Source organism: Anguilla rostrata, chromosome 1 (genome assembly GCF_018555375.3).
Source record: "Anguilla rostrata isolate EN2019 chromosome 1, ASM1855537v3, whole genome shotgun sequence".
NCBI classification, from domain to species: domain Eukaryota; kingdom Metazoa; phylum Chordata; class Actinopteri; order Anguilliformes; family Anguillidae; genus Anguilla; species Anguilla rostrata.
This window is the reverse complement of record NC_057933.1, coordinates 74,778,181-74,850,110: the sequence shown is the minus strand read 5'-3', so window position 1 is coordinate 74,850,110 and position 71,930 is coordinate 74,778,181. Positions and strand designations below refer to the sequence as shown.

Genomic DNA, 71,930 nt, shown 5'->3' with positions numbered 1-71,930 from the left:
TGGAGAGGTTTGGGTTAGAAGAGAGGAATCTGGGGTTTGGGTTAAAAGAGCAGGTAGTGCACAGTTTGGAGGGCTTTGGGTTAAAGGAGCAGACAGTGCACAGTTTGGAGGGGTTTGGGTTAAAAGAGCAGGCAGTGCACAGTTTGGAGGGGTTTGGGTTAAAGGAGCAGACAGTGCACAGTTTGGAGGGGTTTGGGTTTAAGCAGCAGGCAGTGCACAGTTTGGAGAGGTTTGGGTCAGAGTAGAAGGAAGTGCAGACTTTGGAGGTGTTTGGGTCAGAGTAGCAGGCAGTGCACAGTTTGGAGGTGTTTGGGTCAGAGTAGCAGGCAGTGCACAGTTTGGAGGGGTTTGGGTTAAAGGAGCAGACAGTGCACAGTTTGGAGGGGTTTGGGTTAAAGGAGCAGACAGTGCACAGTTTGGAGGGGTTTGGGGTTTAAGCAGCAGGCAGTGCACAGTGAAGAGAGAGCCACGGGCGTAGAAGTCGACAGCAATGCAGTGATTAATGGAGTCATGTGATCAGGATCAGCTGTGCAGCATGAAGGCGGGGCCAACAGGAAGCAGAGCAGGACAGAAAGAACTCTGAGAAACCTGCAGCATTAAATCAGTGCTGATAAGAGTTCATGTAACCCTGTTGGACTGTTTTTTTAAAACCCTTTATATTACATGATTTGTGTTTTCATTGTTATTGATAGTTGTGAAGCACGTTGAACAAGTGGCCTAAAAAAGCCCTGGAGAATCACAGTTTCATCACTGTTCAGCTGAATACCTACAGAGCATCAGCAGACCTCCGTCTCTGTCTCAGGAGTTTACAGGAAGTGGACGTCTGCCTCTGCAGCGAAGGCCACAGTTCCCACGCCTCACGGAAAATCAAAGATTTTTCCCAGGAAAAAAAAAAAAAACCCAACCAGGCAGCAGAGCGGGCAGCGAGTTGATAATGGAAGAAAAAGATATTTATCTGTTTCACCCCAGGAGAAAAGAGGAAAGAGCACTTCAGCATATCAACCATTTACTATATCAGCACTTTACTATATCAAAGCTTTACTATATCAGAGCTTTACTATATCAGCACTTTACTATATCAGAGCTTTACTATATCAGCGCTTTACTATATCAGCACTTTACTATATCAGAGCTTTACTATACCAGCACTTTACTATATCAGTGCTTTACTATATCAGCACTTTACTATATCAGAGCTTTATTATATCAGTACTTTACTATATCAGCACTTTATTATATCAGAGCTTTATTATATCAGTACTTTACTATATCAGCACTTTACTATATCAGTGCTTTACTATATCAGCACTTTACCATATCAGTGCTTTACTATACCAGCACTTCACTATATCAGTGCTTTACTATATCAGCAATTTACTATGTCATCTACTAATAAGCTACTATAAAGCTTACTATCAGCACTTACTATATCAGCTACTAGAGCACTTTGCAGAAAGAAACATGACAGCTACTATCAAAAAAATAGCTGAACTTCCCGGACAGTGAGCCCAGCTAAATCCTTGTTCCAAAAGTTGTTCTGAACACAGTGATGGTCCAGAATCTATTCCTGACAGCACCAAGAACTGGGTCACTGTACTACCCGAAATGCACTAATCGTCTCCACCTTCCGCCATCAGATGCGAAGGCCCAAATAGGGCGACATAGCTCAGGAGGTAAGAGCAGCTGTCTGGCAGTTGGAGGGTTGCCAGTTCGATCCCCCGCCCTGGGTGTGTCAAAGTCCCTGAGCAAGACACCTAACCCCTAATTGCTCCCAATGAGTTGATTGGTACCTTGCATGGCAGCCTTTCACCATTGGCGTGTGAGTGTGTGTGTGAATGGGTAAATGAGAGGCATCAATTCTAAAGCACTTTGGATAAAAGCGCTATACAAATGCAGTTCATTTATCATTCATTTACCAAATTTGTGCGAGGCTCACGTCGTAATTCTGGTTAATCATCGTGCGTTGCTGTAGATTCTTAGAAAGCGTGACGGCGAAATGCCAGCGGGTAAACGCTGCGTAAATGTCACGCTCACGATGTGATCGCACACACACAAAATTACCCCCTCTGACTCAGCGCCGTCCCAACCGGGAACCGCCCAGCGAGCGGTGAAGCGTCAATTTCCCCCTCGTCCGAAACCAGGAAAGAGCCAATCTCCTAAATGTCGCCGGTGATTCATTCCTCTGTTTCTCGACTTTTGGAAAGAGTAATTTCCTTGTAATCCAGAACATGTGCGTTTATCTCTGCTTTTGTGTACAGATTCAGCGGGTGGGGGTGGGGGTGGGGGGGGTTTGTGTGTGGAGGGAGGGGTAAGGGGACAGAGATAAGACAGACGTAGTCGGTTTGCTGCTGTAAACCGTTTTCCTTCCAATTCCCACTTCCTTTCCTTTTAAAGTAAGATTCTCAGTACCTTCGGTTAAGCGGGCTGCATTTAAAGCAGCGAGCTTGGAGAAAGCCAAGATGGGGGGGGTACCCCAGCGTCTGTAAGCAGTTCTGCACCGTAATCATGTTTGTTATTGTGAAGTGTTTGTGAAATGTCTTAACGCTTGTCCTTCGGGCATTCAGCTTTCACATGTGGTTAGATGGATGTTAGGATTGCCGATAAGAATGTCTTTGTCTTTTCCTAAATGACGTCCTGTTCCTCTACGTGGTCCTGCTTTTTTTCATCAAATGAGGGCCAAGGTGGCTAACCTAGATAAAATCTGAGAGGATAAAGAGGTACAACATTACATATGAAAAACAAACAACATGAAAGAAAACTGAAAAATGTGACACCGCAAAATGAAGGATACTTGTTTGTTTTTATTGTCTAAATGAGTGAGTCTCTCAGCATCAGAAATGTGTCAGTGGAAAGCAGCCTATCAGAGAAGAAACACTAAATTAGCCAATAAAATGCAGCCCATCAGAGAAGAAACAGGAATTAGCCAATAAAAAGCAGCCTATGGGAGAAGAAACACTGAAATGAGCCAATGGAAAGCATGCTACAGGAAAAGAAACACAGACGTGAGCCAATGGAAGCAGCTACCAAGAAGAACAGAAATTGCATCAAACAACCACGAGAACAACGAATTAGCCAAGGAGGCAGGTATCGCGAAGAAACACAGAAATGAGCCAATGGAAAGCAGCCTTATAGGGACAGCGACCACGCAGCCGTCGCGCGGGCGTGTGGGCGTAACGGCACTGGAAAGGCGTGTGTAAAATTGCGCGGGGACGAGGGGACTTGACCTTTTTTCCGAGGAACAAGAACGCTCCCGCTCGATGGGAGGGGCCTCTGAAAATAACACCCAGGGGAGGAAAGAATGTCCCGTTCGTTTTGAGCTCTGAGGTGTTTTTTTTTTTTTTTCTTTTTCTTCTTCATAAATCTATTTTGGGCAGGTGTTAATATTTGACCCAGAGCCCAGAGCTAATTAAGAGCAGCAGACGCATTGGAATTGTGGGATACTTTAGACCCCCTCCGTCAGGACCCTGCGTGAGTCACCGCCGGCCCCCAGAGGGGGCCGGAACCCCGAGCGTGAGCCACTCATGCCGAACAGACCAATCGGGTGGTGTCACTCGCTCATCACGTGACTCGGTGCTGCGTCGTGATTGGCGATGACTAACAGAAGAATTTAATAAAGTGTTTCTGTTTTTGGGCTCCCGGGATAAATGTAATACTTTTTAAAAAACATACGCACACCCGTACACAAACCATGGCATATGCGCGCACACTCTCCTGCACGCATCCACCCACAAGGGACTTCATCGGGGCCTTGCCCATCAAAACACTGTCCATCCACAACTTGCTTTCAGATGAGCTGTACAGGGTGAAACACGCCATTTGAGCATTCGTTGGAACTACTTGCCTTTTCAGGCAATGCTATGCTAGTAACAATCCTCTATAGACTACACACTTTAAATACTGTCAATCCTCATTCATCCTTTACTTTGACTTACAGGTAACTGTGAGTGTCAGGTTTACTTCCTTCATGGACTCAGTATGGTGAGCTACTTTCTGAGATTTCTGAGAAAATAACACTTGAATTTAAGCATGAGTCATGAAGAACACGTTTGATTGATTCCTGGCTTTTATGAAACTCTTACCCTCTCCTCTTGCTCTCAAATCATTAGGAACAATTGCAGCACATAATGACTCATAAAGGCAACATTACCATTTTCTTACACTATAGAGGTCATTTAACTTTCACAAATAGATTATTATTGCTTGACTATATAGACACATCAATACTTCGAGACACCTAGGAAATGAATTATCAACAGCTATTATTATCATCATTATTATAGATATGCATCTTTTGACCCAAACCCTGTTCTTGAAGATCTACCATCCTGTAGGTTTTCACTCCAAGCCTAACAAAGCACACCAAGTTTCTATAGCTTGAGCAGAGCTGCCCAACCCTGTTTCTGCAGATCTGCCATCCAGTAGATTTTCAGACCAACCCTAAGAAAGCACACCTCATTCAACAGCTAGAGCAAGGCTGCCCAGCCCCGTCCCTGGAGATCTACCATCCTGTAGATTGTCATTTCTAATCTGGTACAAACGGATTAGCAATACAGAGTCCGTACAGCAGATCAAATAGAGTCACTGTGCCCTTGAGTGAGGTGCTTAACCTGTATCCAGCTGACATAGCTCAGGAGGCAAGAGTGGTTGTCTGGCAGTCGGAGGGTTGCCGGTTTGATCCCCCGCCCTGGGCGTGTCGAAGTGTCCCCGAGCAAGACACCTAACCCATAATTGCTCTGGTGAATGAGAGGCATCAATTGTAAAGCGCTTTGGATAAAAGCGCCATATAAATGCAGTCCATTTACCATAAAAAAAACTTGTGTAAGTCACTTTTGCGTGTATATACTAAATGCCAGAAATGTATTTATTTACAGCTCTCGGGAGAATGGCAGTCATCCTGGAATGCGCATCTCCGCCGGTATTTGAAACAAAGCCACTTCCTCTCGCTTCAGTTATTCTGGTGCTCGTCTTGTTAACGCCGCTCCCCTGAGGACAAGGTGTCTGCTTTAGCACATGAAACAGGATGAGAAGACACCTCGTCCTTCCGCCCATGGCTGGGGGGGGGGGGGGCGCTTCTGATTGGTTCTCGCATCGTGATACGTTTGCGAGTTATCTTAAAATAAGTACAATATAAAACCTTAAATAATGTGGCGAAAATAACGTGGCGTCCCTTGGGGTCAAAACCCACGCGCTGAACATATTTGTCAGGATTTAGGTGTTACGGATAATTTCCCGGCTTCATACTGACTCAGACATCATAAATGACTCTGTAACACAGAATAATTTTCTCACTTTTATCTGCTTAAATCCTGTTTTCTGAATTGTTTGTCTTTTGAGAAATGGCGGCAGGGAGTTGTTTATTGTTCTTCCCCCAGGTGCACACCTTTGTGTAGCTCAAGCCTGCATGTAGATGAGATTAGTCAGGAGGCGATTAAAAGAAGAAGAAGAAGAAAAAAAAACGCACAAATTTGCGAGACCACGCTGTAACGCTTTTGAATTCCACGGTCTGTCATCGCCTGATGACGGCTCCATCTGTGCTAAAGCACGGCCTTGTCTGCAGAGCCCATTATGTCCCTCATCAATCTCTCATCAATTTCTCACAGTAACACAGGATACATCAATCTTCCACAGAAACACAGGACACATCAATCTCTCACAGGAACACAGGACACATCAATCTCTCACAGAAACACAGGACTCATCAATCTCTCACAGGAACACAGGACACATCAATCTCTCAGAGGAACACATGACACATCAATCCCTGAGTAACACAGGACATATCAATCTCTCACAGGAACACAGGACACATCAATCTCTCTCAGGAACACAGGACACATCAATCTCTCAGAGGAACACATGACACATCAATCTCTCAGAGTAACACAAGACACGTCAATCTCTCACAGAAATACAGGACACATCAATCTCTCTCAGGAACACAGGACACATCAATCTCTTAGAGGAACACAGGACATATCAATCTCTCACAGGAACACAGGACACATCAATCTCTCAGAGGAACAGATGACACATCAATCTCTCAGAGTAACACAGGACACTTCAATCTCTCACAGTCACACGTCAATCACCTTAAAAAAAAAAAAACTGAAACATGTGAATGAGGGGCTGTGGCCGCCTGGTGAAAAGAGGAAGGCTGATCAACCTGAGTTTCGAAAAACCATAATGTTGCCGTGCGTTGCGGTGAAGCCGGGTGTGAGGGAACGACGAACAGGAAAGAAAAACATTCTCTGTTGCTGTTCTGACACCTTACTTATTAATTTAATTTCTTTTTTTTTTTTTTTCCCCCCTGGCGAAAACACACGGGATATTCAGCGTGTACGACTAGGACGGGTTTTAGGCACCATTCACACTCACTCCTCAGCGTTTGCCAGGCTGCAAACCAGCCGGCGCTGCTGCTCCCGATCATGCTCGCAGTCATGCGTCATTCGCACATGCCGAACTTAGCAAGGCTCAAAATACACCAGAAAGAGGGGGGGGGGGGTAGGGGTGCTTGATTAAAAAAACCCAAGAGCAGAAAAAGTACTTACACTTGTTTGGAAAAAGAAAAACAAACTAAATGCTAAAATCACACATGCGGCAGAAGGCCTTGATAATCGCTGTAATCCTTGAAGGCATACCGTGCAGGATTTTTACCCAGAAAATATTATCAAATAACCATGTTCAGTTGTATCTGTGATGCGCTGGCAGTCTCTGTCTTTGCGCCCATTTGCAGAATCCACGCTCCTCTGCCTGTATTTATTATTTTAAAATGTGTTCAGGAAATTTCTGGGCATGATGTGCTTTTCTGTGTGGGGAGGGGTGCGCGTGGCTACAGAGCCTGTGGGGTGGGATCAGGGTGTGTAATTTAGGTTACCCCCCCCCACCCCCCCTTTCCTCCCCATCATGGCAAACTCCGGTGTAAATTTGGGGTAGAGCAGCCCCCTCTTTTCACCGGACAGCTGAGCTGCACCCGCGACTGCTTTGCGTGTGCAGCTGGCACAGACAGACCTCAGTTACCCGGATCCACCAGAGGAGGCGCTCTTTCATGACACGGTGGGCGTACCCCACTGACTAAAACCCTCCTCCTCCTTCCCTGGCCGGCACTAGGGGCAGTTATGTTATTTATTCTATTCCAGGCCCAGAACTGCACAGTCAACTAATGCTTCAGCCGAAAGGCGGCCAACTCCACAGCCTATATGACACTCCAGAAAAGTGATGGGATACATTTCATGACCCTTAATCCATTAATCCAAAAAATAATTTCCTTCCGAGACAGGCCCATCGTTTCCCCATCCTGGATACAGTCATTTCTGGAGAAAAGTGAATTCTGTGTTCCGGAAATAATCTGAAACTTTCTCCTGCTGACTGATCCTTGGATGCATGTGGAGGGGTGATGTTCAGTGGACAGACATCAGACATTGTTTACAGGTGATCACATTACTGAAAAGTTTGAAAAGAAGTTGACCTTGAGGTGACCCGCCAAGTCACAGCCAGACCAAGGTCAAAGGTCAAACAGATAGTCCAATTACTTCCAAAGATGCTGGGAGAATTCCTGCACACCCCTGTGAATTTCCACAGAACATGTTGCAAACCAAAATGTACAATCTTACGAAGGACCAAAGAATTAAGTGCTTCGTTTAACATCGTCAGTAATCTGCAGGATTTTTATGAGGTCCTAAAGTATTGAAGTATTTCAGATTATTATGTAACCCAGGACTGGATCCAACCTGCCTGTATTTACAGTTACTGTAGGATGTTTGATGCAACCTGCCTCTGCTGGGGTAGTTACTGCAGCCTGCCTCTGCTGGGGTAGTTACTGTTGGATGCCTCTGCTGGGGTAGTTACTGTAGGATGTTTGATGCAGCCTGCCTCTGCTGGGGTAGTTACTGCAGCCTGCCTCTGCTGGGGTAGTTACTGTAGGATGTTTGGTGCAGCCTGTCTCTGCTGGGGCAGTTACTGTAGGATGTTTGATGGAGCCTGTTTCTGCTGGGGCAGTTACTGTAGGATGTTTGATGCAGCCTGCCTCTGCTGGGGTAGTTACTGCAGACTGCCTCTGCTGGGGTAGTTACTGAAGGATGTTTGATGCAGCCTGCCTCTGCTGGGGTAGTTACTGCAACCTGCCTCTGCTGGGGTAGTTACTGCAGCCTGCCTCTTCTTGGGCAGTTACTGCAGCCTGCCTCTGCTGGGGTAGTTACTGCAACCTGCCTCTGCTGGGGTAGTTACTGCAGCCTGCCTCTTCTTGGGCAGTTACTGCAGCCTGCCTCTGCTGGGGCAGTTACTGCAGGATGTTTGATGACGATCGTGGGCCATAAAGCCCATCCAGGCTCGTATTTCTCCCGGGGGTTAAAATGGCCTCTGCACCACACCACACAGCCCATCTATTAACTCCAAGGCCAAACTCAACTTCCATTAAACTGCAGAAACTAACTGTAACCTTGGAGCTGTACTGTGTGGCACAGAGAAACTAACTGGGCAAACAATGACACATAGACTCACACACATTCACCACACACACACACATAAACAAACACACACATTCACACACACTCACACACGTACACTTACATACACACATTCACACACACGCACGCACACAAACACGCTCACAAACGCACACGTGTGCACACAGAAACACACGTGCATACGCATGCACACGCACACACATACACAAACACACACACACACACACATACACACACTCACATACATAGGCACGCATACATGCACACACACTCACATTCTGGCTCAGTCCCCTTAAAGCCACCTATAACTCGATATCCACACAAAGATACAGCACATATGACTCACACATACCGCACACTCACCAAATATGCATCGCTTATATAGCATATGCCAAGCACAAGCACCAGGGAAGTCAGATTCCAGTCCCACAGGGTAGCGCACTCTGTCGCATCTTTCGTTGGTGCCTTTCAAATGATTAATCTGAGACACCGATTTGTCTAAAGAGTTGGCAAACCTTGTTTCCAAAAGCCTGACTTGGCCGCAGATAGAAATCAAACCATTGAAAAACCTGAAGGCAACGTGGCCTTCTGGGACTGTCTGTGTTCGTCGCGCAGCTCTAGAACAATGCTCCGTCCACTGAGCCCCTCCTGATTGACATTTCGAGAAGTCTATGAATTAAATTTCCGTTTATCCGCTTTGATTTTGAGCCAAGATTACTGCTTTGAGCCAAGATGGCTATTGTTACCATCTCACCCTGGGTGTTTGATGGCTGCGCGTGCAATGAATGCCGCAGGCACATAACTCTCATTTATTCATGTTAACCGTTTATGACGTTTCATTACATTACATTACATAACAGGCATTTAGCAGATGCTCTTACAAAACTTTTTACATAGCAAGGCCAATTTTTTTACATGGAATTTACACTGCATTCATTTATACAGCTGGATAAATACTGCAGCAATGCAGGTAGCACAAGCATACAACTCCCCATCCAGGAATTGAACCTGTGACCTTTAGGTAACAAGATCAGTTCCTTACCATTATACTACACTACCACCCTGCGCTGCTGTTTCATGTTCATTACTACTGTAATATCATTTTTACAGCAGCCATATCCAGCTGAAAGCATTCTTTATGACATAGTGGGGAACTGAATTGGCATTGCTCTTGTTATTATTTCTCCCATTATCAGTATGAATGTTGTTGAAGCTGCATACTAGAGAGGATCTGAATCTACGATTTTACCTTTTTAAGTTTTTCCATTATTGCTTTGTTATTTGTTTTTCATCAGTACTTCATGTACAGTCATTAAAATGGTCTTAGACGTCAGAAATGTCCAAATGTCCATTTTTGTCCGTGACCAGTGGAGTAGAATTGTGAGCCTCTGTGACTGACAGCTGGATTGATGGGCGGCTCGGCGTTTCACGTCTTAGTGACATCACGAGCGGAATGTGAGGAATTCCCAGACATACACACACACAAATACACACACAAATGCACATGCACACACAGACACACATATACACACACACACACACAGACAGAGACACACATACATAGACACACACACACACATACTGTCTATCAGTGAGCCCCTACAGGCGAAAATAAATTAGATTCCATAGATTTCAAAGCTCAGTCTGCCATCAAGAATCAATCGGGCAAGTGTGTGAGTCCATGAGCTCACGATTCAAATTCATGAATTCAGCTCAATTCGGCTGATAAAATACCTCCCGCAGAACACCCATCCCCCTTCCCCTCCACCCTTCCTTTTCCACAATAACAATAAGACATACCTGTGGAAAAAAAGGGGGAGGGCCAATGCTTCATTTCCATTCAATGGCAAAAATGTGCACTGGCACTCAAAGGGCTGCATTTACATTACAGTTCGGCTCATGAATACAGACAAAACCGTTTTAATAGAATGCATTAAAAACAGCCCCGCATGTACAAGGCACTCAAGGGATTGACCCCAACACGAGTTGTCTGCGGACAGCCAATCAGGCTCGGGGAAACTGCGACGAGCGTCGTGATGATTGTGTTTGAGCTGAATGATGCTCCTGTTTGCAATCATGAGCAAGAAGCATGGAAAAAAAAATTCACCTTGCAATGCCACTCAGAACACAAAGACGGTCGTGAGCACAGCTATACTCACTCACTCACTCACACTCACCCTCTCACTCTCTCAAGCACTTACACCCCCCCGCTCACGTTAACACTCACGCTAACAGCACCTGCTTTTAAAAATGGAGGCACCCCTGTGCATGGTGTACCACTAAAACCCTGATATCATAGAGTTAATAAAACTGCCTGTCAACTGACGATAAATGCAATGCATACCTGGCAAATCCATTTGTTACATTACAATACATTTCACATCCTAAATGTTATGAATAAGGTAGGAACAAATGAAGCAGCCGAAGGCCAATTTTTTCTTAAATATTAGAACGCCAGGCCCAAAAATCGAAAACGATTCCCACATCGACTATTTGAGCCATAATGAGAATTCAGACATGATCCATTTTTCTGTCTCACACTGACATGTTACACTTATCCTGCTGTTAATTGAAAAATAAGTACAATTCTCTAATGCCTGTTATCACAGCTGCAAGCTGAAGTGGAAATCTGTGATTTGGCTCACTCTCCATGGCTCTCTTGTACCAGGAAGGGATGCCAGTCAGGTAACTACCTGGTATGAACTCATACCTGTCGAAAAATGAATACAGTAATTAATTCATTTTTAAAATATTCTCTAAGAAGTTACGTATAAACATGTCCTGACATAAACTCAAATGAAAAATACTCCAGAGGTAACTGGTGAAGCACATCGTATGCTAAATTGATCTCGAGGCAGCTTCAATTATTTATTCACTGACTTTCAAAGTCTTGCTGGTTTCTAGCCAATGAGGTTTCGTCAACGTGTAAAATGGGCAGGGCCATGACAAGCGGTCCATCACGTGCTTGTTTAAGCCAATCAGACAACCTCAACAAACATTGGCTAAAATCAGCGTGCTTCTGATGGCGCATTATACAGTAACTCCCCATTTTGGCGTCTTGATATCTCATTCCCCCATCGCTACTGAGTTACCTTTCTTTGTTGCTAGGACCAGAAGAAGGGTAGCATAGTGGACAGGCAAAACCCTAGTCGTTAGGTTCTTCAGAGAAGATGTTGGTGAAAACCAATGGAAAAGGTGGTGTGTTTTTTAAAATAATATCGAGCACATCTGATAGCCACTGCATTCTGACTGATTAGAGACATATTTTGGCCTTTTTGAATAACTGATTGGTTGACTGAGTTTGTCGCTGTTGCAGTCCGCCCGCCGACGAGGGTCAGTCAGTTTATTCAGCACCCCCTGTGAAAGATCTTTGTGCATATCCAGATGGCCCCCTGTGAAAGACTATTCATCATGCATAATCCAGACCCCTGTGAAAGTCTCATCATGCATAATCCAGACCACCCCTGTGAAGATCTCATGTGCATAATCCAGACCACCTGTGAAGATCCATTGCATAATCCAGACCACCCTGTGAAAGATCTCATTGTGCATAATCCAGACCACCCCTGTGAAAGATCTCATTGTGCATAATCCAGACCACCCCTGTGAAAGATCTCATCATGCATAATCCAGACCACCCCTGTGAAAGATCTCATCAGGCATAATCCAGACCACCCCTGTGAAAGATCTCATCATGCATAATCCAGACCACCCCTGTGAAAGATCTCATCAGGCATAATCCAGACCACCCCTGTGAAAGCTCTCATCAGGCATAATCCAGACCACCCTTGTGAAAGATCTCATCAGGCATAATCCAGACCACCCCTGTGAAAGCTCTCATCATGCATAATTTACCCGTCTCTGCTGGATCCAGCCATGTCTGTACAGCATGCTGGGCTCTGTTACAAACGGCAGCCAAAATGAAAATTACAGCGTTCCATCCATCTCCCCTCTCTTTCTCTCTTTTACGTTTTCTATCTTTACATGGTCATCTGACATTCACACACTTATTTTTCTAATCTCTCTCTTTCATGGTCTCTCTGTATTTCGCTCCCCTTCCTTCTCTGCTTCTTTCTCCCCCTCTCTCTCTTTTCCCTGCTCTCTCTCTCTCCCCCCTCCCCTCTATCTCTTTATTATTAATAAGGGGAACTTAAAAGTCAAATAGTCTCTCCACCCCCACCACCATCTTTCTCTCTCATTTGTATTTCTCATTTTTCCAGCTGTTGTGTTGGGGTGACTCTGTGTTGCTGTTTGATCTGCTGAAGGTGTGAATGACACATATATGTGCCTGTAGCACAAGCTAAATTTAATGGATGTTTTTTTTTTTTTTTAATGGACTGAATTTATATAGCGTTTTTATCCAAAGCGCTTTACAATTGATGCCTCTCATTAAACCCACACACTCACACACCAACGGTGAAAGGCTGCCATGCAAGGTACCAATCAGCTCGTTGGGAGCAATTCGGGGTCAGGTGTCTTGCTCAGGGACACTTCGACACACAGAGGGCGGGGGATCGAACCGGCAACCCTCTGACTGCCTGACAAACACTCCTACCTCCTGAGCTATGTCGCCCCGTGTGTGTGCCTGTGTGTGTGTGTGTGAGTGTGTGTGTGTATCAGCACAGAAACATGTTAATTCCTTGCCAGCGTGATACTGATACCGTTTCAAATTTTCTGGCTTAGCCAGATACACGGAAAGTAAACGGAATGAGCAAACGGCACAGATAAGACAGTTTACACAGGAGGGCAAGAGCCTGTCTCTCACTTCCTGGTGAGTCCCGTCAGGATCGATGCCAAATCACGCTATAAATAGAGTCAGAGCTAAATACAGTCAGGGCTAAATATAGCGAAAACGGAGGGAAATGCAGCCCTGTCTGATGTGTGTAAGCAGCGACCGCTCCTCTTCTTCCAGGTGATCACACCTGTGTTTTATCCTCGCCACACAGTAGGCAGTACAGGTATGAGTTCTGTTTGAGTGGGTTGATGGGGGGGGCTGTGTGTGTGTGTGTGTGCATGCGTGTGTGTGTGTATACGTGCGTGCATGTGTGAGTGTGCATGTGTGTGGTGTGTGTGCGTGTTCCTGTGCGTGTATACGTGTGTGTTTGCATGTTTGTGTGTGCACATGTGTGTGCGTGTGTGTACGTGTGTTGTAATGCATGTTACTCCCCATTTGTTTGTTGTTACATTCTACTCACAACAGGACTGCGGTGTCCCTGTATCATTTGCGAGGGCATGACACTGATGGAAAAAAAACAGTTTTTCTTCCAAAACAGTAAGTCACTGGCAAATACAGCACTGGTGTACCTGAGACTTTATGTATATCAGCAGTTTGATCAAAATGAATATACGTTATTAGATTGTAAAAAAAAAAGTGCACAAAAATTGTGTCTATGAATCATTTGCAGTGTAAGTGTACATGGCTTTATTTTTAGTTTACCTGTGACTTCCCTAATCCAGAACTTCAAATGTGTTTGGTAAATGGACTGCATTTACATAGCGCTTTTATCCAAAGCACTTTACAATTGATGCCTCTCATTCACCCATTCACACACCAACGGTGAAAGGCTGTCATGCAAGGTACCAATCAGCTCGTTGGAAGCAATTAGGGGTTAGGTGTAAGGGACACTTCTACACGCCCAGGGCGGGGATCAAACCGGCAACCCTCCGACTGCCAGACAATCGCTCTTAACCCTCCTGAGCTATGTCGCCCCCATCTGTTTGCTACAGATGCCCTGAGGCCGTGAATAACATTACATTATTGTTTAGAAAATGACAAATCCTAGAGCACGGCCTTGTTGTTTGGACCGTGGAGTGCAATCAGTTTGACCTGCTTTTAATGACTACTTAGCAACAGACAGATTATTGGTGTGGAAACTCCCATTCCGTCAAAAGTTTAATTAAAGTGGGTTTGATTTACTATATTACGCCTGAAAAACAAAACAAACAAAAAAACATTAGTAATTGGCTTCGTCATGGTTTTATCCAGACCACACATGATGGAAGCATAGCTTCACGCTATGACATCGAGTTGTGCTACTGGATGCAAAAAAATTACTTAATGATGGTCATAATTCAATATAAACAAAGACAATCATGCACGCACATATTCTACTCCACACACATGCAATGTCCAGGAACGCACAACAAAACACAAACTGTCTAGTCAGCTATCGTCCCGGATAGCGAGTGACTTGCTTACTCTGGCCCATAACCGACACAGACCTGGCCTGGAGTTGATTTCTGTTTCGGCAGCTGGCACACACTTAAGCACGGTCTTAAGAAAGCATTCTCCCGTAACCATGACATTCTTGTTTAACGCACGGTATCATTATGGGAAATCGCAACTGCATGGGAGTTAAGCGGTTTTTGGCTAATTGAGCACGCGCACGTTGACGTTATATTTCGCCAGTTCCCTGAAATGAATCCTCCTGGCATTGTGGTACTGCGCCTCAGAAGTTTCCTGGAAGTGTCGCCGCGGGAAATCGTTTGGTTCGGCTGATTACCGTAGTGTATGAAAAAAAGACTGTTGAAGATTTCTAAAAATGTTATTAGGGGGAAAAGGTTAAATGTTCTTTCCACTCACAAGATAGACCAGTTAGTTATAGTTAAAATATAGCTACATAATGTTACCTAAATAGATAAATGTAAAAACAGAGACCTGAATCTCACACTGAAGACATAGTCTACATCAGCATCCTCCCTCCACACACACACACACGCACACACAAATGACGAATAAATAAGTACAAATTGAATGTCCCTGATAAAATCATCACTTATGTCAGAATTTTTCTATTTGAAATGCTTTTACTGTTTTTGGCCAGTCTTCTAAAAGCCACTCTGGTCATGTTAGCGTTATTAGTGAAACCTAGTAACGCCATCAGTAGCTTACATCGATTCTGTTTCATAATATTTTCCCTTTCACTGAGCATTTCATATATCGCTGGGGGGAGTGTTATGGGTTTTCGTGTGCATTAGCCAGCACTACATAATGTGGTCTGACGTAATTTGAAGGAGTACCGGTGGAGCTCGCGCTGGCATTCCACTAGTGTTGTGTCTTTGTTTACGGAGGCGGAGTCCGCGTGGCTATAGCTTTTGTGGACTACAAGGCTGGAGGCCACAAGTTTATATATAATCATATCCTTTCGGGTGTAGGTTTACTTATAAACGATCCAGAGAATGCGATGTTACACACGCACACACACGCAAGACAAATGAAAAAGTAAAAAGGAACGGCCACGAATTCCACAGGAACAGAATCCGAATATCACAAGCTTACAGCTTTAATATCCAAGCAGATAGTTGGAGGTCCTGACTGCATAACTCATAACATAAATTAGTAACGTAAACAGCAGTGATGTGGATAACATCGGCCGTTGAATGTCCGAAGTGCTTGGCTTTTAAAGCCCTGCCGGTCTTGTCGTGGCTAAACTCCTCCCAACGCCATCAGACGCGCACACACCCACACGCCCACTACCAAAGTGACTGTCGCTGCCATCTGACCGCTCAAATCGTTGCCTTGTCCTTACAACGATAGTACAAGCGCATATCTTGCCTTCTGCAATAGGCTGTTGGAGAAAGATCACCGAAAAATCTATTTTTCCCTTATGAAGACACCCGCTATACATCTAAATCACTTCAAGATTTGTGTTTCTTCACCGTATACGATTTTTATTCCGCATATTCCTAAATATTCTTAGTTCTTATTTTTATTGGTCAAGTTTTTTTTTATATAACTTACTTTCTGGGATTGATTCTCTTGGATCATCTGCGCAAAGATTATCAACGAAAAACAGGAGATACCACAAAAAGTGGGATGCTCTTTGACGCCGGACTAAGTCAGTAGGTTACCGAAGTGCTTTCACATAATCAGAATGTAAGAAAACATAGACAGTCGAAGAGGACGCGGAGTGCAGGATAGAAGAGACGAGACTGATTTCAAAAAAGAAAGAAGGAGGGGAAAAAAACAATCAGATGAAATATGATTCCACCGGCGAACGTGATCCCGGACAACAGCGTCGGTAAAGAAAACGATCGGGATCAGCACGTGCTGCCTCAATCACCGTCGTCCAGCATCAGCCAGCAGGAATCAAAGGTAGCCTAATATAACCTCTGTCTGTCGTCTGGTTTGTCGTTTAGTAGGTTATGGGGGGGGGGACAAAATGTAGAAAAACCAAGAAACATCGCGTGCAGTGCTTCCTGCTGCGCTCTGAAGACGTTCGCCTGCTTTTAAAATAAACCTGATCTACAGAATGACAAAAACGAATTTAAACTGACACGCGTCAAGTGTATAATTGCCCTTTTATTAAACAGGTTTTTTATTTATTTATTGAAAATGCTGCTATCATGATAAAATATTTTATTTCCCCGCGTAAAGTAGGCTACTGGCTTGAAAATGCATTTTGGCTGTCTCCTTAGCCTGTTGGTGGTGTTTAATGTTGTAATTCAAGAGTTCTTACTTGTTTTTCGGTCTTGTGCGTAATGTAGATGCCAACAGGCAAGGCTTCATCGGCGGAATCAAAAATCGATCGCTCCCAATGAAATATCATAGCGGATGTATGTGTACAATTCAGGTTCATTCCGCAGAATTACGGTTTTTTTTTCCTTAAAAGGAATTACCATGTTTTCAGTTTACTTATCTGCGTAAAATTCTGCTGTTATACGTTTAAGCCAATAAAATGTCAAATCACGACTTATTGCAAAGCCTGAAGCCAGCTAAAAAAGCTTTGGGTATGTTCATAAATAAATTAAAATAAAAAAAATAAAATTACACTGAAAGTATAATCGTGGTGGGATAATGGCAGTGGCGCTCTTAGCACTTTGCCTACTTTTATAGTCCAGAACCAATTTTCTTGGTCACTTGTAGCCTTGAGTACAACAATTAGCCGTGAACTATTGGACAGGTTGTTATAGATTAGCCTTCGCTCACTGTTCGCCGCGATGCTGTCTGTGAAGCCACCAGAGAGAACTGTGGGACCGCTCTATGAATTCTTTCATCTTATAAATTACTTTCTCTTAAGAAAAATTACCTGACTTTCTTGTCTCTGTATTTAGTTCCTCTCTGTGAATACACCCGTGCCTGTTTTTGTTTTTGTGTGTTTTGTGCGTGTATATGTGTGGGTGCGTGCCGTCGTGCATGCGCTTTTGTTGCACCGTGTGTGTGCACGTGACGTGTGCAGTTGTTTTGGCTTGGCGGGTGTGTGTGTACATGTGCGTGCGCGCGTGAGCTTGTGCAGTTTGTTTTGTGTTTCTGTGCGTGACTGTGTGCCTTGTGTGTGTAGAAGGACCTTGGGCCGCAGCACATTTTGCACTGGAATGTTCCCTATGGCACAGGAAGATAATCCTGTTAGTACTTTGCTTGACCTTTCAGATTGGGATATATGCTCGCCCTCGCTGTTAGCATTTTGCTTTAGCCTTAACCTTCCTGTTGGCACTTAGCCTCAGCTACAGCTTTAGCAGTTAGCCCTGGGGACTGCCACAGCACTTCCTACAGTCTAGACACCTGGCAGCAGGTATGACCTGTGCCAACCCCCACCACCCTTGTGTGCCCTGTCCTGTCACTCCACACAGACCAAGTGCAATGAGAAGCAAAGGAAAATTTCCTCTTACAGGATAAAAAGTGTCTATCTATCTATCTATCTATCTATCTATCTATCTATCTATCTATCTATCTATCTATCTATCTGTCTATCTGTCTGTCTATCTGTCTATCTGTCTGTCTGTCCATCTGTCCATCCGCCTGAGTTTTCTATGTTTTTGTTTATCTCCAGATGTGTCTCTGTTTTCCATGTCCATCTGTCTGTCTGCCTGGGGATACGTCTGTCAGCTCCTTGTGAAATAGTGCACCAGCCCCTTATTTACACATCCTGTATAAAAACATGTCCCTCATTGTCTCCCTTGTGAGTGCAGTTCGCCAGGCCACCCTGGGCACTGCTAATGCTGGCCAATATTTTTTTAATGGTGCTTGACTCAGTCCACAACTGATGTTTTATTCTTATTAATGTACGGTAACCTGGCAACAAATCAAGGTCTGCTTCCTGGTTGATTGGTGGCAGGGTTACACAGAAGGGGGGGCTGTGTCTGTGGTGAGATTCAGCCCTTTGAAGAGAATGTTTTTCGGAATTAGGTTTTTTTTGTTGTTGTTCTAAATTCTAGGTCTGAAATTCTATGTCTTGCTTTCAGTCACCAGCAGTGATTGTGACATCAGCATTAGAATGTCAAGTTAAGAACATTCTGATTGCATATTTATGACCTCACATCTTAAAGGGTTAAGTGGAGGTTCAGTGTGTGCTGTGGCCTTAAAGTGACAGAGCAACATCATCTCCTGCCCCTGCATCCTCACCATTGTCTCGGCTAGTGGACAGTGTAGAGCAGGCGTGTCAAACTGAATCCCAAGGGTTTTTGTGGTTTCCTTTCAATCAGCTACAAATTAAGGCCCTGAGAACCAGGTGTGTGGATTCCTTAGCCAATCAATGACTTAAATGAACCCCTGGTGCCAAAAACGCCTTGAAAACCAGTGGACACTGTGGCCCTCCTGGACTGGAGTTAAACCTGCAGACAGTGCGGCCCTTCAGGACTGGAGTTAAACCTGCACTTCTATGCTTAGTTTAAGTAATTGATTGGATAACGTGTCCACGCACCTTGTTTCCAAGGCCTAAAACTGCCTGGTGATTGAAAGGAAATCACAGAAACCAGCAGAGACTGGAGTTTGAGACCTCAGAGTTTGATACGTAAGTCACACAGCTGGCCGGTTCGCCTCTGAAGAAAGAACAGTAAGTGAATGCTGGGGATAGCTACCAGCGGTGGCTGCAATTTAATTAGCCCCAATCACTCTCGTGAGCTGCTTTTTACCTAAAGAATCGGTGAGCTCACGAGTGACAGCTCAAGGGTTCATGCGTCCCTGTGTTAAAATGTTTTACTGTAACGTAATCTACAAGTGAACTGGCGTTAGTGAATGGCGGTAATTAGCTAATTGAGACAGGGAAACTGGTCTAAATTACAGCCTGCACAAGCACTGGCGCTGCAGAACCAGAACTAGCCATGCTTTGGACAGACAGTGGAAGGGTTCAGGGCAGGTTTGGCCCACCCAGGTCCTGGAGGTCCCCAGCATCTACCCCTTTTTATTTTCCCCTTAAATACAATGTCCACTTTAGACCCAGTAGGCGAGTTAACTGTGTTAATTGACTACTTTAATTGATACATTAAAGTATGCTGAGACCCTTCTGCTCACTGGGACCTGGGTTGGCTGCCTCATGTTTAGGGTTTGACCACCTTCGTTGGGTGAGGAAGGTCCGGACCTGTGAGTGGATGTTATCTGCTCCGCTGTTCTGGCTGTGGTCTGAAGCTGCATGTGTTTCATGAAGATTTTCCCTGCGTGTCACGTTAAAAGAGGATTTTTGCTGTAAATTGTGTTTAAGGATGCTTTTCGCATTTCAGGAGAGTTTTTGCAGCACCTGTGCGGCTGTGATGTTCATTACACTGCATTTCAGGACATTTTTCACTTGACATTGCATTTCAGAAAAAAATTTTCTGCTCGTCGCATTTCAGTATTCGGTTTGCGTCGCATTTCGGGGTTACTTTGGCTGCGCGTCGCATTTCAGGAGAGCAGCTCCAGCCGCCCCACGCGTCCCTGCTTCACTGCGACGCTTCTCCGCCGGGTGTGCCGTCAACCGATTGGCGTGTTCCACGAAAGGGAAATATATGGTGGTTTTGATGATATGAGGCACGATAATTTTTTTTTTTTTTTTGACGGTGTAACGAGACATTACATTACATTACAGGCATTTAGCAGACGCTCTTATCCAGAGCGACTTACACAACTTTTTTACATAGCATTTTACATTGTATCCATTTATACAGCTGGATATATACTGAAGCAATTTCGGTTAAGTACCTTGCTCAAGGGTACAACGGCAGTGTCCTTACCCAGGAATCGAACCTGCGACCTTTCGGTTACAAGCCCAGTTCCTTACCCACTGTGCTACACTCCGTCCTAGACATTCAAGTTTTTTGTTATTCGGCATGCATAATTGATGGCGTTCCTCCAGGGGGGCCGTGGACAGAATTAGTCTTTAAGAGATGAAAAGAGCTCTCATTGGCTCCCCCGGTTCTTCTGAAGGTGTTTTCGGCCACCAGCGGCCGTCACGCTGTGGCGGATTGTGTGTGAGTAATATAACTTCTGTCCTCCTCTCTCTGCTGAAAGCCACACCACTGACATCCAATCATATCCGGTGCGCTGAAATCCACACCACTGATGTCCAATCATATTCAGTGCGCTGAAAGCTACACCACTGACGTCCAATCATATTCGGTGCGCTGAAAGCCACACCACTGACGTCCAATCATATTCGGTGCGCTGAAAGCTACACCACTGACATTCAATCATATTCGGTGCGCTGAACAAGCGTGGAAATAGACCTCTGGACACGTTTTTTCCTGAACGTTTTAGATGCTAGTCGAGATATAAGTATTCCCTGGCATAGGTAATAATTATGATCATGACTGGTTATTGTGATCAATAAAAATATTTATACAACTAATAATACCCACTACTGTAACTACTACTACAAATAATAATAATTATAATAATAGCAATAACAATAATGAAAGCCATCATTACATTACATTGCATTTATTTGGCAGACGCTTGTATCCAAAGCAACGTACAATAAATGCATACCCAAGGTCATTGGAACAACTACAAACACAGGTCCAGTAAGGTACAATACTCCTTTTGTACAGTAATTTATAGCCATAATATGAATCATGATGACAGTAAAAACTATAATCCATTTTGTATTCACAGAACATGCTGGAATGACATGGAGTCATTTAGGGCTCATAAAAGAAGCTCATAAATATATAAATTTTTAAAATTCAAAATGTAAAAAATGAGGGATAGGCAATGAGGATTTTGTGATGTGATTGGAATGTACTGATCAGTAGTCTGAAGACCCCCCCCCACCTTGCAATTCCTCTAGATATGATCATTTCATAGCTGTTCTCTTAAAAAATTCTTCCAGAGGCACGTGCCCCAACCTCCCCCCCACGCCGACCTCCCTCGAGTGTTGCAGTTCTTGGGGGTCTATGCATTTCAACCCCCCCCCACTTTAATATTCACAGTAAAGTTAGGCTCTTGGTGACAGAAATCATGGGGAGTGACTTGGACGAACCCAACAATGGGTGGAGCTACTGTACAATGAGTTGACTTTAAATGTGGGTGGCAGTGCAGTATAGTGGGCAATAATTTGGTCTTGTAACCTAAAGGTCACAGGCTTGATTAGCGGGTAGGACACTGCCGTTGTGCTCTTGAGCACAAATGCATTGCTTCAGTATATATCTGGCTGTATAAATGGATGCAATGTAAACGCTGTGTAAAAAGTTGTGGAAGTCGCTCTGGATAAGAGCTTCTGCTAAATGCCTCTAATGTAAATGCAATGGTAACAGACTGGACTGAAACCATCTAAAGCTTTTCTCTCTGGAGCGAAACAGAATGATTGGTTGTGAACGACCAATGGCATGTTCCTCCTCCCAGTTTTGACACACGCTGAGTCCCACAGCCGTAAAACACCATCACAACCATTAATGCAATTTCTGAAGTATAATGAGCTCTTAATTGATTTCTATTTTAATGAGAAACTTTTGATGTCTAACGAGGGATGATATAACCTTTTAACGCCACATTATTTCAGAATCAGAAATTCGTGTTCTCATTGAATTAACATTCCAAATTCATTTTAAGGACTTTTAATTAGTCAGATCCGCTCTCTGATGACAAACACTTTTATTTTGTGTAGCAGTCTGTGTCTAAAAATGATTCCGTATGAAAGTGAATGTATTCAAATGGATTAATTGATAGACCTATTAGCTGAAGTCCTGAACATGGAAATCTTGGAGACTTGGTCACTGAATTAAAGTCATTTGTGGTAAATGAATTGTTCAAGGAAAAAAGAAAAGGCTACTAAGCCGAAACCGCAGTGTGTTCAACACTGTGTCACATAGCTGAATTAACATTATTAATCAACCTTAACAAACCAGAGGCTGGTTTTGATGTTAAACCAGGATACAAGGGGTATCTGCCAGAAAAGGACATGAGCAATATGTCTGAACAAGGGCCAGATCCAAGTGTCTAGGGTCTGTGGTCTGACGCCAAACTCATTTCTGATGATATGCTAGCCATGTATACGTTTAAGGAATATTCCTGCTTATATTGCGCATTTATTCTGTAAATATTTAAAGCAAATGTATTTATTTTGTTATTGTTTGTGGTGTGTGAGCAGCAGTCAACTCTACGGTTTCTCCTTAACAGCAGCAGCAGTTTCCATACTGTCTTTGCTCTGCAAGCAATGATTCATTTGGCATTTATCAGGCTAACAGCCCTACTGGAATTAAATACCATAATTATTCATGGGGAAATGAATTTTTATTAGAATTACTTCTGCTGTGTACTTTCAATTAGGATGCTGCTGGCTCAATCAATAACATGAAAGCAACTTCTGGTTGAGGGGCGCTTCACTGATCTCCCAGAATTCAACTGGGCTGCTCGGAAGGGGGGGGGGGCGGGGTGGTGATAGGGTTGGGGATGGGTTGCATTGATTGTTTCCTAATCGGCGTTGCAGGATCAATATGCCACATAGCATGCAGCGAAAGTCTGCATGTGACCGACCTTGCAAGCCGTGATTGGTCGATCGGTCCACTCATCAGAGGTGTGATAACACAAAAACGGCTCATCCAACGCATGTCCAATAATAGTCCGTAGATTCCAGCGATCACCCACTGAGGTGTGCCAGTGCTGGAAAGAACCAGGGAGACGATCTGTCCCAGTTCATCGTGACATGTCCTTTGTTTGAGGCTGTACGGGGCTGCTCTACGCACGGAAAGTTGGACTTCATAGGTTAAAAGAAAGAGTATGTTTCTGTACAATTGTTAATTTTTAAAAAAAATGGGTGTTTTTATCAAATCTGTGCTGACTGTTTACACTCTCTGGCTGCCATGGTTGTTCGCTGTGGAGGGAGCCTGTCTGAGTCTTACCCACTCATTTAGGAGTAGAAGGAGAGTCAGTGGCATTTCTCAAACTTTCATCAGCTGCAAGCAAAAAAAAGAGACTAATTTCAATCATAATATTGCATACGGTTTCATAGTACTTAATGAGCCTATTATCTATTAAATAAAAATTCATATTCTTCTGGTTTTAGTCTCCGGCCAGTGACCTCAACCTCACCCCTGCCTGTTCATGAGGGTCATTGATTGGATGTTACCCGACTGCCAGGAGTGGATTTGTAACCTTGCCTCCACACGCTCCTTTTCCCTGGATCATAGCTGCCTGTAGCTGTCTGTTTCAGATTGGATCCAAGGGTCGGAATGGGATCAGGACAGGGAGAGAGTCGGAATGGGATCAGGGCAGGGAGAGAGTCGGAATGGGATCAGGACAGGGAGAGAGTCGGAATGGGATCAGGGCAGGGAGAGAGTCGGAATGGGATCAGGGCAGGGAGAGAGTCGGAATGGGATCAGGGCAGGGAGAGAGTCGGAATGAGCTCAGGACAGGGAGAGAGTCGAAATGGGATCACGACAGGGAGAGAGTCGATGGACCAGAAGGGAGACTCGAAGGGTCAGGAAGGGAGTCAGAATGGATCAGGACAGGGAGAGAGTTAAAAGGGGCTCAGGGCAGGGAGAGAGTCGGAATGGGCTCAGGACAGGGAGAGTCAGAATGGGATCAGGGCAGGGAGAGAGTCGAAATGGGACCAGGACAGGGAGAGAGTTAAAAGGGGCTCAGGGCAGGGAGAGGGTCGGAGCGCCTTGATGTAGTGGGATGGTTAAAATACCCTAGGGGGACCCCCTGCTTGCCAAACCCCTCCAGCAGAAACTCTCACACTAGCTGCTCTGGGGGAGCAGATCCCATCGCTGCGGGATCACAGCCCACCCCCGTTTAAGCGATAAAATCCCCCCTCTTTCCGCGACAGAAAAAAAAACGCAATCAAGCGATTTTTTATCCCTGGCTTTATCGGAAAGGTGCAGCGGAGCGGCGGAGTGTAGCTGTACCCTGGCGGCTGACTCATTCGATTTCCCGCTGAGCTGGTACTTCCTGTTTTTTCTCTTATGTTCAGCTTTTGACTTCACGGCCACTTCAAGCCACAATACCAGCCATAATTCATAAGGAAAATTATGTGGGGGAAAGAAACAGCGTGTCCTTCGGTCTCTCGCCCGGGGCAGCGAAGCGGAGCTCAGCTGATGAAGAGAGGCCGTGGCGGTCAGGGGAGGGGGGGGCAGGGAGGGGGGAAATGTTCCGTGTTTCCGGATTCGTCGCATTAGCGCCTCAGGGGAGGGGGAACGGGAGAAAGCCCCCCTGGTGGTCGTAACGCTGGTGATCGTGTGGTGCCTGAAAAAACGCCTCAGCTTTAAGACTCTTGGAACTCCGGAAGGGGGGGGGGGGGGGGGATCAAAAGGATCTTGGAGGAGCTGGAATATTTTGGCAGGACCCTTTGAGGGTAGAAGTCGACCCGTGGGATGTTCAGAACCAGCCACAGAGGACAGCGCGGTGTGAACGCTAGGCCAGAGAGACAACGCTCGCAGGATATCGACTGGGAACCCCCAGCAGACCCCCGGTGGCTCCTCCCAGGGACCAGGGCTGGAACAGCGACCCCAGCAGACCACTGGAGGAGCTCTCACCGGGACCAGACGGGCTGAAGGGGACCCCAGCACGACCCACGCCGGCTCTCAGGACCAGAGGCTGCGACCGCGTTGACCCAGCAGACCCCGGGCTCCCAGGACCAGGGCTGGGGACCCAGCAGACCTGAGCTCTCCAGGACCAGGGCGGGCGACCCGCAGCCAGACCCGTGCCGCGACCATCTCACGGACCAGGGCCGGGGACCCCAGCAGACCCCGCGGCTCTACGGGACCAGGGCCGGGGACCCCAGCAGACCCTGCGGCTCTACGGGATCAGGGTCAAAAATATCATTAGGCCGTTTGCCTGATTACGAATAGGCTGTTGCCACAAAATCCTGAAACGGGTCTGTCCTCATTGTGTACCCCTGTTGTGGGCCATGTAAACCTGACATGTCAAACTCCAGTCCAGGTTTTTGTAGTTTCCATCAATCAAAGGTTGTGGGTTCGATTGCCGCTTTGGGGACTGCGGTTGTACCCTTGAGCAAGGCACTTCACCTGAATTGCTGCAGTAAATATCTGGACGTATAAACAGTAACAGTTAGTAAAAAATGTTTTCTGTGCAAGCCGCTCTGGTGGAGAATGGCGCGCTGAACGCTGATGTGTAATCACAGATAGAGCTAAATGGGCTATTGAGTGACTCATTACGATATGAGGAAATTGCGATATCATAACCCAGTAGCTGGCGTATTACGATGTCTGTTGCAGCGTAAACGCTTATGTGGCGAGCGGGAGTACAAGGGAGAGGCGATATCTCGGTCTCCGGAGGGAGACACTCTTCTCATCTTCCTCCCGGGTGAACGTCCTGTTGCGTAATCTCCGTTAGATTCGTTTGGCAGATGGTTTCGGGTGATGGCTGCTTCCAGCGGGGTCCTCTGGGGCCCCATAAGAGCCTCTTCCTGTAAGCCGCGCTCTCCCCGTTCGCTCGCTTTCCTCTGAAGGATCTGTCTTTGTAACACAATCTCTGGGAAATAAAAAAAAATGCTGCACATGCGAAGTTGAACTGAACTGGCGGCAGCGTAGCGTAGTGGGAAAGGAACTGGGCTTGTAACCGAAAGGTCGCAGGTTCGATTCCTGGGTAGGGCACTGCCGTTGTACCCTTGAGCAAGGTACTTAACCTGCATTGCTTCAGTATATATCCGGCTGTATAAATGGATGTAAATGCTATGTAAAAAAAAAAGTTGTGTAAGTCGCTCTGGATAAGAGCGTCTGCTGTATGCCTATAATGTAATTAACTGAAATTGGACTTCCTGCCACTCCTCCCTCCCTCGCTCTCCCCCCCCTCCCCTCACTCCCCCCCCCCCCCTCGCTCTCCCCCCCTTCAGCTACAGAAGCTGAAGCGGTCGCTGTCCTTCAAGACCAAGAGCCTGCGCAGCAAGAGCGCCGACAACTTCTTCCAGCGGGCCAACAGCGACGTGCGGCTGCAGGTGGACCTGCTCCCGCAGGTGAGCGTCAGCGTGGGTCACCTGAGCGCCAGCGACCTGCCGGGCGCCGCCCCCGCCCCCGTCCCCGGCTCCGCCCCCTCCCTCTGCTCCCCCGTCAGGACAGGCCCCGCCCAGAACGACGCCGCCTCCGCCGCCCACAGCTTCCTGGAGCACGTCTTCAAGAAGCCCACCTTCTGCGACGTCTGCAATCACATGATCGTGGGTGAGTGCCGCGATGCCATCCCACAGGAAAACACGCGTAAATACCGTAATGTAAAGGTCAAATTAATGCAACACTTTCCCCTTACATCGGCTAATATGTGAACTATTGCTGCCTTCAGGCATTGTGGCTTGTAAATTCTTGTAAAGGGACAGCAATGGAATAAATTTCATAAATACTCCACTCTTCCGTAGTAAATGGTAAATGGACTGCATTTATATAGCGCTTTTATCCAAAGCGCTTTACAATTGATGCCTCTCATTCGCCAGAGCAGTTGGGGATTAGGTGTCTTGCTCAAGGACACTTCGACACGCCCAGGGCAGGGTTTGAACCGACAACCCTCCGACTGCCAGACACTCGGTCTTACCTCCTGAGCTATGTCGCCCCAAGTATATTGCAGTTCTGTATGGCACGGTGTGTATGTGTGTATATGTACGTGTGTGTGTGTGTGTATGTGTGTGTGTGAGTGTGATTGTGTGTGTATATGTATGTGTGTGTGTCTGTGTGTGTGTGTGTGTGAGTGTAATTGTGTGTGTATGTGTGTGCGTCTGTGTGAGTATGTGTGTGTGTGTGTGTGTGAGTGTGTGTGCATATGTGTGTGTGTGTGTGTGCGTCTGTGAGTATGTGTGTGTGTGTGCGTGTGTGTGAGGCGAGGGGTCACAGCTTATGGTCTCCTGTCCGTCTCTCAGGCTGTACCGTGGGTCCCTAAGCAGATGCTGCACTGTGGGGACCCCCCTAATTAGCTGGAGCCCTGGGGCACCCACCTGGGTGGGCTGTCACACGGTGACCCTGCCACAGAATTTTAAAGAGTGGTCTCCTGGTTAGAGGAGAGGAGAGACAGAGGAGAGAAGTGAGGAGGGCGAGAGGAGGGGTGAAGAGAGAGAAGAGAGGAGAAGAGAAGGGGAGAGGAGAGGAGGAGGAGAGGAGAGATAGAGGGGAGAGGAGTGGAGGGGTGAAGAGAGAGAAGAGATGAGGAGAAAGGGGGAGAGAAGAGAGGAGGAGGAGAGGAGTAGAGAGGAAAGAGGGAAAGGAAGGGAGAGAGAGGAGAGGAAAGAGAAAAGAGGAGGGGAGAGCGGTTGTCTGCACAATTTATCTGAAGCTGATCCACAGCTTTGATGGTGAGAGCATAACTGTGATTTATCGGCACAACCAGTTTTTTCTGCTACTGAATGTAGAATGTCTTTTTTTTATCGGGTGGCAAATACAGAACCACTTTTTTTATGGGAACAAACTCGGAATCAGGGCTTATGTGATTCTGAAGAGAGAACTGTGATTTATTTGGTGATGAGGTCAGATCTGTGGTCTATCTTTGTGGAGGGAGCTGGTCCAAATGGTGTGAGAGGTAAACGCATTCAACTCCTTAACTCATTAACCAGTGAAACTCTTTAGCTGGTTTGCACACAGCCTCGTTAAACTCGTTAGCTGGTTTGCACACAGCCTCGTTAAACTCGTTAGCTGGTTTTCACACAGCCTCGTTAAGCTCGTTAGCTGGTTTGCACACAGCCTCGTTAAGCTCGTTAGCTGGTTTGCACATAGCCTCGTTAAACTCATTAGCTGGTTTGCACACAGCCTCGTTAAGCTCGTTAGCTGGTTTGCACACAGCCTCGTTAAGCTCGTTAGCTGGTTTACACACAGCCTCGTTAAGCTCGTTAGCTGGTTTACACACAGCCTTGTTAAGCTCATTAGCTGGTTTGCACACAGCCTGGTTAAGCTCGTTAGCTGGTTTGCACACCCCTCATTAAGCTTGTTAGCTGATCTGCTGGCCTCCTCTGTAATGGTCTGTTTCTTTAATTGGCTGCATGCTACCGCTGCCTTACAGCCAAGAGAAAAAACACTGTGCCGATGACATCACTCATCCAGCTGGCACACACGTTCACACACCCCACCTCCCTGACAACAGACAGAGCAAACAGCCTGACAAGTTTTATAACAAAAAAAAACAAAACAAGAAAACACAGATGAGGCTCTTTGGGAGAAGAAAACAATGAGGAAAACAGACAGGGTTTCCAAAGGCATTGGCAGTAACATTTGATCAAAATTGACCAATAATGTTTAATATTCAATCCCACCCACTACTGGAACAGGGTCACCCCAGATTACCCATGCCCCCCCGCCCCCCCGCCCCCCCAAAGGGTTCCTTTGTATCGTGCTCCGGTCCATGCCAGGCTGGTCCTGGCGATCAGGCGAGACGGGTGGCGGCGGCTGTTTTCCTAATTAATTCTGAGACGGGATTGGCCGAGCCTGGCAACAGATGGCTGCTAATTGGACAGCTCGCAGACCAGTGGAGATGCCTGATTTTCACAGTGATTCACATTGCATATTTAGTTTAACATGTAAATGTATGTGTGTATGCACACACACACACACACACACACACATTTGTGCATCTGTTACAGAAAGTGTATTGTGAACGAGAGTGTGAATGCATACTGTACATAATACAAAGATTTTATTTTCATATTTTTCACTCTCAGTTTGGAATATCCCTAAGAATTAGTTTAGCCTCTCGGATTCCTGCGGTGTCCTCCTTCAGTTTTGGGAGAGTGCAGTCTGCTACATGGGTCATAATGTAAAGGAAAGCCTATCACACATTGTCCTCCCAAGCCTTCATTTTATTCCACAGTCCAGTAGATATATACATGGCTCCAGACCTGGGTCAAATACATATTTGTTTTTGATTCAAATCTTGTCTGGTGTAATGGAACCAATGAAATACTCTCAAAAAGTGCAAACCCCGCATTCTGGTCATATTGGCAGTCTCAGTTACACCAGGCAAGATCAATAGAGCACAGAAAAGCATCTGAATCCAAAACAAAAATACGTATTTGACCCAGGTCTGCACGGCTCAGTCTAAAATTAAAGCCGCAGGTTGCTAGAAGGTTCTCTCGCTCGCTGTGTCTCTTGTGGCAGCAGATTAAAGAGCCAGTATTGTGGTCAGAAAAGGTCAGTCCTATCAATCAGGGGTTGCAGGCTTAAATCCCAGTTGGGGGCATTTCAGGTGGTACTCTAGAGCTAAGTACCTGACCAGACTTCTTTTTTTTTCTTACCAGCAAAATAACCTGCTGTATAAATGGCCCGTAGGTCTGGTGGGAAAGCAGGCTGTGCCAGGATATCAGCGAAGTAAAAACAGTGGATCTGGTCTGGGTTTTCCCATTGGTTTTTCCCATTATGATGGGGTTTTCCCATTATGATGCATTTTCCCATTATGGGGGTTTTCCCATTATGATGCATGCATATCAACCACAGTGCCTGTGAAGGGAGTTACTGTGTTTTTTTTTTTTGTTTTTTTTTTTGAAAACATATTTTGAAAGCCCCTGTCTGCCAGAGCCCTTGAAATTGTCCTAACCACCCCCTCCCTTTACAGCGCTCTTGCACGTGGATCAGGGCTCCCTTGCGTCTTTGGCCCTAAAAAGCATTTTGGAAGCACATCTGAAGAACCCCTGTCAAAACATGAACAGTGTGTCATTCGGACTTCAGTATAAACAGGGCAGCGAGAATAGATAACACTTTCTTGGAAACACCTCTGTCAGAAGGTACTGCCTAATCGGGAGTACACAGCTACACTCAGGCTATAACCCAACTTTGATAACTACAAGATAGTCCCTTGAATTGCTAGGTAATAGAGGAAGTATTTCAGTTTTTGTTTCTTAGTAATTCGTTTTTTCTTTTCACTAGTGGTAATTACCACATTATGTGCCTGGCCGTCTTAGCCTGGAACAAGATAAGACGCATATCTGGACTGTCGGCCAGTAAGAAAGAGAAAACCCTACTGTCCATTCATCCATCCATCCATCCATTATCTAGACCGCTTATCCTGGTCAGGGTCACGGGGGGTGCTGGAGCCTATCCCACCATGCATTGGGTGAAAGGCAGGAATAACACCCTGGACAGGTTGCCAGTCCAGTTCAGAAAACCCTACGGTGTGAATGGATAGATATAAATGCAAGAAAATAAGCTATTTAGATAATGGGATTGTGCTCAGTAGATAGACAACTTTAATAAAATATTTACAGAGCAATCACTAAACCATAACCACTCTTTTTCTGTCTTGAATAGACATGCCCCCATATATGTGCCGGTATTTTATTTGCCATTCATCTACAATCGGAAAATGCATTAGATTTTTTTATTGCATACACCTATTAGGTTTATCGCTTTGATGAACCAGTCTCCTCTTCATCATTTGCAGGAATGAAATTGTGATTCAGGCACTGAATCATGTCAGTAGGAGATTTGCTCGTTTGTGTTGTTGCTTTTGGGGAAATGTAATTATGATCCAAAGGTGAGGCAGTTCTCGGGCAAGAAGTAATTACTTTTTGCAAATGAGAAATCGGACCGTGTTCACCCAAGATCCGACAAACGTTTCCTGCTCCTTATTTCAGGCACAAAGCTGTATTTTAATTAAATATATGAGTGACAGGTAAGCTGTGAGTGTTATGGACTGTGACTATTTCACTTGTTTTCTTTTTTCGCCATCTAGCGGTAGGAGGAGGTACTGCAGTTGCTTTGGGGGGGAGCTTCTCAGTGTGTGTGTGTAAATTAGGGAATAAATGAGTGGCTGAGTGACTCTGGGAGGGGGAGGGTTAATTCTGAAGTACAGCTACGGGCCCGAACGTTGATTTTAATTTTGACCGAAGAAGAACAAAACCGCCAACCGGGCTGCTTTGGAGTGGCGAGCGAGAGGGCGACCACAGGACCAGGAAGCCGTCAGAGGTTAGAGGTTAGAGGTCACAGTCAGGAAGCGGCTCTGTCCGTGTGGTCGGACACGACACCCGGCACGCGGCACACAGGCGGACATCCCCGTGGTCGTCGGTTTTCGCGTGCCGTGCGGCGACAGCGGTGGTTACCGACCGCAGTTCACTCTGAGCCGACCGACGGAGGACGGGTTTCCTCCTTGGGCCCAGTTCCTTCCGAGGTTTCTTCCCATCTGCCACAGGGGGATTTTCCTCGCCACTGTTGCTTTATGCTTGCTCCTGTGGGGGTTTTAGGCCAGGCTTGTCTGTGAAGCGTATTGAGACAATTGCTGTGAAATATATATAAATAAAATTTGATTGATTGAGTTCCATTTCAGCTCTTGAAGGAGTCACCTAAGGTGAGAGTCACCCAGGGGGGCGGTTGGGTGGCTCCTAAACGATGTCCTTTTTTTAGAAATAAACGAACAGTCATTAGCGGCTGTGGTGAGAGAAGAGAGCCCAGCTTGGCACGAGGGGGCTTTTAAAATGGAATTAGCGGACGGCCGTTCCCCGGGGACATGGCCTCGTTCGCAGACTTGCGGGGGTCTGTCCCGGGTAAAATCGGCGTGGGCTGCATTCGGGGGCTCTGATGGGCTCTGCTCCGGGGGCCGGGGTATCGATCGCGCTCTCTCCCCCGGCTGATGAAACAGAGCGCCAGCTGTCTTTTCCGTGCCAGTGAATAAGGAGGCCGTTTGGGTCGCTGATAATTTAAAGTTCAGCACAGGGCGATTAATCTGTGTCTGGCTCTCACCGAAAGCCCCAGAAAAGAAGAGTGATGTTCTCAGGGCGTGTGTGTGTGTGTGTGAGTGTGAGTGTGAGAGTGAGTGTGTGTATCTGTGTGCATGTGTGTGTGTGCGAGTGCGTGTGTGTGTGTATGTGTGTGTGCATGCGAGTGTGTGTGAGTGTGTGCGTGTGGGGGGGGGGGGTGGGTTTGCACACTCAAACGACTGAGTTTGCAGAGCTGCGCTCTCAGTGAGATGGCCCAGTGGCTCACAGCTGGAGCAGACTTCATTAACAGACTTCATTTAACTGCTCTTCCCCAAATGAGCTTTCCCGCTCCCCGAAAGAGCTCTCCCTGCAGATTCTGCAGAGGCGTGAAGCTTCAGAGCTGCACCACTCCAGTGTTGTTCATTTCAGTCAGTGCACTGCTGCCGGGAAAGAAAAGAAAAGATTTTAAGGTGAGAGAAATGGGCTTTTTTAATGATTTCAAATTCATAGAGAAGAGGTCCATTAGCAGAAGGGTTCCATAGCTTGACATTGGCTAAAGGTTCATTTTTCACCGATAATCAGGAGATGTTTTTCACGTACAGCACATGGTTTCCAGACTGTGGTACGGTTTTCTGGGTTGTGTGATAGAGGCAGAGACTCCATGGAAGTGCAGCAATGGCACCGCCTCTATGTGCCTGGCTAAATGCTGATGTCTGATTGGCTGAATGCACCCTGTTTTCCTTTTCGAACCGTATCTACATTCTCAGAGTTTTATGCTCTCAGACAGGGGTGTCAAACTGTGTGGCATTGGAGAGGAAGGTGATTTCCTTCCAGGTGATGATGTTTTGGAACCTGGAGGTAAATTACCACCCCCCCCCCCGTCCCGTCCCGCCCCGTCCCGCCTCGTCCCGTCTCTGGGAAATGCCAAACCTGACAGTGCCTGTTTAATCGGGACCTGAGAAAATGTCCGAATGATGATAAAAAAGGAAAAATTATGGGAACATTCTGAGCTCAGGAATGATCCTTGAGTTCGGTCTGAATCATATTTTATGTGAGCGGAAATTTTGAGTGTGTATGCGTGTGTGTGTGTGTGTGTGTGTGTGTGCATGTGTGGGTGTGTGTGAATCTAGTCCAAAGTCCCCACAATCACAGTGCTCAGTGTAAGACAGGATGGCTGTGTATTTGTACAGTATTGTTTGTGGGAAATTTTGTTTTTGGAAACATGGATCATGGAGGACTATGTAATCAATTGAAAAGTGAACACAGACGCACGCACAAACACACAAAACACACACACTCTCACACGCACACACACGACAGACATTTGAAAGTCTAGCCCTGGCACGCATCAATCGATCAATCAATTGAGTGCTGGATGCAAAGCATTTTTGTGTTGGACAAAAGCAAAGCACCATGGTGACCTCAGCATTAGAGCCACGCCCTCCTGGACCCTGGGGGCGGGGCCACAGAGCAGGGCAGTGACACAGGATCTTCCAGGTCTCCGGGACAGCCTCAGACATTAAGGCGTCTGCTGTAAGGGCTCTTCCAACGTAATTCCTTTATATTCTGCGGTTGTATTTTACCTTATAACTGGGTTATCTGGGAAATATGTCAGGGCTGAAAACAGATGGGGTTCATAATTAAGAAAGAGGTGCAGTTTTTATTTTTTACACAGTGGCGCCACACGAGGACATGGGCGGCAGGTTCTCAGTTCTGACCAAACGATCAGCTCCCTCCTCCCACTCCCCTTCCTCTCCCCAGGAGATTCCAGAACACGCCCGTGAGGCAGGCCTGTGATTGGTTAGACCGAGCCTGAGGCAGATCTGTGATTGGTTAGACTGAGCCCGTGAGGCAGGTCTGTGATTGGTTAGACTGAGCCCCTGAGGCAGGTCTGTGATTGGTTAGACCGTGCCCGTGAGGCAGGTCTGTGATTGGTTAGACCGAGCCCGTGAGGCAGGTCTGTGATTGGTTAGACCGAGCCCGTGAGGCAGGTCTGTGATTGGTCAGACCGAGCCGTGAGGCAGTTCTGCGATTGGTTCGACCAAGCCTGTGAGGCCAGGTCTGTGATTGGTTAGACCGAGCCCTGAGGCAGGCCTGTGATTGGTTAGACCGAGTCCTGAGGCAGGCCTGTGATTGGTCAGCGTCTCTCGGGCAGACAGGATTAGCGTGGCGACTCACACAGACCTATGGCGGTAAGGCTCCTCGATATCTCCGCCAGCCGTCTGCACACCTCGTTAGCGTTCGGCACTGTGTGAGCGGGCCTCTGACAGGGATGCTGTAATTAGCATTTATTATGCCCCCCCCCTGCCCCCCCACCCCCCTGCTTTTTGCTTTCTGTTTGGCCCTTTAGTCTCAGTGTTATATCCTCCAAATGCAGTTAAGCCTCATTGATGTTCAGTTAACCCAAACTTCACTGATTTACAGGGCAGTTAGTACACTTACTGTGGACTGGCCTATAGCCAGGAGAGAAAAGAGTTTTGTTTTTCGTTTTTTTGGAAGGCGTATGAATGGGTCGTAGGGAAGGTCATGCTGAATGGGAGACTGTTAATGGAATAAAAGCAGAACTCACTGTGTGGGAAACAGAGGGTCAGGCGTGTCCGTTTAGTTTGGTCCTGATTAAATTACTATGAGTTGGCTGAGGCCAGGTGTGTCCCCTTAGTTTGGGAGTGATGTGATTACTGTGGGTTGGCTGAGGTAAGGTGTGTCCTGTTAGTTTGGATGTGATGTGATTACTGTGGGTTGGTTGAGGTAAGGTGTGTCCCATTAGTTTGGATGTGATGTGATTACTGTGGGTTGGCTGAGGTAAGGTGTGTCCCGTTAGTTTGAATGTGATGTGATTACTGTGGGTTGGCTGAGTTCAGGTGTGTCCTGTTAGTTTGGGTGTGATGTGATTACTGTGGGTTGGCTGAGTTCAGGTGTGTCCTGTTAGTTTGGATGTGATGTGATTACTGTGGGTTGGCTGAGTTCAGGTGTGTCCTGTTAGTTCAGTGCCCACAATTACTGTTCCTGCAGCTGTGTGTGTGTGTGTGTATGTGTGTGTGTGTGTGTGTGTGTGTGCGTGCGTGTGTGTGCGTGTGTGTGTTTACTGTCTTAACCCTTTAAAAAAAACATTTTTCAGAGTAATAAGACAGTGTTCTGGAACTCCATTGCTTTCATTTACCAGACAGAACCATTGTTAAAGTTGATCTGACGGTTGTGGTGAAATAGACAGACAGAACCATTGTTAAAGGTGATCTGACAGTCATGTGAAATAGACAAACAGAAACATTGTTAAAGTTGATCTGATGGTTGTGGTGAAATAGACAGACAGAAACATTGTTAAAGTTGATCTGACGGTCATGTGAAATAGACAGACAGAAACATTGTTAAAGGTGATCTGACAGTCATGTGAAATAGACAGACAGAACCATTGTTAAAGTTGATCTGACGGTTGTGGTGAAATAGGCAGACAGAACCATTGTTAAAGGTGATCTGACAGTCATGTGAAATAGACAGACAGAACCATTGTTAAAGGTGATCTGACAGTCATGTGAAATAGACAGACAGAACCATTGTTAAAGGTGATCTGACAGTCATGTGAAATAGACAGACAGAAACATTGTTAAAGTTGATCTGACGGTTGTGGTGAAATAGGCAGACAGAAACATTGTTAAAGGTGATCTGACAGTCATGTGAAATAGACAGACAGAACCATTGTTAAAGTTGATCTGACGGTTGTGGTGAAATAGGCAGACAGAAACATTGTTAAAGGTGATCTGACAGTCATGTGAAATAGACAGACAGAACCATTGTTAAAGGTGATCTGACAGTCATGTGAAATAGACAGACAGAACCATTGTTAAAGGTGATCTGACAGTCATGTGAAATAGACAGACAGAAACATTGTTAAAGTTGATCTGACGGTTGTGGTGAAATAGGCAGACAGAAACATTGTTAAAGGTGATCTGACAGTCATGTGAAATAGACAGACAGAAACATTGTTAAAGATGATCTGACGGTTGTGGTGAAATAGACAGACAGAAACATTGTTAAAGTTGATCTGATGGTTGTGGTGAAATAGACAGACAGAACCATTGTTAAAGGTGATCTGACAGTCATGTGAAATAGACAGACTGGGGGAAAGGCTGGTGACTTTGTCTGCTCTTGTTGTTCTTGCCAGGCACCACCACCAAACACGGCCTTCGATGCAAAGCCTGCAAAATGAGCATCCATCACAAGTGTGCCAACGGTGTGGGCCAGCAGCGCTGCATGGGGAAACCGGTGAGAGCTTCATCATCATCATCATCATCATCATCATCATCATCTTTAATATCACTGTCATCACCATAATCATCATCATCACCACTATCATCACCATTACCTTTACAGTCATTATTATCATTATCATCACCATTATCAGTCTTCATCATCACCGTTATCACCATCATCATCATTGTAGATGTATGGATGAGAAATAACAGCTATTTCTGGAGGAAGTTGGTAGTCCCGGTATATGAAGGGCCACACAGTTCAGGACATCAGCAGCCTTTGCTGTGTTTGCCAAAAAACGCTAACATGACAAATGTTTCTCTTGGTGCTTGACTGGTAAGTAAAGACAATTTGAGTTGGGACCTATTTGTTAGCATCCCCGCCCTTGAGTGTTTTGGGCTGTTCTTCGTAGCACAATTCACCATACCACTCCATCTTTTTCTCTCTCTCTCTATCTCTCTCTCTCTCCCCCCCATCTGTGCACGGGAGAGGGTGAACGTGAGCGTGAGTGTGCATGACAATGAGAGGTGGGGGGGGGGGGGTCATCCAAACCCCCAAAATGAACCTCTACCCTGTGTATCCTGCGTTGAACCCAAGGATTTTGGGGAACCCTCGCCATACCTCTGTTGCTCTCCAAATGTACTCTGCCATCATTGTGGAATCACGTTTTCCACAATAAAGAAAAAAAAGGAGTGTCACAAACAGGATGAAAGAAAGAAAGGAAGGAGAGAAATCCATAAATTTTCCTCCAGATCCAGGACTATGACCTGATCCACGATACGATCATCTTCCAGCAGGATGGAAAATGAGGTTGAAGGGTCAAGTGTAAAAGCGGAATATTTCCATTAGAAGCGGCCTTCTATTTTTAGAGCTTCCCTTCAACATGGAAAAAAAAGAGAGAATAAGTACCCTATTTATGTCCCTTGGCAGGTTCCAATGGAAGAGAAAATCATTCTACGCTTGGTGTTACTTGATGAAATGTGATGTTTTTAATACACTCTTACTTTAAAAACAAGTGCAAGCTCTTCCTGCTGTGATTATGTGTTGATATTTCAACGCTTCAACGTTGTGCAAATATTAGCTAATGCACTGTGGCTTTTTTTTTAGAAATAATTGCTGGAAACGCAACAACCGTTGCCGTACGGCTGAATCCATTGATTTTTAGGCCAAAAGTATAAGCGTGTTATTAAGAAATGCTTATTCGCCTCGGAGGACTGCAATGAAAACACCAAAACCAGTTGAATGATTGCGGCCAAATGTACAAAGGTCAGAATGGCTGGGTGAATTACATTATTTTTTCCTCTGAAAAATGAAAGAATAGTCATAATGATTTGCCTTGAAAAACGTGCTCTCGTGATGGCACACATTTAAATAACTGACACTGCACAGTAAAATGATGAAATAACCTCCATGTGATCTATGGGGCTTCATTGGTTGACAGCAGCTTTGTGATGAATATAAGTTGGATCTGTTACATAATGCATGCTTGCTCTATGTATACTGGGAACTACATGAGCAGAATTAATGGGGTGCGTAGACAACAAGGTGTTTTTTTTCTGGTGTGTTTTTGCGAAGGAAACGTGACCAGGCTGCGTGTTTTTCTAGCGATTCATTAAGCACCCTTAGAGATGCAGATAGCAGACAGCCCTCCGTCAGGAAAACAAAAGACTATAAAAAGAACAACGGAATTAACTCCCTACTCACAGAAGCAACGTGCTCTAAAATTAGATGTTTTTTTATCACAGAAATAATGTGTGCTCCAAAATTAGATGTATTTTTAAATCACAGAAATGATGTTCTCCAAAATTAGGTTTTTTGTTTTTTTTAAACCACAGAAACATTCTGGTCTAACTGTCTTTTTTAAACCAGAGAAACACTGTGTTCTATAATGTATGCTTTGCTCTAAAACTTAGTGTTCTATTGCAAAAACACTGTAGATAAAAACATTAGATGTTTTTCTCACAGAAACGCTGCAGTCTAAAATCACAGAAATTTTTCTCAGGGAGATTTAGTGTTCACTAAACCCCAGATAACTTGCTGATGCCGCTGTGAATCTCCATGGATACTGAGGACAGCTGTGCTTCGTTTACCCGACTGCAAAGCTAACCTCGTACTGGAGAGCAGCCGGCTTCCCAAAGAGAGCAAATTTTAATTTTTCCAAAAAAAAAAAAAGAAAAAGCTCTAAGCTCCTGAGATCAGAGAGGAAAGAATCTGGTGTGAGATGAGAAATATTGATTCTGTCTATCAGGTGGCTTTCGGGGGGGGGGGGGGGGGGGGGGGGGGTATTGAGGTTAAATACTGAAATGTGGTGGTGAAATAAATGAAAAAATGACATAGATCAAGCAAAGTTCCCTCGTTTGAACCCTACGGGAATGCTGTGTGGGGGCCAGACTGCGTGTTTGTCAGGACAACGTGGTCGTGATTTAAGCATGTGTGTAAGTGTGAGTGAATGTTAAGCCAGAGGGCAAAAGAAGGTCACTCAGAAGGGTGTTTAAATGCGTTTGGTTGTCAGGGTGTGGTCCATGTTGCTGCACTTGACTGACACTACTGATACATCTCTCTCTCTCCTTCTCCCTCTCTATCTCCTTCTCCCTCTCTCTCTGTCTCTCTCTCTCCCTCTCTGTTCTAACTCTCTCTCTCTCTCCTTCTCCCTCTCTCTCTGTCTCTCTCTCTCCCTCTCTGTTCTTCTCCCTCTCTCTCTCTCTCTCTCTCTCTCCAGCCTAAGGGATTCCGGAGGTACTATAGCTCTCCCTTGCTGATCCAGGAACAGTTTGGCTGCATTAAGGAAGTCATGCCGATTGGTAGGTTTTACATGAACAAAGTCATGGTGATTGGTGGGTTTCGCGTGAACAAAGTCATGCCGATTTGTGGGTTTTGCTAGTGACTTTACAGCTCTTTTTCCCTCCCCCCCCCCCCCCCCAAACCACCAACCCTGCCCCCCCAGCTTGTGGGAGCAAAGTAGACCCAGTGTACGAGGCCTTGCGCTTCGGTACATCCCTGGCACAGAAAACCAAGAGGACCAGCACGGGCAGCGGGTCCGATTCGCCCCATCGAAATTCGGTGAGTGGGACAGCAACTGCACACACTGGGGAGCCCAGAACATACAGCCATTACAAACCATTACATTACTTACCATTACATACCACTACATTACATTACATACCATTACATTACATTACATTACATTACATGACATTACATTACATTAAATTACATTACCTAACCCTAACCGACCTGAGTAGAGGCCTAACTCACCTCTAACGTTCACACACACATTGTGGGCCCTATTTGGGCCCTAATTGCAGCCTAAGTCTTGCCCCCTTATGGGGGAAGAGGCATAACCCATCTCTAACGGTCGCAGTGAGCAATGTTACGAGGGGCAGGGGCGGGGGCGGTGTGAGTGCCAAAAATTCAAATGGAGGAGTGCGAGACAGGCCGATTAGTCACCGCCCCCCCCCCCGCCCCCGGGTGCGGTGATGGATCTCATAAGCGCTTATTCATCAATTTGGCTGCAGGTCTGCCGGCGTTAATTAATCCGAGCCGAGTATCCCAGGGTGCCGTGCGGCCCGTGAGCGATGTGTGGCCGGATTTAGTGGCCCTGCCGGAGCTCGGCGTCCTGACATGGTCAGGAGGGGCGTGGGCGAGAGCAAGAGCGCCCCGGAATCTTCCGCCTGGCTTTCACCGCCATGCGTCGCCATGTTTGTGTTCCGCAGAATTTATTGTCTATTAATTGTGAATATATTCCAGAATAGACGTTCTCTCTCTCTCTCTCATTAAAAATATATTTTATGGGTAGCAGTCCTACCGCTGTAAAGATAACACACGATAAATAAATCAGAAATTAATTGAAATAAATATCTTGTGAAATAATTAATGACCTACTTGCTGGTTGAGTGATTTGTGCTGTTATGGGGTCTCATCTTTTAAAAAAAAATAGCTGTCTTAACTACTGTGGCTGGTGAAGGGTGGGGGGTGGGGGGGCGACGTTTTGGCCTCAACACCAGGTGAAGGCTTTATCTAACGAAGCAGGCGGTGCACACAAACACGTGAAGCCCTGTCTGAAGCGCACACAGAGAGAGAGAGAGAGAGAGAGAGGAGAGAGAGAGAGGAGAGAGAGAGAGAGAGAGAGAGAGAGAGAGAGAGGAGGAGAGAGAGGAGAGAGAGGGGAGGAGAGAGAGGAGAGGGAGGGGAGAGAGAGAGAGAGAGGAGAGAGAGAGAGAGAGGGAAGAGAGAGAGAGAGAGAGAGAGAGAGAGAGAGAGAGGGAGAGAGAGAGAGAGAGAGAGAGCGAGAGAGAGAGAGAGAGAGAGATGCCTTTTTCGCGTATTAATGAATAAATCCCGAACGGTGGCCGGAGGACGAGGTGAACCGGAGCTGAACGGGCCGAGCGCTCCGCTGGCTGCCTCCGTACGGAGAGACGGCCGGCACTCGATGTCACTCAGGCAGAGTAAATATTACCAATAAAGGCAGTCTGACAGAAGGGGGGGGGAGGGGGGGGGGGGCAAGAGGTCTGCGAGTATGGAGACATACTCCTGTCCAGAGGTCTCCCATTAATTAAAAAGCAACTGCAACTGGCTTCTCTGGTGGCTCTTAATCACTGGTGGAAAATGAAAAGCCAGGTTTGTTTTATCTCCCGTATCTTCTACTGTTTAAACTCGGCCTCTTCCAGGGAAATGAACGCGGGGAAACAAACATCTACTGAGCTTTGGCCATCGTCAGGCCGGCTGCTGGGAGTCGGGAGTCTTAACGCTATCGGTAAAATAATCACCGTTCTGAAGTCCATCATCTGGACAGCGTTCTGGCTCAGTCCTGTTTCTTTCCTCTTACTTTCTTTCCTTCTTTATTTATTTATTTCTTCTGTGGGATGAAGTTGACACTTTAGAAATAGATGGCCTTGCGCGGAGGAGTTCATTAAGGACTCGATTTAAAATATTTAAGCTTTAAGAAATCTCCGAGAGAGAGAGAGAGAGAGAGAGAGAGAGAAGAGCTCTACAGAAGCAGAGCTGCTGTGGAGGTATATGCCCTTTCACTGCCCAGGAGGGCGGTCAGGACTACAAATCCCAGCCGATTATTTCACCTGATGAGGTCATGAGCTTCATCTACATCCTGGACACGTGTCCTTGGTGAAAGCGCGAATGACAGTGATCCAGTATTGGAGAGAACCGGCGCTGGTGCAAACAGATTTAAGCCAGAATAATTTGTTGGGACAAAAAACTAGCAAACAACACACTCTCTTGTCCAGGAATGTGTCTGGTGCCGTGCATCTCTGATTGAGGCGGTACCTGTGGCAAGCTGACGATGATACAAAAAATCCAAAAAAATAAATCTTGTTTGTGAACATTGGATTTAGGTGGGTGTGGTCAGTTGTCTGAAACCTTGACAACCACCTTGCACACATCCAGTGTGTATGCCTGCACAGATTTTAGGACATAACTGCTCACTGAATTGCGCCATTCAACCATCACTCGTACAACAGAGCATCTGATTGGTCCGTTCCTCTCCTTTCAGACCAGCGATTTGGCAGAAGTTCCGGAGGAGGGCGTGGCCCACGGCAGCAGGGCGGAGCTGACCAGGAAGCACAGCGACAACGGTGAGCAACTCCAGCTCTGTACAACACTCTGTCATCAGTCAATCAATCAATCAATCAATCAGTCTGTAAACCAATCAACCAAGCCATCAATCAATCAGTCAGTCAACCTTTATTTTGCATCGAGACCTTTTTTACAAAGCAAGGTTGTCGTAGCGACGCTTCACAACAGCAATTTTTGCTCCTGCTTTTTTCCTCTCTTCTCTCAAGATGGCAAATCTGAAATACTGACGTTGTCACTCCAGCCTCACAGACGAACGCCTGAGTGCCCTTCACGTCTGCAAGATTCCAGCGTGGAGCCAAGTAATGAATATATAAAATATAGAAAATAAAATATCAGTCATTTTATATAAACCGCCGCACGCAACCTTTGGTTTATTTACATAATTTCTAAGCTCAGATTCTCATTTTCCTGTAGCCCGTGTTGCAGGGTAAGAGCTCTTGTGAGAGGGTTTTTTTTTTTGAGAGAGAGAGAGAGAGAGAGAGCGACGCATTAATGTCAGATCCTCTCAGATTGTTCCGGGGGGGGGGGGGGGGTCCTTCAGCCTGAGAGGCCCATCTCATCTGGAGGGGGGCCTGACGATAAGGAGGCGGGAACATCGCGGGGGGGGAACAGCGAAAACCCGCGTCCGCCCCGGAGCTCTTACCGCCGGTCGCCGCTGACGGCAGGGGGCCGCTCGAGCGATGGCGGTATCAGGCCCCGGAGATCGGAGCCTCATCACGGGAGCGAATGAAACGCCGCTTTACAGCGAGCGCAGGGTCGGGACAGATAACGCCGCGCTCCCCGCCGCCACGAGCCAGTAAAACGAAAACGGAGCCTTAACAGGAAGCACGGGAAGCGTTTATAACGCTCGCCTTATCTTTTTTTCGTCTTTGGCCTTCAGGAAAACAAACGCCAGCCTGCTGTAGCTGCCCTGCGCTGATGTTTGTTGTTTCAGAGATACGTTTGAAGGCTAAAGAAAAATGAATTAAAGGAATTTTTTTTTTGTGGAGTGCGTCCAATTAAAATATTTTCTTTTTTTTATATACAGTGTGTAATAAATATTTTTCTTTATTGAAAATATACAGCCCCTTTGATGTTGCGGTTCCCAACCCTGGTCCTGGATCGCCCAAGTGCATGCTGGTTAATGTTCTGTCTCTTCCTTAATTAAGGTCGATGAAGCTGTGCTAATAAGCTTCATTTTGTTCAGAAATGGATTTTTACCACAGTTCAGGTTTGGCTCATGAACATTTGCTTTGTCCATAAAAGGGTTTATTTATTTTCAGTGACCAGATCTCTGTCCTGCGAGCATGCAGCGCTTCACTGATTTCAGCTGTCAGTTTGTCAGCTAATCAGCACAAAAATGCAACTTCTCTCATTTTGCCACAGCACATTATGCACAATGGAAGCATTAGTTGTCTGAAAGCTCATCTTATTGATTAAAAGTCCTTGATTGAATTTGGAATATTCATTAATTGTAATGTGAATGTCTGTTTCTATCATCGTTCTTCGTTAGACATTTAATGCATCTAATTAAAAATACGTGACAGCCGTTTATGTGTCAAGAATTTAAATTAAGGTTGGAGGAAAGACAAAAGATTCACCCCTCCAAGGTTGTTGACTGTGACCAAATTTGGATTTACAAAAACGGTGGCTCCATTTAACCCTATAAAATGGGATCACCAATATGTGATCAGAATGTTCTTAGCTGAACATTCTAATGCTGATGTAACAATCACTGGTGGCAACTGAAAACAGCGGAGTTCTAGAACACTGACTTAAAGGTTTTTGAAAAAAAAAAAAACATTCCAAAAAAAACTTGCTACTCTTCAAAGGCTTAATGGCGTATTTGTTTGTTTCTAGTATTTCTGCCTCTGGAAAATGGAACCGAACATTTCCCTATGGGAGACCAAAAGCCTGAAGACTCCCCGGTAAGCACTTAACCTTCTTTTCCAGTCAATCCCTTTTTTTTTTTTGGCTATGCCCCTTTCCCACTAAATCCCCTCTCGGGCTAACCCCTGCTCATCTCTGGACGGTGCCCCACTGCGTTTCAGAAAACACGCTTTATTATGCTGTCATATTTCAGGAATTTCTTCAAGAGCGGGTGCACCTTGAGAGAGAAAATAAATGTTCAGAGCAATATCAGTGCCACCCCAGGGAGAGCAGGCTCTACTGTGCAGTGTCAGGGTTTGTTTATAGAGGGGGGCAGAATTACTGGATGCCAACAGAAGATGAGGGAACAGTCAAAAAGAAAAAGTTCCCCCAGGATTCTACACAGTGCTTCGTGGGGCCACAAATAAAAGGTTTATGAGGTCACAAATGAGCCTCTGTGAGGTCATAAATAACAACTCTCTGTTGCTGCCTGCATGAAGAGCCTTGGCATCTTCTTGTCAATTTATGAAACCCTAAACGTTTTATGACGTACGGTACAGCAATGGCGTGTATTGCAACAGCCGTTAACGAGAAATTCGTACTAGAAATAGGAAAAATATAATGAAAAACAGAGAAACTCCTGCTGCTGTTCAGCTCGGTTTGACCCAAGACCCAACTAATTACGTCGCTGTATCAGTTTTCTTAAACTTTATCACAGACGAGCGCTGCCAGCCTCCTGCTCTGAAATAACACATTCCTGCGGCTGACCAAATCCTTCCCGGCCCTCGCAGTTTGTTTGTTTGCTCTTGAGTGGAGACGTGTTGTGGCACAGGCTGAACAGTTGGGAGGGGGGGCGGGGGGGCTGTGGGATATTTTTCCTGGGAGCGAATGCCCCCCCAGTCCGAACATGGGGGGTGCGGGGGGGCAGGCTCTCCAGTGTTCTGATTTTGGCACCTGGCCAGACTGAACCCACACCAAATTTCCCATGGAGCCCCCCCTGCCCCCTCTCCCCGCGGCTCTCCACAGAGAAACCCCCCCCCCCACTCCTCACATAGCCTCAGCTCCTTGTACACAGCCCCCCCACCCCCCACCCCCCATCACTGGCTCTCTCCGTCCAGTGGAGGGAACAGACTGGCTCTGGCCAGCAGTATTTATTTTTTGACTGTCGGATTTTGTTTGGTAGGTGAATTCTTTCTCTTTAGCACTAAAAAGGAAAATGCAAATAAAAATTTGAAGACACAAAAACCCTTCAGATTTGTCCTGCTGTGGTCTGCTCTCCACAGCCAGCTCCCCTAATCATTCCCTGCATCTGATTGGCTAAAACAATCAATCCATTGCATCCTCTGCCCACTTTCATTCCCCAGGTTGTCACTGCAAAAGATAACTGTGATCAGAGGTCAGGAAAGGTAAAAATGGTTAAAAATAAATAAATAATTGCTGTACTGAGCAGGATTTTTGGTTTACAGAGAGCTGACCTGCCCGGAGTTTTCAATCGAATACCGGCCTCTAGCTTGTCAGCAACAGTGACATCACCGCATCGACCAGTGACCCAGATGTGCAGACAGCACGCAGGTCCACTGTGATGTCACAGGGGTGTCAAGCTGGGTCCGACAGCCACAGCTGTTACAGAACTTACAGCACTCTGTTGCAGCCTACCCAGCTCACAGTGTTCCTGGAATATTTAGTCAGTGTTATAGCATCGCCACGACACGGCAGCAACATTGTGAGAACATTCTGTGTTGACTGCTATCGCAGTTAACTCACTCAGCTAATTTTGTTACCCTGGATTCTTTTGAGATTAGAAGATCACTGGGTTAAGGCCATTTCAGTTAAGTTTGGAAATTAACTGAAATTCTTCTCTTTTTTTTAAGCTTAAATGAATTGAAATTTTCAGAGTTGACTGGAACGAAACGGGTTTGACCTCCCTGTTTTGCGCGCGATCGCTTTTCATCACGGCTTCGCCGTGGAAACGAGGCGCGACCAAGAAGCGCCGCTCGTCTCTCAGACCGAAATGCGTCGCTTTGCTATCTGTCTCTCCCAGCTCAGGAAGCGATGCGACACTTTCATTGTCCGTCGAATGCAGGGCATTTTTTTTTTCCCGCTTGAGCTTGCATCATCGCCACGGCAACCCCGGGGTGAAATACAGAACGTGTTGCTCTCATGCTTATCTGGGCCGGCCTGGACCAGCTGGGGTGGGGCTGGGCAGGCTGATGGGTCTTTGCTCCGTAATAAACCAAACAGCCCCGCCCCCCTCCCGCACAGGAGATAGGCCCTGTCCTACCGAGACAAGACAGAGCACAAAGGACACGCCACACATAGTGTTTCCCTTCCCTTCTAAAGGACAATTCATGTCCTCTGGCTTTTGTGATTTATTGATGTTATAAAAATGCATTAACACCTCCCCACACACCCCCCCCCCGCCCCACCCCCCGCCCGCGCCTTGTCTGAGCTTGTTGAAACTCAGTTCATGTTTCACATTCATTGTTCATCAATTTATAGTTACCTCCCGAAGATGTAATTTATCCATAATTCCTGCAGTCCTGCTGCAGACGTGGAAATATCCAGGTTTTTGTGCCAAATTTGTACCAGTTATATTTTTTTAACATTACAGCAGCTATTACATGCCTTGCTTTAGTGCAACACTTTCGTGATTTTGTGCTTGTGTGCATCTGCGCTTGCACTTGCATGTGTGTGTGTATGCTTGTGTGTGTGTCTGTGTGCGTGCGTCTGTGTGTGTGTGTGTGTGTTTGTGTGTGCATGCATGTTTGTGTGTGTGTGTGTGTGTGTGTGGGGGGGTTGTTTTCTATTCTGCTTTGTCACTAGTGCTTTTCCCCCTGTCATTAAGTTCCGTGTCACACTATAACTTCTGCTGAACCGAGGTATGCTTTTTAGATCCATTTCGCTAAAAATAAAGCCCCACTTGTTCTGAAAGGAATGGTTACTTGGCATTGAAGAATTAAAACAATGCGGGAAGGCATTCTCATATTTAATGTTCCCATAAGAAGTATTTTCTGCACAAGTTAATACACACACAGTCAGGTCGAGGGGTGGGGCGGGGGGGAGGAATTTTATTTTCTATTTATTTAAACCAAATGTATATCCTGTTTATCTTTATTTTTCTTTCTCCTCCCAGTTGTGGGAGGTCCGAGCGCATTGCTGCCGTCCCTTTCCCACAGCCCAACACGCGCTGTGTGTATTTGTCCTGTAAACAGAAAGCTGTAAACCGGACGCAAGCCGCTGTCGTTGTTTAACTCTTGAACCCAGCCGTGGCGGCAGCCTGCCTGTGAAGGCCATTCTTTGGCGGTAATTTCCAGGAAGGCCCCAACGACACCTCCGACGCGGTATTACTCAACTCTGGGAACAAAATTTTTTTTTATTTTTTTTTTATTTGGGTAATGGAGTGAAGATGAAGGAAGTCTGGTCCATCGTATTTCACCGGTGGTTTCTTTAGAATACAGCGCTCCAGCCCTTCCGCTGGGGACGGATCCTTTTCTTTTGGAAATGTGTGGAGGTAGACGAGCAGGTGGAGGGTGTGGGAGGGGCGATTGCGTGCTGACAGTGTTCCGTGTGGTTTCTCTCGGGCTGACAGTGTTCCGTGTGGTTTCTCTTGGGCTGGCAGTGCTCCGTGTGGTTTCCCCTGAGCTGACAGTATTGTGTGTGGTTTCTCCTGAGCTGCCAGTATTGTGTGTGGTTTCTCCTGAGCTGACAGTGTTGTGTGGTTTCTCTCGAGCTGACAGTGTTCCATGTGGTTTCTCCTGAGCTGCCAGTATTGTGTGTGGTTTCTCCTGTGCTGCCAGTATTGTGTGTGGTTTCTCCTGAACTGGCAGTGTTCTGTGGTTTCTCTCGAGCTGACAGTGTTCCGTGTGGTTTCTCCTGAGCTGCCAGTATTGTTTGTGGTTTCTGACTGCAGTGTGTTCTGTGGTTTCTCTCGACTGACGGTCCGGTGTCCCGACCAGTTTGTGTGTGGTTTCTCCTGAGCTGCAGTATTGTGTGGTTCTCGAACTGCAGTGTTCTGTGTTTCCGGTGAAGTTTCTTGGTTTCCAGGTGAGGTGTCACCTGCGGAAGGACGTGCTGCAGCTGAACACCTACGTGGCCCTGCACCACTTCATCCCTCAGGACAGCCAGGAACTGGAGATAAGGTCAGTGAGAGACGGCCGTCAGAAATCCTGCTACCCCACTGCCCTGCTACCCCACTACCCCACTCCCCTGCTACCCCACGGTGGCCGAGAGGTGACAATCATCAGCTGGCTCGGTGGAATGATGCACCAGCGCTTTGCGCACACCTCTGTCTACAAAAAAAGGGGGGGGGAAAGCCTGCTTCTCTGTGACAAACTGAGCTCCCGCAATTGCTTATTACACACATGGAGCAGCATGTTGGTTTTCTTCAGTTTTTCTTTCTATTTCTATAATTGCTCAGTCACTGTATAGCGGCCCAGGCCGATTCGGGTCAGTGCATCCTCTGAGCGTGCTCAGTAATAATGATCTACCTTCGCTCTCAAAAACACACAAAAAAAAAACATCAGCGTCAGTCGTTTCTGTTTCCTGGTACTTACGGATGCTGAAATACGCCCGGTTTCACATTAATTGCTGCTTTTAGTGCCTCTGTGCTTTTCAGATTAGGGGCATTCATAACGTAACTGGATGTTTTGTTAAAAAATAGGAAAACGGCTATAAATATCGAAATATTATTTTGATAACGCTGCGGTAACGGTGGTCGCTCTGTCCTCGAATGCCCCTTGGTGGAGGAGCATTTATAAAGGGAGCCCCCTCCTAACCACCCCACGCCCCCCCCCCCCAGGGCACTTGGGGGAGATCTACCCCTCTCTGCCCCCAGAGACCTGGCAGGGTGACCCCCTGCTGCTGTCCTCAGATGCTCCTGTCATCCCCCCTCCCCCCCTCTCTCTGTCTCTCTGTCATTCTCTCTCCCTCTGTGTCTCCCCCCTGCCCTCCCTCCCTTTTTCTCTCTCTCTTACTGTTTCTCTTTCTCTCCCTCCCTCTGTCTCCTTCCCCCGTCTCTCCTTCAGTTTCTCTCTCTGTTTTTCTCTTGCTCCTTCTCTCTTTCTCCCTTTTTCCTCTCTCCCTCCCTTCTTCCCTTTCTTTGTCCCACTCTCTCTCTCGACGTTTTTCTGTCTCCTTCCCTCTTTGCCTTCTTCCCTCTCTCTTCCCTCAGTCTCTCCCTCCCTCTCTCTCTCTCTGTCTCTTTTCCCTGTCCCTCCCTCTCTCTCTCTCCTTCTTCTCGCTCTCTCACCCTCCCTCCCTCCCCCCTCCCTCCATTGCAATCCCCCCCTCCCCCCAACTCCCTCTTTGTGACCTCACATTTCTGTGTATGTGTCCAAGGCCAGTCGCTCAAAGCTTACAGCATTATGGGGGGCTTATTGGGGAGGGGTTTGGGGGGGATGGGGGGGGGGGTTTGATGCTCCTGAGCTTGTGTCAGTGTCACCTGGCACAGGAAACTCCCTGTCACGCCCACAGGATGTCAGGAGCCTTTTCTCTTTTTTTTTTTAACCTTCGCTGGTTCGGTGAAATTGGCCACAGCCGCAGGTAGTGTACCTGTCCACAGCTGGAGCAGGGCAGCGGCACGCGTTCCATCTCCTGAGCCGCGGGGCGTGGCCCTGTCGTCCCGTGGCGGAGGAGGGGGCGCGTCCAGGTGTGTCAGGAGGGCACGCGCACACCTGTCCCGTCCGGAACGTCCCGCAACGAGACGCTGGACGGGAAACGAGTCGCCGCTTCGCTCACCTGTCGGAGAGAGAGAGAGAGAGAGAGAGAGAGAGAGACCGCCATTACCGTGTGAACGGAGGGCCGAGCGACTGTTGTGATTGGTGGACACCTCTCCCCCCGTAGGCCTGAGATATAACTCCCTGACGGCGTTGGCGGTGACGCACCGGCGGCTGACACGTCGCTGCTGACGCGCTGGGCTGTAACGCACCAATGGCGACGCACCTGTTTTCGCCACAGAGCCATGGCATGCCAGCTGAAAACGCTGAAATGCAATTAATGGGCAAAATATAAATGACCACACAGGCAAAGGCATTAACGCACTTAGCTGAATGCAACTGCCACCTTGGTCTTTGACAGCAAGGAATCTGTCTTACTGCGTAATATAATAAGTGTTTTAATGAACTTCATTTAATTAAAAAGCCCTTTTCTCCCATAGCATTCAGATGCGAAAGCAAGAAGGGAATGCAGATGAAATATGAGAAGAAAGATTTTCAAAAAGAATAAGGATTACAAAAATAATACATTTAAATAATTTTTAAAAAACGGACCCTTGTTATCAGTATGCGAGCACCTGAGGGGGTTTGGGTTTGGTGGGATCACTGCTCAAACGATGGAGTCACATTCAACATTGCAATGACCCAAAAGAATTACATCAATAAAAAAGCACTGCTATAGTATGATAAAATAGGAAAAAGATCATTCATAATTCTGGGTTTAAATATATATATATGAATAATTAAATATTGTAGTCTTGAGACTATATTTCGTGCATTGCGCCAAGATTGCAGCAGATTTCAGAATTATATCCAGGACAACGCAGATCGGGGGCTCGTTGGATTGAGGTTGAGACGAAATGTAAAAATTCAAGGGATGCTGTAAAATGTCCGCCGTTCTCTGTGCTTCGTTTTCAGACCCGGAGACAGAATCCTGCTGCTGGACGGCTCCGGTGAAGACTGGTGGAAGGTAAGGCCAACGTTATCCTAACAGTGTCTCAATGTTATCCCAGCGTCGTCCCAACTTCACCCCAGTGTTATCTCATTTGTTAATCCACTTGTAATCCACTTTTGTTAATCCCAAATGTTATTCAAAATGTATCCCAATGTTATTCCAACATTGTCCTGATGTTATCTCAGTGTTATCAAAATTATGCAGCAGTGTATTATGCAGGGATTCATAAAGCATTTATCTTGTTGTTGTCACTGTGTTATCCCACTGTTATTCCCACAATGCAACAGAGCGTCAGCTCTACAGAGAAAAAAGCACTGGTCACAGTCCTGTTATGCCAGTGATATCCATCAAGTACTTTTAAGGTTAGGTTATCTTAATGTTATCCCAGCGTTATCCAGCCAGGCAGCACAGCCCCAGAACTCAGGAGATGAAGCATTTATCCTGCTTTTATCCAGAGATTATTACAGGGTTATTATATTGTTATTACCATGTTATTATATGGTTATTACAAGGTTATCCCAAAGTGGCTGACCTTCTCGTGCTGTCAGAAGGACAGGTAGACAGGCAGGGTTGCGTTTCAGGCCCGCGTGGCTGAGTCAGGCTCTCGGGACGTTCGGCCTCGCTCTCTTTTAGGCCTCTCGCTCAGGAAGAGCCTGGTGCGGTAGGGCGTGGTGTGTTAGGGCGTGGTGCAGTAGGGTGTGGTGTGTTAGGGCGTGGTGCGGTAGGGTGTGGTGTGTTAGGGCGTGGTGCGGTAGGGTGTGGTGTGTTAGGGCGTGGTGCGGTAGGGTGTGGTGTGGTGGTTGTGTGTAGGCGTGGTGCGTAGGTGGGTAGGGTGTGGTGTGTTAGGGGCGTGGGTGTGGTTAGGGGTGGTGCGTAGGGTGTGTGTGTTAGGGCGTGGTGCGGTAGGGTGTGGTGTGTTAGGGCGTGGTGCAGGTAGGGTTGTGGTGCGGGTGCAGGGTGTGTGTGTTAGGTGCGGAGTGGTGCGGTAGGGTTGTGGGTGGTTGTGTTAGGGCGTGGTGCGGTAGGGTGTGGGTGTTAGGGCTGCGTAGGGTGTGGTGTGTAGGGCGTGGTGTGGTAGGTGTGGGCGGTAGGGTGTGTGTGTTAGGGCGTGGTGCGTAGGTGTGTGTTAGTGGTGCGTGGTGTGTCGTGGTGGTGTGTTGGCGTGGTGCGGAGGTGTGTGTGTGTAGGGCGTGGTGCGGTAGGGTGTGGGTGGTTAGGGCGTGGTGTGGTAGGGTGTGGTGGTAGGCGTGGTGTGTTGGGCTGGTGCGTGGGTGTGGTGTGTTTGGGCGTGGTGCGGTAGGTGTGGTGGTGGTGTGTAGGGTGTGGTGCGGTAGGTGTGTTGGTGTGTTAGGGTGTGGTGGGTGGCGGTAGGGTGTGGTGTGTTAGGCGTGGTGCGGTAGGTGTGGTGTGTAGGGCGTGGTGCGGTAGGGTGTGTGGTTAGGCGTGGGGTAGGGCCTGGTGCGGTAGGGTGTGGTGTGTTAGGGCATGGTGCGGTAGGGTGTGGTGTGTTAGGGCGTGGTGCGGTAGGGTGTGGTGCGGTAGGGTGTGGTGTGTTAGGGCGTGGTTCGGTAGGGTGTGGTGTGGTAGGCCGTGCTGCATGTGATGCTGAAGGAAATGGCTCCTTTTTTTGCAGAGAGCTTCAGAAACAGTGTATATAAAGGCTGTGTGAATTACTATGGGCCAGCTGCCTAACTATGTGTATTCACACACACACACACACACACAAACACACATGTGAGTAGATGAATTATATATATTAGTGCAGTAATTGCAGGGGCGAGCCTGCGCATGTGGCAGATAAATTGGAGCTTTGGAGGACTGTCAGGTGATGGATGTGTTTCCGCAGCGTGTTGCCGGGTTATGGCCGATACTGCTCAGGGTCACAGCTGCATGCTGGGACATAGAGTCACACTGACCTGAGCGTTTGACCTGGGACACACACAGCAGCTGCAGGTGGGAAAAACGCGCAAGGGCATTCAGACAGAGACAGAGCTGCCCTGGCAAACTCAGTAGTACAGTAGTACAGTTGCAGGTCAACTAGTACAGGTGGAGGTAAATTAGTACAGGTGGACCTAAACTAGTACAGGTGGAGTTAAAATAGTATAGGTACAGGTAAATTAGTACATGTGCAGACAAATGAGTACAGGTGGAGGTAGAAATTAACAGGTGTAGGTGCACATGAACAGGTATAGAGAAAGGGTAACAGGTGCAGAGAGAGGTGAAAATTTGTGAGCAGAAGTGTACAGAGGTACATAGAGGATAACAGGTGAAACAGAGAGGTGGACAGGTGTGTGAAGAAGTGAACAAGGAAATGAAACTGAATTTATCCTAATTGGCTGCAACATTACACATGGGAGTGACTGGCACTCTTTTCTGACCAATCACGTCACATTCTGACCAGTGCTCCTCTCTACCCAAAACTACTACACTATGTCTCGTGACTGTAGTGTCCTTATGTACTGACCAATCGAATCGCACGCAGGGATGACTGGCGCTCTGTTCTGCCCAATCTTTGCAGGGCGTGAACGAGGGCAGGATCGGCTTCTTCCCCGCCTCTTTCGCCCAGCAGGTGCGCGCAGGTGACAGGGTGCTCCGCTGCCACCGTACCTTCATTGGCTGCAAGGAGCAGGGCCAGATCAGCGTGAAAGAGGGCCAGGTGAGCTACGCGCCCGGACCAGCAGGGGGCGCTCAGTCAAACAGAGGGGAGGGGGGCAGGTGAGCTACACATTTGGACCAGCAGGGGGCGCTCAGTCAAACAGAGGGGGGCCAGGTGAACTACACGCCCGGACCAGCAGGGGGCGCTCAGTCAAACAGAGGGGGGCCAGGTGAGTTACACAGCAGGGCCAGCAGGGGGCGCTCGGTCACACAGAAGGTGCTAGCTGGGCTGCACCTCCTGCTGTTTCAGGCATAAAATCTGAATATCAACCTCATTTTATGGTCCTGAGTAACCGGGATAAACAAATAATAATCCATAACATCAGCATCATGTGAAAACCTCCCCTTTTCTCATCTTTTTATTTTGTTATCCTCCTAAGACCCAGCAATTCATTTTCTGCTCCCTGTAGGGGACACAATTCTCTGGTCTCAATCAAAAGAACCATATATGCTACTGTGCTGAAACCTGCACTACAAGGTACCAAGGGACGTTCAATTCAAAATAAATTATATTTAAAAAAAATATATTTTCACTGCAGCATGTTTTTGTCATCCAAGACACTTGTATTATGTTACAACAAAAAAACTTTTTTCTCGCCTAGGCCTAACACACATTGAAAGTTCTAATCTAGTTCTATTTTGCAACTCGCGTAATAAAGTTTGTTCAAAACCCTGAACGACAAAACTATAATGCTCAAACTGACAATTATATAAATGGATACATTGCATCCATTTATACAGCTGGGTATATATAGTGAAGCAATGGACCTTGCTCAAGGGTACAACGGCAGTGTCCTCCCTGGGAATCGAACCTATGCCCTTCAGGTGAAAAGACCCATTATACTACACTTTATGACTGATCTGTAAAATAAAGGCCTGAACCCCTCCCCCCACTTTGCCCCTCAGCTCTAGGGATTTAGTCATTTGGTGTAGAAACAAGAAAGAATGAATGCGTGGCACCATAAGCTTATTGGTCCATTAGGATTGAAACCATTTTCCAAAAAATAAAAATAAAAAATAAAAAACTGCTGTGCATAGGCTGACGCTGACCTGTGATTTTTATTAATGAGCCAGGTTTGCCTGCCGTGTGTACTTTAAGCTTTTGGTGGAACAATTTATTGAAGAGCTAGAAACTGCAATCACCGGCAACCATTCACTCACTGAAAAAGAAAGGTATGAAAAGTGCCTAAAAAAGGTACAAACACTTGTCACTGGAGTGGCACCCTATAGGTACATAAAATTGCACACCTAGTTAGCAATACATAATTCATTTGTACCTTTTTTGCTTGTAAAAGGTACTTATTAGTTCCCAAAATGGAACATAATTGTGCTCTCAGGGTACATTTGTGAAAAATGTTCTCAAAAGAATTAATATGTAGCTCCACTGTTCCTTTCATTTCTGAAAGTGTTCAGAAATGGTGAAAATGGACGGGGGGGTATGCCCAGATTTAGGAGATTGCATGTTGCCTGGTAACGCTCGATTTGGGTATGGAAAATAGGGCCTAGATCAGTGGTACCCCAGCCCTGTTCCTGGAGATCTGCCGTCCTCTGGGTTTTCATTTTAACAGCTCAACAAAGATCTCTGGCTGTTTAGTGAGGTGCGCTTTGTTAGGGTTGGAGTGTAAACCTACAGGACGGTAGATCCCCAGGAACAGGGTTGGGCAGCCCTGCTCTAGCTGTAGAATGAGGTGTGCTTTGTGAGGGTTGGAGTGTAAACCTACAGGACGGTAGATCTCCAGGAACAGGGTTGGGCAGCCCTGCTCTAGTTATTCAATGAGGTGTGCTTGTAATTACTTCAGGATTGCCATAGCAGGCTTTGTGGTTTTATATGGACGTTGGCTATTTGAATCTGATTTGTGTTGTGGTTCTAGGCCTAAATTGACTCAGAGTTAGTGGCGTATTGATGTTGTGCTCGCGCTCGCTGTTCGTGGGAAGGTTTTTGGCCAAGTCTGGCGCTTTGAAAACACTCCTGTTCCCTTTCATTTTGAATCGCCCCTGGATAAATGTCATTCTCAAATGTGTTCCTTTGAGTCTATTTATGACAAAGTAGCTTCTTCGGGATGGCGACAGATTTGTGGAGACTTGCAGTGTGTGCGTCGGCTTAAGATAACCCGCCCCTGGCAGTACCTGGGAGGTTTGAAATATGGGAATAATTTTAGAAATGCGAAAGTCTTTTTTTTTTTTTTTTAAATGCTGGCTGTCTGTCAGCTCTCTATTTGGTAACGGAGTGGTGTGGCTTGAAAGAGAGCAGTGCAGCAGTAGTAGCACCATCTGGGTGAAGTGTAGCGTAGCTGCTGTTTCGTGACAGAAGCAGACAGAAACAGAGTTCCCCCGTCGTGTGACGTAATGAGGTCCACTCTGTGTTTTTACCCTCAGCTGAACTGTTCTCTCTGAATTACTCTCCTGATTATTTGTGTATATTTGAGACAAAGGGCAAGGGGAAGAGAATATAAGTCTTTTTTTTTTTTTTTTTTTTAAACTATGTCTTTTAATTTGGCCTACGGATATAAAACTCTTTCCTGGTTATACATTGCATGATGACGCAAGCTTCATTTTCTAGTATTGTCTTAGATCTTATTGTTTGATAAATGTTTGATTGTACATTGTCTTTTACTCTCTCAACATACACCCTTCTACTGTTCTACTCTCTGACCACCTCTGATTGGCTGCACAGTCATTTGCATTGTAGGTTCCCCGTGTCAGCTCTCAGAGAGTTCTCAGTAGACCTGCCTGGTTCAATTGTCAAGTTAAAATGAAATGAAAATGAGTCTTCATTGGGAGCAAAGTGCATTCAGGTTATTGCTTCCATTATCGTCATTATAATAAGGAGATGGCAAATTCATCCCTGTGTCCTGGAATTCAGAGATGACAGTCTCATTGTTCTAGAATACAGATATCTCAGACCTGCTTCTGTAATGTTTTCTGGAGTTCTTTTCTAGAGGCCAGTCCGTGGCTGTGAGTTGCGCAGCCAGCTGGGTCCAAAGTGCTCCTCCTGGAATGTTTGTTAAAAAAACGAGCTACCCAATCAGTGCCTGTTGCCATGGCATCGCCGTGTGGCATGCCAAGCAGCTGCTTGCAAGAATTTAATTTCTTACCCATGATGCAGTGCAGCACCTCGAGAAGTGAGGAAGAGGAGAGTGGGAGAAAGGGGGGAGAAGAGAGTGAGAGGGGAGGAGAAGAGAGAAAGGAAGGGAGAGAGGGGGAGAGGAGAGGAAAGGAGAAAAGAGAGAATTCCTCTGCCTCATATGCAGAGATGTTTTCTTTTCTGAGAACCACTTAATGATCTCAAGAACTCATATTCTGATGAACAGGGACCACATCCATACAGACTACACAAATACATAGGTACATTTACACACACGCACATACATGCACACACACATGCACACACAGACTTGTTTTTCTTTGTTGTTGTGTTTAATGTAATGTGCTGTGTGCATTGCACTATTGTTATATGTGTAATGTACTGAGTGCATTATACTATGTAATGTGTGTAATGTACTATGAACTGTGTGAAATGTAGTGTGCGTAATGTACTATGTAATGTGTGTAATCTAGTGTGTGTAATGTACTACATAACATGTGTAATGTACAGTGCTTAATGTTATGTACTATGTTATGTTCTATGTTGTGTGTGTCATGCACTATGTAATGTGTGTAATGTTCTATGCAATGTGTGTAATGCATTACGTAATGTGTGTAATATGCTGTGTAATGTGTGTAGTGTTCAATGTAATGTGTGTAATATGCTGTGTAATGTGTGTAATGTGTGTCTCTGCACAGATCTGCGTGAGCAGTGAGGATGAGCGCGGCGACTTCATCAGAGTGGCCAGTGGGAAGAAGAGAGGCTTCGTGCCCTGTGACATCCTGGAGGACATCTAAGACCATGTGACCACTGGCCATAAGGCCATTGGCCATTCAGCCAATCAGGGCTCACCATTCACCTACAGTCTAGAGAGTAACCACTGCCGCATCCAGTCCAGAATTAGAGAGAGGGACAGCGAGAGAGAGAAGAGAAAATGAGACAGAGAGAAAAGGAGAGAGGGAGAAAGGGAGGGAGAGAGAGTGGGTAAGATAAAAAAAATTAGACTGACAGAGAGAGAGAAAGAGAGAGAGAGAGAGAGGGAGAGAAAGAAAGAGAAAGAAAAAGAGAGCAAGGGTTGCTGGACAACCCTGCTGGGCAACCCTGCCAGGGACAGTGAGTGGTTCTGTCCCAGGTCTGCAGATGTGGTTGGACTCCGGTGGACTGGCTGCTGAAGGGGATTTGTCGAAATTGGGACAGACTTCCTCCTTATCCTCCTTGTGATTGGAGGAGCAGTCAGGACGCATTGCATCTTTAATTAGTAAATAAGGGAAGTACACAGTGTTTTATAGATATATACTCCATATATATTTATATATTTTGTTTTATATTTATTTAAGTGGAATGGCTGTCCACTGCTTGTTTCTGTGCAAAATAAGAAAATTTATATGAAAAAAAAAGAAAGATCTTTAAGGAGAATGACTCGAATACAGGTGCACCCCTACAAACTACTATGACATACAAGGAGCTCATTTCTGTTGAGCGGTTGGTCTCCAGGTAACAAACACAGGTAAGCAGGACGAGATTCAACACGCATTCAACTTTAGTTTTAAACATCCAATTCACTTCCTCCTGGTTCATGAATTCATATTTGATTAAAAAAACAGCAAAAAAGGAATTAAAACATCCCAAAACAAATTGTAAATTCACACTGGAATAATGACTAAACGCCAATATCAGTCCAGACAAGAATCGGTGTTGATGACAATCGAACAAAATACAGCTTCATCCACTATCATAGGATTTCAAGATATGAAGCAGTTCTAGGAATTGACTGGATGCTTTCATTTATGATTCGATCAAATCAATGTTTTTTGTCATTAACATCTTGGTTAATGTTTTCACTCTCCTGCACTGACTCTCTATGTGTTTTGCATTGCTTATGGTATTGTTTAAATCAAACTGTTCCTCCCTCTTCTTGCCTGTCTCCTGTAAATGTGTCTGTCCTCATAAGCTTTCTGCATTAGCTTGGATTCAAGAGGTCAAAGGTTGCTGTACGTCCGCAAGGAATTAAACAGAAACAGTATTAATCAATCTGCTTGCTATTTTTTAATTATTTCCAGAAAAGCAAATGTGCACTTTGAATGCTCTGTGTGTAAGCTGCTGCTTTCATTCTTTCTAGTAAGAACCATTTGGGGGCACTGTTGTTTCAGTTTCCACAGAAATAGACTCATTAGCATTACATTACATTCATTTGGCAGACGCTTTTATCCAAAGCGACGTACAAAAAAGTGCATTTCATGATCGTAGACAACTGCTGAACACGGGTTCAGTAAGGTACAATTACTTATTTTGTGCAGCTATTTCTAGCCGAGAACAATGAACACTATTCTGGTCTAACATCTGCAAAGCCAGCTAGGCAGAAGAATAAGCTACAGTATTAGGACAAATACAAATTACCAAGAAGTGGTAATTAGCACAAGGTTACAGGAAGGTTACAGGAAACTGGTGACTGTGCTGTTTAGCAGAATGCTTTTTTTTTTTTTTTGAATGTCTTGTCTTTTGACAGAGACTAGTTTCCTGCTTGGTTCTTAACCAGTATCTGTATCCAGTGCTGTGTTAAAGCCCAAATGAAAAAAAAATCAGGCGTGCCTATTCACGCGACAATCACGATTTCACACGCGAATTAAATATTTTCAGTCGTGAATTAAAAACGTCCACACGTGAAACTAAAAGCGTGACTTGAAATAGCACAGGTCACCTTTTTCAGCTCGCTTCCTGTAAATGGCATCATTGTCTTCGCATGTTGCGTGTTCGCACGTGGTCATTGAACACGTAGTTTTCTCGTAAGGCAGGTCAAATATTTGAATTAGCTTGAATCACCACGTCAAATCGGAACCCCCACTCACGCACGCTCACGGTTTCTGTCAGCAGGAAGTGACCGTTGGTTTATTAGTTTTTAAAAAAATGTAAGAAACATCCCCTTCTGATTGGGGTGACATAGCTCAGGAGGTATCGGCAGTCGGAGGGTTGCCGGTTCGATCCCCCGCCCTGGGCGTGTCGAAGTGTCCCTGAGCAAGACATCTAACCCCTAATTTCTCCCAATGAGTTGATTGGTACCTTGCATGGCAGCCTTTCACCGTTGGTGTGTGTGTGTGTGTGTGTGAGAATGAGAAGCATCAATTGTAAAGCGCTATATAAATGGTGTCCGTTTATGATTGGGGAACGTCTTTGTAATACCCATGGTGACTTTTAAAAAATATATATTTTGCCTCCCAACATGGGACTGAGTGTGTCCAATTCCCAACCTAATTTGGGATGTCCAGTTAAATCTCTGATGCACGATTTCCGCCGCTGAGTCAGCAGAGCGGAGACGTTCTTGTCACACCGCAGCCCGGGTCACCGTAGAGCTCAGTTGCCCCGGCCCGGATAGGCGGTGGCTCCAGGCCGGATCTGCGCCGACTCTGGCCCGAAGCCGGCGCTGCCGGGCCAGAATTGGCGCCGATCCCGTCTGGAGTCGCTGGCCAACCGGCGGTGGAGCTACCGGGCCACAGTCGGCACTCGGATTCCGGGTTCGGTTCCACGCCGCCGGGCTCGTTCCGGGAGGTGAGCCATTTTCAGACGAGTAACGGCAGTTCAAAGAGAGGACAGCAACGGCGGAGCGCCGTGAAATTCCCGGAATTCCGACAGCGCGTTCCCGAGGACAGCGGCCACGGCGGACGCCCACTTGCTGGGAATCAGGAAACCGCTCGTGTGTATTCCCGTTTCGCAGGAAGGAGGGCTGGCCCTGTACTCCCGCACGTGGCGTGGGCGAAAGAGAAACACCCACAATAAAGCCATGCTCTTCCTCTCCTTCGGTTAGTAGAGGGGGCTTCTGCTGCCATATTCCAACTCAGGTGGTGCTTATTCCTGGCTGCTTCATGGTGCATGAGAGAAAGAGAGAGAGAGAACGGAAATAGAGAGAGAGAGCGAGTGTTCTGAAATGAAATCGTATCACTCCAGGTAATGGATGGCTGATGCCAATATTTTGTCAGCTGGGGTCCGTGTGTGGAAAGAAGGAATATAGGAGGAAGGTGAGGAAAGAATGGGGGGGGGGAAAGAAATTACAAGAAAAAGAAGCAATATCACAAGGACAGAACGAGAGACGGAGAAGGGGACAGTTGATGGATGATATCACAGATCTTCAGCACCCCACAGCACTCCTATTTGTGAACAATTTGAAAAATAATAAACGAAATCAAGGAGGAAAACCTGCTGCTGCTCTTAAGTGTCTGAGAAAGGTGTGGCCCTTGTTCACAGGAGCGATGTTCGGGGGCTTCCATGATCAATGGCCAATTCCAGAGGAGGCTGGACCTGTGGTTCTGCCCCCTCAGAAGTCAGTTCTGTCATTATTATCTGTGAGTAGGAAGGGGCAGTGGTAGGCCTGAGATCTTTCTCTCTCTCTCCCTCTCTCTCTCTCCCTCTCTTGCCCCCCCCCCCCCCCTCTGATACTCATTTACTTTGGGGCGGCATAGCTCAGGAGGTAAGAGCAGTTGTCTGGTAGTCGGAGGGCTGTCGGTTCGATCCCCCGCCCTGGGCATGTCGAAGTTGTCCCTGAGCAAGACACCCTGACCCCTAATTGCTCCCAACGAGCTGAGTGGTACCTTGCATGGGAGCCTTTCACCGTTGGTGTGTCAGTGTGTCAGTGTGTGAATGCACATGCAAAAAACCACAATGTGAACAGAAACAACTCTGCTAACTCTGCAAAGCCTTCTGGCGGTCTGGGTGTCACTGCAACACGACAGCAAAAAGAAAAACACGCTACAAAGCCCCCAGGTGCTCAACTCTGCATTCTCAACACTAAATGCATTACGACAGGGGTGCCCAGTGTTATCAGAAAAGGACTGATGTGCATGCAGTGCTGACAACTGATTCTGCTTATCGAGGCCTTGATTGAAGACCTTGATAAGCAATTGTTCTTAAAGCACAGAGTTAACATCAGTATTTGAGTGGAAGTATTTTATATGTGCTCAGGGAAACTCTCGCATCGCGAAGGAAGATGCGTCAGGTGCGCGAGCTAGCGAGACAAAAGCCTGGTGTGGCAGCTGGATTTCTTTCAAACCCCCGCAACCTGTACATCAAAATGAAGCTTAGAACCTGTAGTTTCAGCTGTATGTGTTAATTTCCTCCATTTGAAAAAAATCCAGTCAAACTATTTTACGGAACGTTTTTTCCTTGTATTTCAGTCAATATTCATCCGTTTAAGATGTAACATGCTGCATGTATCAGCCATAGGTCTTGGCTATCAAATGAACACGAAATCCAGTCCAGATTTTCATGGTAGGGTAACAGTTGCCACCAAGGGAAAATATGAGGACAACAGATGGTCTGCAGTCTATCCAAACTTAGTTCAGTAAGGGAAAAAAATAAAACAGGCAAAAAAGTTCATGTATTACTGTTACGTAAATACTGTTGTAAAGTGGTCATTCACGCTTCCCTAGCGAACTGTTAACACATCAAGAACGCGAACGCAGCATCGTTGGAATTTAAGACTATTCCCTTCAACCGAAGGACATTTTTCTATGTATCTTTACTGTAAATAGTTTCTATTTCCAATGCAAAACAGAATCTTTCCATTTATACATTCTTTCAGTTTCTTCTTGTTCAATGTCCCCCCAGTTAAAGAAGGGGGGGAGGGGGGTGTATTTAACTTGAATTAAGCGGTAAACCACAGCCACTTCCAGTCTTCTAACCGAATACAGATACAGATGCAGATAATTTTGCTGGTTGAACAGATACAGATACAGATAATGACGTCTCTGCAAACCTCTAGAACCATACTGCTGAACCGCAGACATGATATCAGCTTCAGTGGTTCCGACTTCCAGCTGGGAACCCTGAAGCTTACTGACAAGATTAAGCCTTATCAGGGCTCAGCAACCACCAAAAGGTTTTAGTTCTTGTTTTTTTTTTTTTCTTCTTTTCTTTTGTTCCGCTTTCTTCTACACCGCAAAAGAAAGCTAACTAAACTGTGCTTGTGAAAGTCAAAGTCCAATTCAGCTAAAGAATGTGAGTACAAAAATGCATAAAAATTCCCTATGAATATAAAGATATACAGTACGATATCAGCTGTGAAGGCTTGCATGCATAAGCATTATTAAAATGCATAACATGAGACCCCGAAAAAAAGGATCACGGAATCAATCACCAGACCCTGTTCCCTGGTGTTGCTCTTCCAGACCATTACTGCAGCTATCTTTGGTTCCTGATTCTCTCTTGGGTGTTTTGCCTGCAGTCTTGTCTTCAGCAAATGGAACTCAGGTTCAGTTGGGTTTAGGTTGGGTGACTGATTTGGCCAGCCAAGAAAGAACATTCCACTTTTTGGCCCTGAAAAACTTGGTTGCTTTAGCAATGTCCCGCTGCAAGGTGAAGTGCCATCCGATGAGCTTTGAGGCATTTGTTTGGATCAGGACTGGTAAGATGTTTCTGTATGGAATTCACATCATCAATGAAGGCAAGTAAGCCAGTTCCAGTGGCAGGCATACATGCCCATACCATAACACTACCCCCACAGATAAGGAGGTTGTTCTGGATCGTGAGCAGTTCTTTTCTTTCTCCACACATTCCTCTTTCCATCACTCTGGTACAGGTTAATACTGGTCCACAAGACTTTGTTCCAGAACTCTATGGATTTTTAAATGTGCGTTTGTAGCGAACTCTAGCCATTCTGTTACGGAAACTCACCAGTGGCTTGCGGTGATCCCTCTGAGGTTATGCTGGTATAGTTTCCTCTTTATGGTCATAAATTTGTACATCCTGGAGAGTGTTCTTGATCTGTTTGGCAGTTAGAAGAATGCTTTTAATTGTGAATACTTTTGTTTAAAAAAATGGGCTGTAATTCAATATGGATGCAAATGCCCTCAAATTAAAACTGACAGCCTGCACTCTAACCTCATATTAATGGTTTCATTTCAAATTCAATGTGCTGGAGTACAGAAAAATGGTGTTACAGTCCAAATACATTTGCATTTAACTGTGTGTGTGTGTGGGAGTGTGTGTCTGCGTGTGTATGTGCATATATGTGTCTGTGAGTGTGTGTGTGTGTGTGTGTGTGTGTGTATATGCGTATATGTGTGTGTGCGTGCGTATGTGCGTATATGTGTCTGTGAGTGTGTGCGTGTGTCTGTGTGTGTGCATGTGTGTGTGTCTGTGAGTGTGTGCGTGTGTCTGTGAATGTGTGCGTGTGTTTGTCTGTGTGTGTGTGTATGCGTGTGTGTCTGTGCCTGTGAGTATGTGTGTGTGTCTATGAGTGTGTGTGCGTGTTTGCGTGCATGTGTCCGTGAGTGTGTGTGTGTGATAGAGTGTGTGTGTGCGTGTGTCTGTGTGTGTGCATGTGTCTGTGAGTGTGTGCGTGTGTGTCTGTGTCTGTGAGTATGTGTGTGTGTCTATGAGTGTGTGTGCGTGTTTGCGTGCATGTGTCCGTGGGTGTGTGTGTGTGTGTGTGATAGAGTGTGTGTGTGCGTGTGTCTGTGTGTGTGCATGTGTGTGTGTCTGTGAGTGTGTGCATGTGTGTCTGTGTCTGTGAGTATGTGCGTGTGTCTATGAGTGTGTGTGCGTGTTTGCGTGCATGTGTCCGTGAGTGTGTGCGTGTGATAGAGTGTGTGTGTGCGTGTGTCTGTGTGTGCATGTGTGTGTGTCTGTGAGTGTGTGCATGTGTGTCTGTGTCTGTGAGTATGTACGTGTGTCTATGAGTGTGTGTGCGTGTTTGCGTGCATGTGTCCGTGGGTGTGTGGTGTGTGTGTGCATGTGTCTGTGTGTGTGCATGTGTGTGTGTTTCTGTGAGTGTGTGTGCGTGTTTGCGTGCATGTGTCCGTGAGTGTGTGCGTGTGTGTGTGTGTGATAGAGTGTGTGCGTGCGTGTGTCTGTGTGTGTGCATGTGTGTGTGTCTGTGAGTGTGTGCGTGTGTGTCTGTGTCTGTGAGTATGTGCGTGTGTCTATGAGTGTGTGTGCGTGTTTGCGTGCATGTGTCCGTGAGTGTGTGCGTGTGTGTGTGTGATAGAGTGTGCGTGTGTGCGTGCGTGTGAGAAACTTCCGAAAGCTGGGTTTTTAAAACATGACTCAGACTGACTTTCTCTCACCTCCCCTCATCACCTTCCCTCTGAACATTCCAGAATGGCGAGGCACTGCAGTAGTGATGCACTGTGGTCAACTTTAACACACACACTTTTTTTTTGTGGGGGGGGGGGGATGATGTACTAGATTGGTGTGCCTAAATGTAGAGTGAAATGGGATTCAGAATGAGAGCCCATTACAAGCAGTCATCTGATAACATGTCTCTGTTACTACCCTGTTTTTGCATTAGGGCAGTTGATCTGCCCTCTGGACACAAGCTCGCAGCCACAGCTACCACTGCATCTTACAGTTAATGGCATTACTGCTGTCCATTAGTCAGTGTGTGTGTGTGTGTGTGTGTGTGTGCATGTGTGTTTGTGTGTTTGTGTGCGTATGTGTGCACACACAGACTCACACACACAAACACACACACTCGCACGCACACACACACACACACACACACAGTGGATCTGTCAGGTGCACACTTGCACCTAATAGGGTGGGTCTGTCAGGCACACAGGATTCAGTGCTATTGGACAGTTTTCCCCAGCAGTACAAGGCAGAGCTTAGTGCAACAGCATTAACCAATATAGTTGTTTACTACTAACTACTGAAAAGTTCATCTGTACAGCTCTTTTAAAATGTATTTGTACATCATTAATTCATGCTAACAATAACATTAGTTAATGCCAATTCATTCGTTCATGTATTTATCAACTACTAATGCTTAATTAATGTATTTGCAAATTTTATTTAACCTTTATTTACCCAGGGTAGGTTCACTGAGCACAGACACTCTTTTGCAGGAACGCCCTGCTTCACACTCATACACATTCACATTCCTCTATTGTTGACCACTGAGCAGCTCCACTGGAGGGAGAGAACATTTTTAGCCAATTAAATCAGGGGATGATTAGGTGGCAAGTTTTTTGTGAGAGCCAGATCTGGGATTTTAGCCAGGACACATCATTAATTCATTTTAACAGCTTCATCAGTTAATGGCAATTAATGCATCTTAATCACCACCTGCTCAAATAAAGCCCCGGTATACCCCTGGCAGGAAGAAGAAACCACAGCAGCCCCCACAGTCACACGAATACGCCACGTGTCCATCTATTTAAATACTAAAGATGAGAAACCAATGAACACATTGCCCCACCTGCCAACCAAACTAACCAGTCTGTGACTGTGTGAAGATGTCAAGGTGACAAAAAAAACCACCCTTTGAATATATGTTCACATCAGCAAAACTCCATAGGAGTTCACTTTACAGGAGAAAACCTTTCGGTCGAAAAGACCTTTGTTTAGCAAGAAAATAAAAATGGCCTGCAATCAATCTACATGTGTCTTTAACTTTTATTTGACAAGTAAATCCAACCTTCTTCACAAACTCAGCTTGGCGAGTTCCTTTTCAAGATTTGTTAATTTTTCGAACCGTATTTGAGAAGAAAAAAAATTATTGCTTTTCATTAGTGGAAGTTAAGAACGGTAGTTCATAGTTCTTAATCCAAAATGCAGTGGTCAAAAATCCTTCAACGAGCTGCCATAACGAGCATAACGAGTCAGGGCGCAGCAGGAATAATTATGGGAATGAGGGATAACTTGCTCAATGTTGGAATAAACGGTGTACACGGTATACACACATGACATTGACACAACCCAGTGAGGAACAACCAGAATCTAGACGTCTAGGGGGGCGGAACTCTAGGTTCTAGAACTCTTTGACGCACAGTAAATGAACCAGGTTAACCCCGGAACAGCGCAGATTTTACCCAGATACAGCCTGCCAGCGCCCCAGTCAGCTTTAAAACCTTTCAACCACACAGTTTTGGATTTTTACCCGAACGCCTTGACGGGGATTTCACCAACTTTTCGCCACAAAAACTGTTCACCGGGAAGCCAAAGAAGAAGAAGAAGGTCAGCAAAGCGTTTCTGAAGAGTGACAAATTAAAGGAAAATCCTGAATAGAGGAGAAACATGAGAAGTGCAGATACTTCCATACAGGTGTACTGCGTGACACAATTAAGCAGTTAACATCCTATCATGCTCTATGGCAGTGGTGTCAAACTCATGCCATGGAGGGCCGTGTGTATGCAGGTTTTCATTCCAGCCTCAGATCTTGATTATATAATTAGTTAAATTATTTGCTGAATTAGGGATGCAGGTTTGTGCACAATGGTGACCCGACGTCTATGGTGACCGCATGTCTAAATAAAATTTCTATATTCTGTGCTTCAATGCAGTTAAACGCATATGGCTGAATGAGTAATTGGACTCAATTAAGGCAGCATTAATTGGTTGGAATGAAAACCTGCATACACACGGCCCTCCATGGCACGAGTTTGACACCACTGCTCTATGGCATGAGTAACAATTCTGAGCGGGCCCAGTTGACCTTGATTTTAGATCAAGATGGCAAGAGGAAAAGATATAAGTGACTTGGAAAGAGGGTTCATTACTGGGGCACGGACGAGAGGAGCTTCAGTCACAAAGACCGCTCAACTGGCTAGTGTTTCAATAGGAACAGTGACTAAAGTGCCATCTGCATTTAGATCTATGGGAAAGACATCAGTAAACTGAGACATAAATTATGGCCCAAAGCCCACATTCAATGACTGTGGTCCTTTAGTGCATTAGTGTGATACGTAAGGAACAACAGAAGGCGGGAGACTGAAAATGTCAATGCAGTAAATGATCAGAATGTGTCCATCAGCAACTACACCGAGAGGGATATTGTAGTAGGGTCCCAGTGCATAAACCCCTCGTTACAAAGACGAATGCACATTTGAAAGTTCCGTGGCTCAAAAACCATAGGCACTGGTCTATAGAGATGTGGAAAAAAGTGATAGGCAGATGAGTCATCCTTTACAACATTCAAAACAGTGTAGGCGAGTGTATGCGTGGTGTATACCAAGAGAATGATAGAGGCCTGAATGCTTGACGCCTACAGTGGGGGTCCGGTCACTAGGGCCGCCAAAAAAAATATTACGTTCGGAAACTATTCGGAAATCTTTTTTTTTTTTTAAACCTTCGAACCTAAATTTGAGCATTCAAATATTAGTTTTGGATCCCGCGTTTTGTAATTAACATAAACATACAGGCTTTAAAGTAATAATCTCGAAGATTTTCATTAAAATAAATGTCTGTTAAGTCACTATCTATCGCCAAATTAGGTAACACAATGGTGATTGAGCCTATTATTATATTAATTTATATTAGTATAATATAATAATTTATGATTAAAGAACTGGGTGTCTGTGGCGACATTCCCGAGAAAAAATCACAAGCGGCGCATAGTTAATGACGCGTTTTCCATCACCCATCAGTGGTTGGTCCGCCAGAGAGGGTAGGCGAAGCTAAAGCAACAGGCTTGTTCTTCAACTCGGTTGTGTGTGAGCGGTGTACTGCTTTTTCCGGTGTCTGCTAGCGTTGCAATAACGGGGGGGGGGGGGGGGGGGGGGTTATGGAACCCTAAAACGTTTTTGTGTAACATGAGAGCTCATATTATTTGTTGATGTAGATTTCGTATTACATTTGATGACAATGTAATGTTACTAAATTACATAGCCTAGCTATTTGCACAGCTAACGCTAGCTACCGGACCATGTCAAGAAAGGCAACATTAGTTTAGACAACGTTGCGCACAGTATCCATCTCTCATATCAGGTAACGTTGCGTTAGCTAGCTAGCTAATGTAATTAACACAATTTAATGTCAGCTAACAATTAGAAAAAACGCTAGCTAATGCTACCGACTGGTACCGACCTCGCAAAACGTTTCTCGAATGCAATGCTACCTTGTTGCAACGTTGCCATGTAGCTAACTAAAGGTCAGTTCAGATCAATGATTCGCAACAAGACTGGATGAAACTTGCAAAATTCCAAGACGTCTGATTGTAAACGTTCTAACTGCACTTGACAAGGTGGGTCTTTTGAGACCCCAGGCAACGGCTTCAGACACTCTGCAACTAACCAGTTCACACCGCTGCAATTTTCTCTGCAACATTCTAAAACCGTTTCGGCTCGTTGCGAATCACTGATCGGAATTGGCCTTAACGTTACCGTTATTTACATTGCCATCAAGTTCATCAGTATATTATAATGATCGGAATAAAGCCGTCTTTACACAGAGCATTAACCAGGGGTATAGGTGGAGCAGAGCCAGGTCTGATTTCAGTGTAAAATGTCAAACCGGAGAAAACTAAATAAAAGAATACAGCAGTAGCCTATGGATTAGCGTTATTTTATTACGCTTCCTCATATGGTCCTTCAGCCATGTCCTTTTTTGATGAAATCTCCTTTGTTTTTGTTTTATTATTCTTGTTCTGATTGCTAATTTAACACCCAGCTCCGCTTTATTCTCAAACAGTTTGCTAGCAAAACCAGAAACACCAGCAGTAACATTTTGCAAGGCAGTTGTTTCAAAAATATCACACGACAATCATTCACGAGAAAGACTGTTTAGTGTGCACGAGATACATAACTGTACGAGCCACAGTGAATCCTGCGAATTCTTCTCTGCAGTGTAAAGATGTTCATACCAGGCAAAAGGTGGATAAAGAACGTCTGTGGAAATTGATCATCTCTACCCCAGGTCTGCTACAGAACCCAGCTCGGCAGTGTAAAGGCAGCTTAAGTTAGCCTAATGTTAGACAATGAATGAGTGTGTACATAACATTACTTTTATAACAACCATTTTTTATTCAGTAAATAGTAAGTGTTATAGTTGGCGTGGCCCAGGTGCCAACTGACTGACGTCACACAGGCGACACTGGTTGGATCCGGTTGGATCTCTGGGAAGTGAGGTCCAAAAACACACCTGTAATTACTGCTTTTCGCCATTGGTACCGCCAAAGAGAACGAAACCGAAATCTTCGAGATTGTAACTTTAATTTCATGCGACGAATCATGTTCATGCACGCAAAGTTCATTTCAGAAAGTGCTTTATTCATTTGTGCATTAGGCTATAGAAACTGCAGGGGGCTCATTTATAAAATTAACTTGCGTGTGCATACGTCAAGTGAAGACCTGACGTACAGCCACAACCGTTTCCACGGTCAAATCGAGTCATGTTGAAATTTTATAAATCACTACTTTGACGTGATTTTCTACGTACGCGCCACACAGTTGATCTAAAATACGTTCCATAAATTAGGCCCCAGATGTAGTAACCTAGTATTAAAGTTCACCGATGTCCTCTATTCTACTGACCGCTTGTGGAAAATAACGCGCAGGCCAGTCTAGAGGGAGCGTCACGTACATATTGCACCCGACAATAAGCAGCTTATTTTTGTGAATTGTAGGCAAATGATATTTGAATATATTCGAACGCTAATTACAAAAGCTAATTCGAACTCAAATTCATGGAACTTTTTACAGCCTTACCGATCACTGTGTTATGTCGTGGGGGTCATTTTCTTGGCATGGTTTGGGTCCACTTGTCCCCTTAGCGCGAAGGGTCACTGCAAACCAATACAAAGTTATTCTGAGTGATCACCCTTACTGTATGATGAAACATTTCTATCCTGATGGGAGTGGTCTCTTCCAGGATGACAATGCCCCATCCGCACGGAATGAGGGGTCACTGAATGGTTTTATGAGTACGAAAATGATGTATGATATGGTATGGCCTTTTGCAGTCACCAGATCATCTGTGAGACATGGTTGTGGGGGTATTATGGTTTGGGCATGTATGGCTGCAACAGGTACAAGCTCACTTGTCTTCACTGATAATGTAACTGCTGACAACAGGAAACAAATGAATTCTAAAGCACACAATAATCGTACGTGCTCAACCAGTCAAGCACAGCATGCAAAGAAAATGCAAAAAAGGACATCACTACTTTCATTTACACGCTATCAATATGTCCCAAAAATACCTGGTGCCCTAAAATAAGGGTGGGAGGGGGTTGAGGGGTGCTGTAATTTCCACATGGAGAAACAAAAGTGTCGAAAGTATCCTTTCCAATAAAACATTATGAAACTCACTGAATACATGTATATAAAATACAAAATCTTAAAATATGAACATTTACACTAATATTCAAGCAGCTTCAAACAGCACTTGAATGTTCAGTAAAAAAGAAAAACGGGCTTTTGACAGCAGGCTCGTGTGTAAATGTCATGCTAACTACCCAGGCTAATGCCAAACCTAGTTCACAAATGCAGGAGCATGCATAAAATGGTGCATGTGCCATATTCAGTAATTTCCCCTACAAAAACCAACATTATTTACTGTCACGTTGAGATCTGGGGTACTCAGTCGGTGAGAAAGATGCTCTTCCAGGGCTGATTCTTGGCCACTGGCCATTGTTCTGTGTGCTCTATTTGTGGTTGTAAGTAAGATCAACTGAGTGACAGGTTATCTGATCAGGAGTAGTGGGTGTGAATTTTCCATCTCTGAGATAAAGGGGGGCGGGGGGGGGGGGGGTGCAACAAACCGTATGATGTCAGAGCGCTTAGGAACTATAAAAGGTGGTACCTATGGCAGTATCCCACAACGGCATCGCTGTCAAGATCACCTGTGAGAACGACATGAAGATGAAGTCTCCCATCATCCTCTGCTTTCTGCTGGCCTACGCAGGTGAGCCGTCCTCCTCTTCTGTAACATGGTTACATGCTAAACAGGGTTTCACACAGAAGGCTTTAAAGTCAGAATTATGAGAATAAAAGTCAGAATTCTGAGAATGAAGTCAGAATTCTGAATTTATTCTCAGAATTCTGACTTTAATCTCAGAATTCTGAATTTAAAGTCATAACTCAAAAAATTTTCACATGTGACCCTAATCCTATTCCGTATTTATTGGAGGAGGGGAATTAGCTGCTGAATTTATCTTGACTTTCCTGTCATATACAGTACATTTCCATCTATTCAGCCCCATCTGCTGGTTGTCTGTGTCACTGCATATGTCTAATGTTAATTTTTTTTAACTGCACCAGTGAAGTTTTACTTTGGATGTGAAGACTATAGGGCTGGCCCTCTTGTTTGGTGAGACCGACAGAGATGGAATCATCGATTTGCTAAATAAATAAGTAAATAAATAAAGAATTCCCCAGAGTGCAAAGCAGAGTAAAATTATCTCCATTTTGACATTAACGTAGAGGGGCCCATGCAGGCAAGGTATTCTTCCCGTTTACACTGAAACTGTGTAAGAACTCACTCTTCAGTAAACACTCTTCATTCTGCTGGTTGACAGCCTGCGCACAGTCTGGCCATTTCCACGGTGAGGGATTTTCAGAGACTGAGGATGATCTGGCTCTCCAAACTGAGATGGAGGTGAGCTTTCGCATCTATAAATGCTAATTTATCCAGAGCAACATAACACGGTTCACATTCAACCTATGATTCATTTAAACAGCCGGATATTTGCAGAAACACTTCAGTGGACTGAAACCCTTTCTCCCTGACCAATGCTCGGACCAATCATGTCTGAACCCTCCACGGGAGTCATGGTTACATTATCCATTATGACCAATCATTTCTCAGTCCTCCACAGGAGTCACGGTTACGTTTTCCATTACGGCCAATCATGTCTCAGCCTTCCACGGGGGTCATGGTTACATTCAGCACTGGCATGTCCAGGGTTCAACTGCAGACCAATCAGCT

At 45.8% G+C, this 71,930-nt stretch overlaps 2 protein-coding genes across 2 annotated transcripts in view; both read left to right on the top strand.

Annotated features, from left to right (window-relative positions):
• The first annotated feature begins 15,960 nt into the window (after nt 1–15,960).
• On the top strand, nt 15,961–58,328 carry stac (SH3 and cysteine rich domain). The gene is made up of 11 exons (XM_064301157.1): nt 15,961–16,557; nt 26,447–26,768; nt 36,366–36,466; nt 39,174–39,255; nt 39,399–39,514; nt 41,961–42,042; nt 43,883–43,950; nt 47,936–48,030; nt 50,521–50,572; nt 53,076–53,213; nt 56,996–58,328. Exons 1-11 carry the CDS (start codon nt 16,444–16,446, stop codon nt 57,092–57,094), a joined length of 1,269 nt encoding a protein of 422 aa, XP_064157227.1. The 5' UTR covers nt 15,961–16,443; the 3' UTR covers nt 57,095–58,328.
• Nucleotides 58,329–70,807: 12,479 nt separating this feature from the next.
• The window catches only part of LOC135242031 (antimicrobial peptide NK-lysin-like), a 2,541-nt gene continuing 1,418 nt past the window's right edge, over nt 70,808–71,930 (top strand). The window contains exons 1-2 of the mRNA XM_064312904.1: nt 70,808–70,907; nt 71,521–71,600. Coding sequence (XP_064168974.1) covers nt 70,808–70,907; nt 71,521–71,600 — 180 coding nt within the window. The remainder of the gene's footprint in view (nt 70,908–71,520; nt 71,601–71,930) is intronic.

Excerpts from the sequence above, each read along its gene's own strand:
- stac (XM_064301157.1), top strand. The coding sequence starts at position 16,444 with ATGATTCCACCGGCGAACGTGATCCCGGACAACAGCGTCGGTAAAGAA. Across the intron at positions 43,951-47,935 it reads AAAAGCCTGAAGACTCCCCG|GTGAGGTGTCACCTGCGGAA; the intron begins GTAAGCACTTAA and ends CTTGGTTTCCAG. Across the intron at positions 48,031-50,520 it reads AGCCAGGAACTGGAGATAAG|ACCCGGAGACAGAATCCTGC; the intron begins GTCAGTGAGAGA and ends CTTCGTTTTCAG.